Below are 72,089 nucleotides of genomic sequence, written 5' to 3'. Positions count from 1 at the left end.
TAGACAAAGAAATAGAAAGCCCCCAAAGCCCAGGGCAGTCTAAATTCCAAGAAACAAGTGGCAAAACCAGAACCTGGTTTTGCAGGTGCTAGTGAGTTTCCGTGTTCTGTACATTTTTAAATTTTGTCTTTCAGCGAGCATCCCTGAAGACAGTTCCATTGGTTTCACAGTGGAGATGCTGCCTCTTGACTCCACAGAACTCGTGGCATGGAAATTAACCAAACTCCAAAAGTTCTTTGTGTTCTAGAAAACAAACAAAACACACTCTGAGGGACTTACTATTTGCAACACTTAAATTGTAAAACACATGTGCACGCACACACACACACACACGCACACACTTATACATATTTCAAAATGTTATGACCTATCTTGAAAATTTGGCAACTACCCACTGCCTGCCAAAAGCAGTGTGATCTCTCTCAAGCCAGCCCAAGCCCTACAAAGTAGAAAATACCTAAAATAAATACAATTAAATGGGTACCACAGTTGCACAAACACAAATCTTCAAAGAAAAGCGAGAGAGGTAATAAACTAGGGCAAGCCAGCAACTCTGGCAGGAATGGGTAATGGAGAAGCCCTTTACAGAGTGGCAGCTGTTAAAACACTCATCGTACCAGATGGTCCAGTTGAGCAAGCCTTGGCCTCTGAAAATATATGATATTTTTTTCTAATGTGCTACATACATTTTTAGAATTGAAAGTGACCCAGGAGGACCTCATGGCAGCAAAGTGACTGAGATCTGTTAAACAAAGTGTTATCTGGTGCTTTCTTTATTACACATTTTCATTCTGGTTGTAGAGCCAGGGGAAGTTTAGTAAGTCCCATTTATGGGCAGATACGGATGAGACAAGACATGGAAATTTTACTCGAGTGAATTTAGTCAGTTTTGCTTCTAAACTTACACATGGTTAAATAAAACATTTCAAATGCGGCCGTCACTTTCTTTACGCCTTGTACAGTCAGCCTTGGGAGGCTGGACCACGTTCTTCTGATCAATCTGTCTGTCCTGCGTAAGTACCTACTGTTGTGCTTCTACACAGACGGCAAGCTGCAAATAGGCGTCATAATGCTAACCTGCATCCTTGTCTTCTCTCCAGTCTCGTTTTTGGAATGCTAATTTTAAGACTGAAACTTAAAAAATGTAATATTGTGCTGTTATATATTGGTGCTTACCCTAAAGGGCTGTTTCCGAAAACTCCACTCAGTTTTAGCAAAAGCCTTGCAAGAGATGCCCCAGGGAAGTCCTTATTTCTGCTGATGGCTACTAATACAAGTAACTGATTATATTTTCTTTTCCCTTTTTAGAATTGTCTTGAGCAATGCACTTGAGAAGTTGATGAATTACTTGTGAACTTGTTCTAGCTACTTCAGAAAAAAATTCAGAGGCATTAAAAAAAATTCTAGTACATTTTGCTTGAATTGTGAGGATTAGGTCATGTAAAGGAAAAGTAATCTGATGCTTTAGGAAACCTGCATAGCCTTTTCTTCAAGAGCCATTCTTGAACCCCAGGCTGAACTCAGTGTCCATCCTCTGTGGTCCCACAACACATGGGGCAAACCTTTGCACTTATCACACTCTATTCAATCTATGCATTTTTAGGCTTATTTCTCTCAGTAGTTCAAAATCTCCTCGAGGACAGGCACTGTGTCTGATTCATCTGTGTGTTCCAATGACCTATTTTGGTGTTTTACACATCTTAGCCCTTACATATTTGTTTAACAGAACTGAAATGGGGGCAGAGGGTTTAGGTAACTGCATTTCTCTATAAAAACCTACATTCATTTAGAAGCACTCTTTATTTAAAAGCTGAGATTGCATTTGGCTACAAATACTTGATAAGTTTTTGCCAGAATTCTCCTCTCCCTGAGCATTTACTGAATGTATTGATTTTTTTTTTTTTAATTCTCTGGTTGAACAATTTGTTGTACAATAATTATCCATCATGAAAATTAACTTCTAAATCTGGAAACATAAATTTACAAAGGATTCTTCCACTTAGAAGCACCTCTACTGTGTCCCCCGGGTGTTCTCTACCATCCATTGAAGTCAAGTATACTTATTTGTAATATTCAGTTCTAAGTATTTTCCAATTTCTATTATTTTTGTGACCAGTAAATTATTTAGAATATTTTTCACTCTACAAAGTTTATTGAAACTATGTTTTACTATTGATATTACTATTTATATTGTTGTTAGAGAATATCATCCATGTGATATGGATTTCTTTTTTAATAGACTATTTTTTTTTTAAATTTTACTTTAAGTTCTGGGATACATGTGCAGAATGTGCAGGTTTGTTGCATACGTATACATGTTCCATGATGGTTTGCTGCACCCATCAACCCATCATCTAGGTTTTAAGCCCCACATGCATTAGGTATTTGTCCTAATGCTCTCCCTCCCCCTAACCTCCACCACCCGACAGGCTCCTGTGTGTGATGTTCCCCTCTCTGGGTCTCTGCATTCTCATTGTTCAACTCCAACTTATGAGTGCGAACATGTGGCGTTTGTTTTTCTCTTCTTGTGTTAGTTTGCTGAGAATGATGGCTTCTAGCTTCAACCATGTTCCTCCAAAGGACATGAACTCATTTGTTTTTATGGCGGCATAGTATTCCGTGGTATATACGTACCACATTTTCTTTATCCAGTCTCTCACTGATGCGCATTTGGATTGGTTCCAAGTCTTTGCTATTGTAAATAGTGCTGCAGTAAACATACATGTGCATATGTCTTTATAGTAGAATGATTTATAATCCTTTGTGTATATACCCAGTAACGGGATTGTTGGGTCAAGTGGTATTTCTGGTTCTAGATCCTTGAGGAATTGCCACACTGTCTTCCACAATGGTTGAACTAAACTCCCACCAACAGTATAAAAGCATTCCTATTTCTCCACAGCCTCGCCAACATCTGTTGTTTTCTGATTTTTTAGAAATTGCCATTCTAACTGGTGTGAGATGGTATCTCATTGTGGTTTTGATTTGCATTTCTCTAATGACCAGTGATAATGAGCTTTTGTTCATGTTTGTTTGCTGCATAAATGTAATATACTATTTTTTTAGAACAGTTTTAGGTTCACAGCAAAATGTAATGGGAAGTACAGAGATATCCCATATATCTCTATCTTCCAACATGTATAGTCTCTCCCATTATCAACAGCCCTACTGGAGTGGTTCACTTGTTGCAATTAATGAACCACATTGACACATCATTATTATCCAAAGACCATAGTTTATATTAAGGTTCACTCTCAATGTTGTGCATCCTATGCATTTGGATAAATGTATAATAACAAGTGTTCACCATTGTAGTATCATACAGAGTAGTTTCACAGCCCTAAAAATCCTCTGTGCTCTGCCTATTTATGGCCCCTTCCCTTCTAACCTCTGGAAACTGCTAATCTTTATACTGACTCCACAGTTTTGCCTTTTCTAGACTCATGGAGTTCAAATCATGTAGTAGATAGCCTTTTCAGACTGGCTTCAGTTAGCAATATGCACTTAAATTTCCTTAATATCTTTTTGTGGCTGGATAGTTCCTTTCATTTTAGCACTAAATAAATTCCAGGGTCTGGATTTGTCACAGTTTATTTATTTAATTACTGAAAGATAATTTAGTTGCTTCCAAGTTTTGGCAGTTATGAATAAAGCTGCTATAAACATCTGGTACAGGTATTTCTGTGAATGTAAGTTTCCAACTCCTTTTGGTAAATATCATAGAGTGAGATTGCTGGATTGTATGGTATGAGTACTTTTAACTTTGTATGAAACTACTAAACCAATTTCCAAAGTAGCTTTATCATTTTGGGTTCCGTCCAATAGTGAATGAGAGTTCCTGTTGTTCCACAATCTCATCAGCATTTGGTGTTGCCAGTGTTCTGGGTATTGACCATTTTAATATATGTGTAGTTATATCTTACTGTTGCCTTAATGTGCATTTCCCTGATGACCTATGTCCCTGGTTGTAAACTTTATATGAAGGAGGAAAACACCCAGAATAGCCAATACAATATTAAAAGAGAAGAACAAAGTTGGAGGATTGACATTACCTGATTTCAAGACTTACTATAAAGCAACAGCAATGAAGACAGTGTAGTATTGCAGAAATAATAGATAAATAGATAAATGGAACAGAATAAAAAGCCCAGAAATAGACTTACACAGATATAGTCAATTAATCTTTGACAAAAGACCAGAGGCAATACAATGAAGAATAGATACTCTTGACATCTACATGCCAAAATTAAAATGTACCTAGACACAGACCTCACACTCTTCACAAAAATTAACTCAAGATAGATCACAGGCATAAATGTAAAATGTAAAACATAAAACTCCTGGAAAATAACATAGGAGAAAATCTAGATGACCTTGGGTTTGGCAAGAAGATTTTAGATGCAGCACTAAAGGCGTAATCCATGAGAGGAAAAGAATGGATAGGCTGGCCTTCACTAAAATGGAAAGTTTCTGTTTTGTAGAACACTGCAAAAATAAGAAAAAGACAAGCCACACACTAGAAGAAAATGTTTTCAAAAGACATAGCTGATGAAGGACTGTTATATAAAATATTAAAATAACTCTTAAAATTCAACATAACAAACAATTGACTGAAGAAGTGGACGAAAGACTCTAACAGACTCCCCATCAAAGAAAATGTATAGACGGTAAATAAGCATGTGAAAAGATGCTATACATCATATATCATCAAGAAAATTGATGCTTTTTTATTTATTGATACTTCCTACATGATCTAGAACATAGTTGATTTTTTAAAAAATGTTCCATGTATGCCTTAAAAAAGGTGTGTGTCCACTGATTGGGAGATATAAGGTTCCATGTACATCTAGTGTTGTTCAAATCTTTTGCATCTTTGTTTGTTTCTTGAATGCCTGAAAGTACACATTTTCGGAAGAAATGTGGTTTTTTTTTTTGAGAGTTTCGCTCTTGTTACCCAGGCTGGAGTGCAACGGCGCGATCTCGGCTCACTGCAACCTCCCCTTCCTGGGTTCAGGCAATTCTCCTGCCTCAGCCTCCCGAGTAGCTGGGATTACAGGCACGCGCCACCATGCCCAGCTAATTTTTTGTATTAGTATAGACGGGGTTTCACCATGTTGACCAGGATGGTCTCGATCTCTTGACCTCGTGATCCACCCGCCTCGGCCTCCCAAAGTGCTGGGATTACAGGCTTGAACCACCGCGCCCAGCCCAGAAATGTGTTTTTTAAAAAGACCCTGCTCTAATTGTGAATTGGCACTGCTCTCCTTATAATCAGGAACTTTTGACTTTATATGTTTTGTGGCTTTATTGGATGCATAAATATCTGAGATTGTTATATCTGCCAGGTAAAATTTTTTTTATCTTTAAGAAATATATCTTCATCCATAAAAATTTGTTTTACCTTAATTTTTACTGTGTTTCATTTTAGTATTGCCTGACTAGTTTTATTTTAATTTAGTTTTTACCAAATATATGTGCATAGTTCATTACTCTATATTCAACATTTTTGTTTCATTGCATTTTGGCACTTCTATTGTAAATAGATCTGGACTGTGATGTTTATTTTTAAAACGTTGTTCTAATCTGAGTACAGATGGTTTTTGAACTATGATGAGGTTACATATGGATAAACCCCATCATAAGTTGAGGAGTATAGGGAAAGCATATTACTTCTGCACTATTGTTGAATCAAAAACTGATAAGTCAAACCGTTATAAGGGAGAAAGTCAACAAGGGCATTTAATCCACTTACATTTAGTATTATTACTAATTTTGGGAGTAGTAATTTATAACATGTTATTTTGTATTTTATGTTTATTATGCTTTTTGACTTTGTTTTCTATTTTTAATTGTATTGAGGCTTTTTGTTTTTATTTTGCTTTTTATCTTCCCTTTTAACTTTGGAAGTTATACATTCAATGTATATTCTTGTGGTGATTGCCCTTAATTACCTTTTACCATATGTAGTTTATTTAATAATTCTAAAACAGTAAATGTTTCTAAACGTATTGAACAACAATATTCTTAGAATATTTTAATTGTAATCTACCACTGATATATTTTATATTATTGTTGTTCAATATTTTACTTATATCTGGTTAATAATGCCTTCAACATACTTTATTATTATTACAAGTAGTATTCCTGGATCTTAAGTTATTCATTTTTTAGATTCACTTACATTTTTACAATTCCTTTATTTACCATTTTCTTTGCATACTACTCCTTCCTTCTGAATTTAATTTCTTTTTAATAGAAGTGTGCCTTTGGACTTTTTTTTTTGTTTTTTATTGAGTATTATCTCTAAATGGTGAAATTTTTAGTGTTTTTTTGTCTTTATCTTTATTTTTATTCATTTAAAAATTATAGTTTTGCTGGCTATAGAATTCTAATTTGAGTTATTTTTTTTAACCAACTATTTGAAGTTATTTCAATGTCATTTGACTTCTATCAGTATAATTTCGTTTTTGGCCTTTTAAAATGAATAATTCAGTCTCCTCTTTTTCCAGCTTAGAAGATTTTCTTCTAGAAATTCTGCTTCATTAGTCATATTTCATCATGGTTTCTCTTTGTTATATGCTTATTATTTTAAGCATATTAAGAAATTTTTTTCAAATTATTTTTAATAGTGCCATTTCTCATTTGTTATATCTGCTGATCTTCTCTGCTTCTTTTTATTTTATTGTGTTTGGCAGAAATTTTTTTCTCTTTGTTTTCTTGGAAAGTTTCATGTGCCTTGGGTTGAATATTTTTCCTATGTTGCAAGTGCATAATTTTTGCCAAGATCTTAGAGGTTTTAATTTCTCAATTTGGGATTCCCACACCACAGGGATAGCATTTAGCTTTCCATAACTGTGCAAAATATAAGATTGGAGTTTTTTTTATGCATATATTTTTTCTCAATCTGCCATGATGTCAGCACTGAGACTAAGCTATTCTTTAAAAGAGAAAAGAAAGTTTATGCATAATATTTTATTCAATTATATTAAGAAAAAATATCTGATACTTTTTTTTTCCTTGTTCTTCTTTAGTCTTTTATTAATGTAAACTATAACAACAAACTGTAGTAGCATGATGAAACTTATTTGTTGGTTTAGGATGATAGCATTGCAAAATCATGCACAACACATTCTCATTCCAGACCTGGTGAAAAATGAATGATAACTATTAATAAAAATTATGTCCTATGGTTAGCAGAAATTAGGTGAGAGGGTTATAAGAAAAACAAATGCACACGTAATTTGTCTTCAAATACAGTTTACTGTTTTTGATTTTTTTATAACTTCAATGGTAATTAAACTGAAGAGCTTCCACATAGCAAAAGAAACAATCAACAGAGTAAATAGACAACCTATAGAATGTGAGAAAATTTTTGCAAACTATGCATCTGACAAAGGTCTAATATTCAGCATGTATAAAAAGCTTAAACAAATTGAAAAAGAAAAAAAGCCAAACAACTGCTCAAAAAAATGGGCAAAGGACATGAACAGACACTTTTCAAACAAAGACATACATTAAAAAAAACTCAACATAACTGATCATTAGAGAAATGCAAATCAAAACAACAATGAGATACCGTCTAACACTAGTCAGAATGGCTATTATTAGAAAGTCAAAAAATAACAGATGCTGGCAAAGTTGTGGAGAAAAGATTCCTTTTTTAAGAAAAAATCAAGAATTCACCAGAGACAGGGACATACAGCAGTCTTAACTACATCTACAAGCCAATAGGTAGAGTGTGAGCTTTTATGGATATTGGCTTTAATAAATAGTCTTTATCTCAGCTCCTCTCCCAAGATAATATTTCTTTGTCTTTGCATTGTCATTAAAACTGCAATCCCACAATTCTTAGGATCATACCTGACTTCAAAATACATCTGACATTTTAAATGAAACTGCTACCCTTGCTTTGATTTCAAGAGTACCCTCTTCATTCCTGCATCTAGAGGACTTAGCTTCCTTTTCAGCTTGGCTACATATTTAAACATCATTTTTAATATCATTAATCTAGTAACTGGAATTTTATTGCATCTAAAAGTTGTAGCTGGAGGGTATGCCTACAAACCCAAGCTGATGTTAGGTTAGTACTGAGACTAAACTATTATTTAAAGGGAAAGAATTTATAGAATATTTAAAAATATTGTATTAAATGTATTTAATAAACTTATTAGATATATTAACAATACATAAGAATAAGTTATTAAACATATTAAGAAAAAAGTCTAGTTCTGATTCCATTGAAAATATCCACAATTCACCTTGCTTTAGATATTTGCTACAATTGTTTGCTTTTTTTCACTGAGAACAACTATCCTTCTCAAGTTCATTTGAGAAGCAAAAAATATTTACTGTTTTTTGGGGGTACAAAGGGCCTAATTGAGAGCAATTTGCTGTTACATTCTGGGCAAGAAGAAGGAAGAAATAAATATGTTACAATTTTGTATTTGTTTTCTCATTTTAAAATTGCTATTTGAAATCCTCAGTAATATTTGCCTACAGGAACCATTTGAAGAATCTGTTTTCCAACTGAAGCCAGTGATCCTAAATACATGCCTAGACTCAGGGTTGTGCCCATTTGTTTACTACTCTAATTCCATAGGTATTACAGTTCCAGCACAAAGTAACTGTTTGAGAAATATGTCTTAAATAAATACCATTGCATGAATGGATGAATGTGCCTACAGCAATTCTCTGAGTATGATACAAAAAATGTGGTATATAAGCGAGTTATTGCCAGAGGACTGCTGCTTAGGAAACTGTCCGCACAACTCAGTAGTATAAAGTAATATTTATTTTTATATTAGTGTGGTTTTGCTAATCTAGACTATGTTCAGCTGAGTTCACTTGTGTGTCTGTGTGTTGAGGATTAAAACATCTAGGTTGGGCTCACTGAAGGCAGCTTGCCTGGTCTTTAAGTGTCTTTTTTGGAGCTTCATTGATGAACTGCCTAGTCCATACATTTCTTTTAAGGTCAATGGCAGAGGCTAGGAGAGCAAGCCAATTGCTGGACTGTTAAGAGCTTCTGTTTGCCTCATGTTTGCCAACATCCCATTGGCTGAAACAAGTCACATGGTCAGGTCCATTGTCAATGAATTGTGAAATATGCCCCTCCTCTGAAAGTAAAGTGGAAGGAGAGAAAATTTCTGAACAGTAAACCAATCTACCTCATGTGGAAAGAGTTGAAAATATACTGAAGCCTGGTTCACTCAAAGTGTATTTTCTGTTTCAGGGGTCCCTACTCTTACAGACATCTATTCACAATGCAGGAAATTGGGAAACTCTCTTTGTACACATTTGCACTATCTTCTCTTATTATTATGAATGGCTACTCTTCTTTGAGAGCCTACCATATACCAAGTGATTTATATATACTATCATGTTAAATTCTTTAACTGTCCAACGAATTAACTATTTTATTCATTGCCATTTTTCATGTTTTTTTTTTTTAAGTGGCTCAGGATACTTAGTAACTGGTTCTACCTAGTAAATGGTAGAACAGGCATTCAAATTCAATTCTTTCTGAAATCAAAATCCATATTTTTAATACATGCCATAGCTTAACTTTTACAATCCTAAAACTGTGTCAAAGGAATGAGTTTGGAGCTCTGAATAATAATAAAAAGAAAACTAACATAAAGACAAGATTTGTTTTTCTTAGAGGGCTTTTTTTTCTTAGCTATAAGTAAGAATTTTTAAAGCGAAATATCTCTGATTTATTATTGGTTAGAATAGGATAAATTACTGGCCTTTTCTATAGCTTGTTCAAAGTGATATCAATTTGTTGTTTTTCTTCCTTTTAGCAATATTGTCATCTTACTGAATATTTCTACTTGATTACATTTTTTCCTGGAATCTTGGCTTGCATTTTAAATACAAATCTATTTTGGTTCAAGATGTCCTGGAAACTCAGGCCTTCATATGTTTTCAGATATCAAAAATAGAGCTATAATTTTTAAAAGTAATTTTCCGACCATTAAAACATAACATTATAAGTTTTTAATATTTTCCTTGTAAAAAATGTCTGCAGTAAACAAATAGTGCCTGACAGTTCATAACTCCAGGAAAAAATGAATGCAGAATTACCAGTGGGGAGATATATGTATATATAGATATTTACCAGTTTTAAAATTGTGAAAATATTAGTATTTAATTGTTAATGTTTGAATTGATGATGGAGTGTGAGCAGAGATGTGTGAATTGATGATTGAATAGAGGGGTAAGCATAGAGCAGTAATTCTGGCTATTTTAGTTCTGCTACCAGTTTTGCTTCCAACTAACTCTGCAGTCTTAGAAAAGCAATGTTATTCCTTCAGTGAACTATCAGTTTACAGCCTCCCCCGTGATCAAGCCATCCTGTCATTTATTTTGAACTTGCTACTGCTTCCTTGTATTACTACTTTTGATGTGGAAAAACTTCACTTGGGAAGTTCATCTTTTCTTTAGACAGAAGGAGATAGAAAGGTCTAAATTAACAACCTAATCTCACATGTAGAGGAACTAGAAAAATAAGAACAAACTAAAGCCACAGCTAGCATAAGAAAAGAAATAACTAAAATCAGAGTAGAACTAAATGAAACTGAGACCTCAAATCATACAAAGAATAAATGAAATGAAAAGTTTGTTATTTTAATGGGTAAACAAGATAGATTGACTGACTGCTAGCTATATTAACAAAGAAAAAGAGAGAGATCCAAATAAGCACAATCAGAAATAACAATGGTGACATCACAATAAATCCCACAGAAATGCAAACGATTCTCCGAGACTACTATGAACATCTCTATGCACAAAAGCTAGAAAATCTAGAGGAAGTGGATAAATTCCTGGAAATTCACAGAGGGAACTAGGTTGATGGATGGGAAAATTCTATTGTGGTTTTTCGAAGAGCCACATGGATTGGCGGGGGTGGGGGGGGGGTTGTATTGTGAGACATGAGGAATTTATTGATTTCAAATGTAGGTTTGTGAGAACACTTAGAAGGCAGAGCATCCCTAGCCCGTGTGAGTCCTAGTTCATAACAGGCATTGCATCTTCTTTCTTGGTAACAGAATTCCAGTTTTATTTGTGTAGTAATATTAACAATTCCAGGCTTTTGTCCTGCTCAGATCACTGCTCTCTGAGTGTAAGGTGCTTGGAGGTGAAGCAGCTCTATTTTTCCCACAAGTGCAAGGCCCCTAATGTCATGGATGCTGGCCCAGCTTCCTAACTTCATTGAGCTCTTGACCAGTTCTGGAACCATTCACCTCCAGACTTCTTGTTATGTGAGATAATCAAATGCTTTCCCTTATTTTAGATTCTAATAGTTGGGCTTTCTGATATTTGCAGTTAAGTTCATCCTAAAGCAAACTGTATGTGGAAAATCTTAATTTCATTGCTGAAGAAGTTTATGAGCACTCTTTCTAGCTTTTTGAATACATCATTAATCTTTTCATTTAAGTTCACCTTCTTACTTGTTTGTGAATTGGTGCAGGCAGTGGAAAACAATTGGGTAGTTTTGACTCCCCTGTTCACCTGGCACTGGGTAGAGTGAAAGGTGCTATCCTCGTATCATCATCTTTTTGTCAGATATCATAATCATATCAAGAATTTCTAGAATGCATTGAGGACCTTGAATGAAATAAAATTTGGATAAAAATAAACTAAATTTTTATCTTTTTTATTATTAATTTATTTATTGAAATGGAGTTTCGTTCTTGTTTCCCAGGCTAGAGTGCAATGGCATGATCTTGGCTCACTGCTACCTCCACCTCCTGGGTTCAAACGATTCTCCTGCCTCAACTTCCTGAGTAGCTGGGATTACAGGTGCCTGCCACCATGCCTAGCTAATTTTTTGTAGTTTTAGTAAAGACAGGGTTTCATCCTGTTGGCCAGGCTGGTCTTGAGCTCCTGACCTCAGATGATCCACCTGCCTTGGCCTCCCAAAGTGCTGGAATTACAGACATGAGCCACCACACCTGGCTAAATTTTTATTTTTAAAATCTCAGTTGATGGTGAATTTATTCTCAATATCCTCTACTATTTATCTATTTTTACTTTAGAGGATGTGTGTTTCTTTTTTCTCTCTACTATTTTTAAATATTTAAGTAAAAATAATTGTTAAAATACACCCAGGATACTCCAGAGTTACAATTTCCAATCAACTGGGGATGTTGGTAGAAAGCAGTCAATACCAGTTTGCCTTTGAGGCAGCAAGCCTGCTCATTTAAATCTATGTGGAACAAAGCCCTCTCTTGAAGAAACCTGATTAGATACATGAGCAATTGTGTTTGTCTGACAGCCATCTTTTTCAGTTGGTCCAATTTGCCAATCAGCAGGTGACGTGTGTGGAAGAAGACTGGCTCTGAAAACAATGGGCATAGGAATGAACTTTGTATAACTACACTGTACTTATTGCTAGTGTGTTCTCTGTGCTTATATAAATGTTAATTTAAAAAAATCATGACTTGAATGACACTCAGGGTTGTCTTGGCTTATGGGTGTCACCCGATTCCACGTGTTCGATGAAAATTCTCTGTAGGTTATATATGACAGTTATCAGGTAGTGACTCAGTCTTCTCTTCTGCAGGCAAGTTATCATAATTACACTCCCCTTACCAAAAACTGTTTCTCTATCAATCCAAAAGTATTCCTTAAGCCACAGGTTACAACATTGTCCTTGAAAAATTTCATCACATTTTCTGCATCTTTCATATTAAAAGAAGCCTTAAATTTGAACACAGATTTTACCTCAAAGTTGTCCCACCCTGTACCGTTCAACAATCAGGTATGAAAATGGTACAGTTTTGCAAGTGTGTTTGTATTTGATGATTCACAAAGTTGATCATTAGGTCTTTCTTTTAAAGTTGTGATTGGATCACCTAACATTATTAGGCATGAAATAGTTTCATAAAAAAGCTATCCGGCCGGGCGCGGTGGCTCACATCTGTAATCCTAGCGATTTGGGAAGCCAAGGCAGGCGGATCACCTGAGGTCAGGAGTTTGAGACCAGCCTGACTAACTTGGTGAAACCCTGTATCTACTAAAAATACAAAAACTAGCTGGGCTTGGTGGTGGGCACCTGTAATCCCAACTACTCAGGAGGGTGAGGCAGGAGAATCGCTTGAACCCAGGAAGTGGAGGTTGCAGTGAGCCGAGATCACGCTATTGAGCATCAGCTTGGGCGACAGATCGAGACTCTGTCTCAAAAAAACAAAACAAAACAAAACAACAACAAAACCTGAAAGTTATCCACCAGTTGTTGCTTTTACCAAGGACCCCTCATCAGTGGTCCAATGCCAAGGATTTCAGCTCAGACCCTAAGCAGGAAATTATTCTTTCCATCAAACAAGGTATTAAATTTCTTCCTGTTGCTGTAAGAAAGAATGCTGCTGGTAACTGAGAGGGTGCAGGCTGGGGTTCATGCTTTGTCAATGAACTTGTGTTTAGACAGATGACCAGATAGCTCTGGGACCACAGGGCTGTTCTCTAGACCTAGTAAGGCAGGTGCCAGCATTATGCAAAGCATATTGGAGAAAATAAAAATTTATTGAAGAGAAGAAATCCTTTCTTGGTATCTGATTGATATAGGCTAAGTACTTAATGACATTGCTTTGAACAAATGCATTAGCAAAGACTAAGGAATTGCTATAGTTAGAAATAAAGAGGCAAAAAGTATATATCCCAGTGTAAACCAGTGTGAAGCGCAGGAAGCAGTTTAGTACCCACAGAAGAGCCTCTATATAGAACTAAGGGTCATCAGCTATTCCTTGTGAGAATGAACAGGGAACTGGCACCAGATTCCCCCGTATGTGCTTCATGTTCTGTGTACATACATTGTAAGTGAAGTGTGATTATCATCAAAGGATGTGAGTTCACTTTGTAGTAAGATGAATGAAATTGTGACTATGTAGTGTGTGTTCCATCATCTTATCATTCTTGCATACTACTAAGCGAAAAGGCAATGGTTTAGAGAATTATCTGTATTGCAGGCGATTTACTGGGGAATGACACAGTACATTTTAACAGAAGTCTTGAGACTTATTTTAAGTCTTACTGTAGTTGCCTTAGCTACATTTCTAGCTGCCTGCTACTATGCAATGGCAAATAACAGCACATTCTCTGTCTTGTATTTATGCAATTAAACTTCTCCCTCCTCAGTGTTACTATTTATTGATTAATGTACCATTTATTTTACTGTTAATTCATTTAACAAACACTTTTAGAGGTCTAAAACAATTTTGAGGTCTGGAATTTGGTTGTATGCTGTAAATCCAAAGCATTCTATGGTCCAGTGTGGAGATAAAAATTCACAACTAATTATGCTCCAGAGTCATATATGCTGATTAACATATGAGCAAAGGCAGAGACACTTCTCAGAGGAAATGATAGTTAAACTTTACTCTGAGTGATGATGAGTTTTTAAGGGGGACAAGGCAGAGAAGGGGCATAAAGGAAAATGAAAGAGTACTGGAGACACGGATGGGGAGTTAGAAGTTGCTTATCCTGGCTGAGATGTCAGCTGCCTGTAGAGGAGGCAACATTGAAAGAAGGTAGCTTACACCAGGCTCCTGAGATGTCAATTAACTTGTAGATGAAGTTGTGAGATTTGGACTTTCTCTTGCAGGTGGAGAGTCCCTGAAGGCATTTGTACAGGGAAGAGATATATTTTGATTTGTGTTTTAGAAAGCTGTCTCTGAGGGCAGGACACAGAATCAGATCTTTATCAAGCAGACAAGTTTGCCCAGATAGGATGAGAACTTAAATGATGAAAATGAGGCTGTCTTAGCTGCCACTGTTAGCATATTAGGTTGCAAGTAATAAATACTAAGCATTGGTCCTCCACTGGACCAAAGACTTTCTTAAATATAAGGACGGTGTTTTATTCATCTTTGTGTGATCAATAATGGACAATCCATGGAATGATGAAAAGAGTACAGCAGTTTTTAATCAGACAGGCTCAGGTTCAATGCCATCTTTATAACTTAGTAGAATGTATGGTCTTAGCTAAGTCACTTTGCCTTCTCATCTATAAAATGGGATGATAATACTTTGCAGAGTAAGGACATTACGTAGAAAACAGTATGCCCATATATCATTCTTATTATGGCCACAAATATGGTACACTCCATGAGTAAAGGAAACTATTAGGTTGGTACAAAAATAATTGCTGTTTTTGCCATTAAAACTAATATTATAAAATTTATAGGAAAGCCACTGCCCTTTGAATATACTTTGCTATTCACTAGAGTGCTCTTGTGTCCAATTTTCTATACAGAAAATGCCTTTCTCTCCATCTCTACCTGACCAAAACTTCCTATCCCTCATTCTTTTTTCCCACAGATTAACCTTTTAATTATATATTTCTTAAAAAGTTGTCAGATTTCCATTTCTTTGGGAGATACATTCACCAGTGTGGTGTTTGATTCCACAGGGTAAACTTTCTTCAATTCCACAGGTTGAGCTTATTAAGAACTTCATACATATTAGAGAGATTGCCTTCACTGCTTTCTCATGTTTTCGAAAAGACACAGGCAGACTTGCTAGACTAAAGCGACGTCTTTAAAGGCATGTAACAAGAATATCCACACACTGATTGTAAAGAAGCCACTCAAAGTACCAATGACATCATCAACAGGCATACCTTGCCACTCCTTAAAAAAAATAGCTGAACACGTTAAAACTGATTCTGTAAAGAATGCATAATATATTGGAGTCACGATGGAAGTGTTGAGTATATCCAGGCCCTGTTTAGGTAATGAAGCTCTGTGCTCACACAGATGATAAGGCTCAGCAGCAGAACCCAGGCCAGGGGAAGCCGCAGCACAGGCTTCACAGCAAACAGCTCCTTGCCTATCCCTCATTTTCAAATGCAAGTATCACCACCACTTTAGTGGCTTTAGAGCTTTCTGCCTTCCTTAAGCATCTGTGGCTCTCAGCAGCTCTTTCCTTGTGGTGCTTGTCGCTTCCTACTTAATATCAGAACGATATTTAAGAACCAAACTTTTCTACTTCACAACTCTGTAACCTTAAGAGCCTTCTCCAAGTCTTTCCTTTTCATCTTCTCTTGGCACCAAAAATGGTATCATTCACAGGGTGCACATTATATCCATGTTAAATGAATACAAAGATAATTAATCATTTCTGGGCAGAGAAAGCAGGAAAAAGCTGCCTGAGAGGAGTCTATTCATCTGGCCTTGAGAAATGGGTAAGATTTGGATGGGCAGTGATGGCGAGGGGGCCGTTCAGCACTTGTGGGGTTGCACAGTGCAGGCATCTCCATTATTCAGGGCAAAGCACTGAGCAGGAAAGTGGTGAGGGAAAAGGTGTACAATGAGGGAAAAGGGGTCCTGTGGAGAAAACGAAGGAAAACACTTTTGGTCAGTCGGGAAAGATGAGAGTCAGATGTGAGGATCTGGGATAAAGTTTGTAATCTGTAGTCAAGTTCAAATGTTGCAGGTTTGTGCAGGATAGACTGTGTGGATGGAAAAAAGATTGGAGGCCTATCTTTTGGTTTAGTATGTTTTTATGAATTAACAAGGACAGAGCCACATTGGTGTGATGAAACTAAAAATAAAAGGAAATGGGCTAGTGCTCGTGTGACATTCAGTAGGAGTTGGTGGTAGGTGATTGCTTGGGGGAAGAGAAAAGTCTGGAGAAGTTGAAGTGAGGATGATCTTGCCATTAGGAGAAATAGAAAGCTTGCCAGGAGGCATTTGTTCTCTGGAAGGTGAAGATTTCTATCTCCAATAGGCTGATTTTAAAGCCATCATGGTAGAAATCAAAAAGGTGATGGAGAGGAATTAGTGCTCAGTGGGTTTTGAAAATCTTTTGTATTGACATTATGGTTGAATGGCAGGTAGTTTCAATTCATACACTCGACTCTCATGGTCGGTGTGCCTGGGAGTGGATTGCCAGTCAATGAGATAAAGTGGGAGAAGCTTAAACCATTTGTGATTATTCTTGGATATTGTCCAAGCCTTTCTATATTTCTTTAGCAGCTATATGCTGAGGGTGCTAAACCTGGACATACCCATCTTTATAAAGTCCACATGAAATAAAAACATGAAAAAAATTTCTTTCAACTTGGAAATAACAGGGCTACTGAGAGTCAGAAATTATTTCAATTCCTTTAAGCCTTAGCTTCCATAACTTAGGTCTTCTGCATTTGAGGAAGATGTATTACTTTGGGGTATTAAACATTTACAATGTAACTCTCATTTTAAAAACAAGTTCCCTTTGCCACTTTGGTTTTTTCCAGGAAGACACTCCTTAGGCATATTCATGGGGTGAGTTTCTCTTAATAAGCAGTAGCTTCACCAGAAATTTGCCTGAGCAGTCCCCAACTCTAATATTGAATAGTTAGTCCCTGCTGACTCTTATAAATCGTGACTTTAATGCATAAAACTGTTTTTTGGTGGTTTTGTTTTAACATTGTACTCATAAATGAAATAGTACTCAAAGTCTAATAATAAAGAATGTGAATTGGGAACTATCGCTTGACTTTCGAGCATGTATTCTTTTTATTAACAATTGAGAGAATACTTACTGATGAAGTCATTAAAAGAAAAATAATAAAATATTGAATTCATATTGTACCAATTATGTTACTATGTCATTTTTTAAATTTTTTTAGATGAGTTCAAAAATTTCATTTTTTTCTCTAAGAAATGACCTAACCAAATCTTTTTCTAAGACAAAAATGATTTTCAGATATTACCAAACACAAGTAAAATTCACATTTATTTTATTTTGTTGTAGAAGGATTTTTATTTGCTTATGTATTTTCTTCAAAAAATTTGAGGCAAATAGATCAAATTTAAAGACTTCTTTTCTTTTCTCTTCCCCTCCCTTCTTTCTTTATCTTTCTTTCTCTTTTTTTTAAAGACTTGGGAGTATCTGGACTATCTATGTGAGAAGTAGGACCAGATACTTTTGGAGTTGCTCGTATGCTCTGGGGGGAAGATGAAAAGTTCTTCATTTGAATTATTTGGTCCTTGCTCCTATAGTCAATTCAACGTGTAATTGTGGGCTCACTTGAGAACAGCAGATAATTTATTTTGATAAACCAGGGTCTGTAGGAAGCACAGAATACTTTCTCTTGCCTTTTAACACTTTAGGTCAAGAGACCGATGGTTTGGTAAGATCCTTGCCCTGGAAGTTAGTGACTTATGGGTCAATTCTGACCTAGATAGCATCTGAAGACCCTGAGGGGAGGATTCTCTTTCTCTGCTTCTGTTTCCTCTTCTGTAAGTCAAAGCGGTGGGATCCAATGATCTATGATCCTTTTTATTTTTACTTTTAAAGATTCTTTGAAGGTATAGTTTTCAGGATAGCTGGGAGTTTTCAAAATTATTCTTTCTTTCTTCCTTCCTCCCTCCCTCCCTCCCTTCCTTCCTTCCTTCCTTCATCCCTCCCTCCCTCCCTCCCTCCCTCCCTCCCTTCCTTCCTTCCTTCCTTCCTTCATCCCTCCCTCCCTCCCTCCTTCCTTCATCCCTCCCTCCCTCCCTCCCTCCCTCCTTCTTACAATAAAGCAACAGCTCAGAGCTCATTCTGAGGAAAGAGGCTAGATATTTCCAGGGAAAGCAAGTTTCAGAGTCTACTCTGAAAAATCTGTATAGACACAGCAGTTTGATCCATGTCATTGCAAACCTTGCTAAAATTTATGAGGAGAGGAAAATGATCAGCCAGGAAGCTCCTTCTAGGTTTATTTCTTAGTGTTTATATGTAAATGTACATTTTAAACTTAATATTAACATTCAGAATCTAGATTCATACCTGGCAAAGAATATTGCCACAATTAGCTAGTTATTTTCATATCACAGAGAGATGGAAAACTTTCTTCTCTTAGTGTTTACTGTTTTTACAGATGGCAGCTACTGGAATTTTGAAGTGGGTCAAACTGCTTTTAACCTGGCTACCATTACCCAATTTTATCAATTCTTCATTTTCTATTAGCAGAAAATCTGTTTCATGACTTCAATATATAAAAGATCACAAAGCAGCCTGAAGCAGATGAATATTGAACTAGTCAAACACATGCTGCTGAGAATTCGAATAGCTTGCGTTTTTGCTCTGGGACTAGGCCAGGAGAATGTCGTGGCTGTTCATACCTAACTTACCTTTCTCGATCTACTTCACCTGCTTCCATTTTTTTGTTTAGTAAACGTGTGCTTTCTATTAGATTGTTTTATCCCCTTAACCTTCATAAATGACAATTAAGTCCATCTAGTCTGTCAATAGCATGTCATTTATTTGTTGCTACAGCTGAGCCTAACCTTCATTGATTTTATTGGAGTAATTTGCTGGAAATGATTTTTTAATGTTAGATTTATTGCCTAGGCACTTCATTGTCAGATAATTGAAGTAAATTGTATTTTTTTTTTTCAAACCAAATGCAAGAAGTGCGGGAAAGAGATATATTATTTTGAATAATTATTTCCTATTGGGGTAGAGAGACATTACATGTGATGTCATGCATGCACTTTTAAAATTTGCAAACATCGATTGTTTTTGAGTCCTGCACATTTTCTCCCTTTTTGGTTTTTCCTTAAGAATAGCTGAGGTAGAAATAGGAGTTGGTAATGAATTACATTAAAAAATGATGTTGCAAATTAGATTAGATATATACATAAAATCTATCAAGTAGCTACACCACCACCTCTTACATAATGGGCCTTCCTATTTTGATTTAACTGGAGGTTAAATTATAAATATGCTGATGTTGCATAACTAATCTTGGCTTTTACAAGGTATTGTCTTATTCCCTCAATATCAGTGTTAACAAGGCTTGTTTATGTTGTGCTTTTTGTTCTCCAGAAATTTTGATTGTCTGCCCAGATGATAATGAGTATTTCAGTCCCTAAATGAGACTGTCTTGGTATTTGTTTATTCCAGTGGTGTTAGAGATGGCAATAATATGGCCATCCCTCACACCGTTTGGTTTTGTACTATATTTATACAGTGGAGGAGATACTGATATTTGAAAAAGTATTTACATTTGGAAAAGTGCTGTGAATATAGACTTTTCCCTTGCTGTGCTGTTGTATCCCAGTGTTAGCAGGGACAAGTCAGGAAAGGTTTGCCAGCAAAGCTGATGCTCTTGTTAATCAGAAAATGGACTTGGTTTGACATAAAGGAGATCAACCTTTGAACTCAACTTTAGACACTAGCAAATGAAGCGTGCTACTATCCACACCCTAAATGGTCATGCAGTTTTGAGTAGGAAGGTTTCCAACATATTGAAACTAGTTAAGGAAAAGTGGACAGAACTTGAGTCTTATTGCTTCAAGAACTTTTTGGTTTTTTTTCCTCCCATGTGAGCAGAATCAAAGAAAATCATCTTGTAATCAAAGGCAGAAAGAGCACTCGACCCAAATTCTCTAGTAATCTGTTCTAATGGCTGTGATTTCTCCATGCATTCATAATTGTGTTGAAGCAAAAGAAAAATAAAGTAAAATTATAATTTTTCAGGATTTTAAAACAACATATTTTACATAGTTTAAAGATTTTTGGAAATGATAGCCCTATTGTCAGTTTATAAACGAAAACGATAACAATTTGAATGGATATTGGCAATGCAATGGTTCTCACTCACATTGCTGATGACTTACTCTCCTGTCATATACTTTAATGTGAACTTAACATCAGCTTTAATGAAGAACAGATAGATTATCACATCACCAGGGTTTTTTTTTTTAAAGTTCAAACTTGCTGCATCCGGAAAGGCAGTTATACATAGGCTTAGGAATAATCATTCCAAAGAATATTCCTGGAATGAACTTCAGTAAAAGTAGAATCTGCTTCCAAATTAGGAGTCCAGTGTAATAATTTCAGAGTAAAGACAGTAGGCAGCCAACAGTGTCCTTCTCAATTGATTGTACCCTGAGATTCAATTTTAATTTGAGCAGAAATTGTGGGGGAAAAAGAGCTGTAAAGACTGAGAGAAAAACTTCTGGCTTTAAAATTGTCATGTCTCTTTTCTGTCTCTGTTCCTGTCACTATTATTGATATAAAGAATCCATCAACATATTTTTATGGGTGATTAAGAAAGGCTGACCTTTCTTTTGCAGGTACAAATAGGTAGTTCTTCAGAGGCTATAACTGAATGACAAGATAATTCTGTCCATTTAATATTGAAGTGATGTTGATAGTATCATTCTTCTCGTGTTGGAAACAGGACAGTGTAGAGGCCTTTTCTGCCTCAGCCTGTTCTGCCCTGGGTGATGGATTTTTCCTCTGACTAATCGCTGTCACATTAACCCACACTATTTCATCCTTCAGAGCTGTCAAGATAATGACGATAATCCAAGTGGCTCATTGTAGGTAAAGGAAATTATATGAGCAAAGTAATATCATAAAACAGTGTTTAAATATTTTAATTTCATTTGTCAGGGCAGTCCCAACACTTCATTACACATATAACCATCTCTCATCAGTGGAATTAGTGCATTATTCATTACTGTTAATTATTTTCACATAATGGCTGCCCTGATATATTTAACCTCCACATTATATCTCAGATAATGGGTCTGTAAAATTGAATTGTGTGAAGAGTGGAGTTCTAAAGCTCATTTGCAGAACATCAAAGAACAAAGAAGAGGAAAAGAATTCTAAATGGGACATTTTGCCCAGCTGGGGCCAAACATTTGTTTCTGTCTGATTTGCATATAGAAAATAGGTGGTGTAGAAGTGGCTTAACACTATATAGGCTGTCTGCTCCTATTACGCAACCAATTAGGATTTGTTGATAACACCCACATCAGAAGCAACTTGAGAATTATAACATGGAAAATGAAATAGTTCAGAGAATACTCTACATAATATATACAAAATAGAATTTCCTTTTTGAGACAAATGTAATGGGCAAAGAGAGAGAGAGAGAAGGAAATGATACTATCAAATTTTAATTAATTTTTTATTTTATGAATAACTTTAATAATAGACACTAAGTTTTGAAAAGTAGTAAAATGTAAGAATAACCATAAAAGTCCATTTAGCTTTTAGTCACTCGTTCCTATCATGGCTAGTACAAAATTTGCCGCTAGTATTTATGATGATACTTTCTCAGTAACTTAAAGTCTTTCAACATTCATGCAAACAAAGCATCACTTTAGAATTGCTGGCATTCTATGCATACAGGCCAGGTTTTTGCAATTTTATTCTTCATGATTTTGCGTTACTATTCTTTTATAGAGCATTTTACAATCTTAGTGATCCGATTAGCAATGTCTAAATATATCTGTATCCAAGTATATTTTCTTTACAGTTTTTCAGTGTAGTTAAGTGAAACAAAAACCAACTGAAATTGGTAGATTCTGAGTCAGAATCTCCTGAGGGTGAGACTTAGACATGCATATATTTTGAAAGTGCTGCAAGAAATTCTCAGGGACTTCCTGTGTGCAGACTCTTGGTTTTAGAGGTTAGGGGAATGTGAAGCTCCTCTCAGGCTTGTAGCCTCCCTTTATTGTTTTTGAATGACTCCCTAGTTTTTGTGTTTTTAAAAATATTTTCCTTTAAAAATTAAAAAAAAAAGTTTAATGTCTGTGGGTACGTAGTGGTTGTATATATTTATGGGGTACATGAGATGTTTTGATAGAGGCATGCAATGCGTAATAATCACATCATGGAGAATGGGGTATCCATCCCCTCAAGCATTTATCCTCTGGGTTACAAACAACTGTTGTGTTTTTAAAACATGTTGTAAAATTAATTTTTAAAACAATAAATTTATTATGCATGTCTGAGGTTTATAACATGATATTATTGGATACATACAGGTAGTAGAATGGTCACTATAGTGAAACAAAATAACATATCTCTCATCTCACATAGTTTTTTTTTGACAAGAGCAGCTAAAATCTATGTAACAAAAATTGTTAATCCAATACGATTTTATTTTATTAATAACTGTAGTCTTCATGTTGTATGTTAGATGATTAGACTTGCTCATCCTACATATCTGCTACTTCATGTACTTTGACCTACATCACCATCTTCGCTCTCCAACCTCCTAGCATTGATTACCACTGTTTTATTCTCTGTCTTTATACATTTGACTTTTTTGTTTATTTGTTTGCACTGATAAGTGAGATCGTGCAATACTTTTCTTTCTTGTCTGGCTTATTCACTTAGCATAATGTCTTACAGGTTCATCCATGTGGCAAATGGCAGGATCTCATTCTTTTAAAAGCTGACAGACTCTTAGATTGTTTTCACATCTTGGCTATTGTGAATAATGCTGAAGTAAACATGGCAGTGCAAATGTCTTTACGAGGGAGTGATTTCATCTCCTTTGGGTGTATACCTAAAAGAAGGATTGCTGGGTCATAAGTAATTCTATTTACCATTTCTTTAGGAACCTCTATACTGTTTTCTATAAAGGCAGCACCAATCTACATTCCCAGCAACAGTGTGCCAGGGTTCCCTTTTCTCCACACCCATGCATACATTTATCTCTTGTCTTTTTGATAATAGCTATCTTAATGGGTGTGAAGTGATATCTCATTGTGATTTTAACTTTCATTTCTCTTAATGATTAATGATATTGGGCACCTTATAATATACCTATTGGATACTTTTACATGTTCTTTGTAGAAATGCCTGTTCAGGTGCTTTGGCTATTTTTCAAAATTTTTTTATTTCCATAGGTTATTGGGGAACAGGTGGTGTTTGGTTACATGAGTGAGTTCTTCAGTAGTGACTTGTGAGATGTGGGTGCATCCATCACCTAAGCAGTATACACTGCACTCAATTTGTAGTCCTTTATTCCTCACCCCCTTCCCACCCTTTTCCCCAGAGTCCCCAAAGTCCATTGTGTCATTCTTATGCCTTTGCATCCTCATAGCTTAGCATCCTACCTACTAGTGAGAATATATGATGTTTGGTTTTCCATTTCTGAGTTACTTCACTTAGAATAAGAGTCTCCAATCTCATCTAGGTTGCTGTGAAGGCCATTAATACATTACTTTTCATGGCTGAGTAGTATAGCATTGTCTATGTATATACCACAGTTTCTTTATCCACTCGTTGATTGATGGGCGTTTGGGTTGGTTCCACATTTTTGCAATCATGAGTTGTGCTGCTGTAAACATGTGTGTGCAAGTATCTTTTTCGTATAATGACTTCTTTTCCTCTGGGTAGATACCAGTAGTTGAATTGCTGGATCAAATGGTAGTTCCACTTTTAGTTCTCTAAGGAATCTCCACACTGTTTTCCATAGTGGTTGTAGTGGTTTACACTCCCACCAGCAGTGTAAAAGTGTTTCTATTTACCACATCCATGCCAATATCTATTATTTTTTGATTTTTTGTTATAGCCATTCTAGTAGGAGTAAGGTGGTATCACATTGTGGTTTTGATTTGCATTTCCCTAATCATTAGTGATGTTGAACATTGTTTCATATGTTTGTTAGCCATTTGTACATCTTCTTTTGAGACTTGTCTATTCATGTCTTAGTCCACTTTTTGATGAGATTGTTTGTTTTTTCTTACTAATTTGTTTGAGTTCATTGTAGATTCTGGATGCTAGTACTTTGTCAGATGTAAAGATTGTGAAGATTTTCCCCCACTCTGTGGGTTGTCTGTTTACTCTGCTGCCTGTTTCTTTTACTGTGCAAAAGCTCTTTAGTTTAATTAAGTCCCAGCTCTTTATCTTTACTTTTATTGCATTTGCTTTTGGGTTCTTGGTCATGAAATCCTTGCTTAGGCCAATGCCTAGAAAGGTTTTTCCAATGTTATCTTCTAGATTTTTTTTTTTTTTTTTGAGATGGAGTCTTGCTCTGTCACCCAGGCTGGAGTGCAGTGGTATGATCTTGGCTCACTGCAACCTCTATATCTTAGGTTCAAGCAATTATCGTGCCTCACCCTCCCAAGTAGTTGGGATTATAGGCATGCACGACCATGCCTGGCTAATTTTTGTATTTTTGGTATAGATGGGGTTTTACCATGTTGATCAGGCTGGTCTTGAAGTCCTGATCTCAAGTGATCCCCCTGCTTCGGCCTCCCAAAGTGCTAGGATTACAGACATGAGGTACTGCGCCTGGCCATCTTCTATATTTTTTTTATAGTTCTAGGTCTTAGATTTAAGTCCTTGATCCATCTTGAGTTGAGTTTTGTATAAAGGGAGAGATGAAGATTTAGCTTTTTTCTCCTACATGTGGCTTGCTGATTATCCCAGTACCATTTGTTTAATAGGATGTCCTTTCCCCACTTTATGATTTTGTTTGCTTTGTCAAAGATCAGTTGGCTGTAAGTAATTGGATTTATTTCTGGGTTTTCTATGCTGTTCCATTGGTCAATGTGCCTATTTTGTATAGTAGTACTATGCTGTTTTGGTGACTACATGGTCTTATAGTATAGTTTGAAATTAGGTAATGTGATGCCTCTAGATTTGTTCTTTTTGCTTATTCTTGCTTTGGCTATGCAGGCTCTTTTATGGTTCTATATGAATTTTAGGATTGTTTTTTCTAGTTCTGTGATAAATGATAGTGGTATTTTGATGAGAATTGTGTTGAATTTTAGATTGCTTTTGGTAGTATGGTCATTTTCACAATATTGTTTCTACCCATCCATGAGCATGGGATGTGTTTCCATTTGTTTGTGTCATCTGTGATTTATTTCAGCAGTGTTTTGAGTTTTCCTTGCAGAGGTGTTTCACCTCCTTGGTTAGATATATTCCTAAGTATTTTATTTCATTTTTTGCAGCTATTGTAAAAGGGGTTGAGTTCTTGATTTGATTCTCAGCTTGGTCGCTGTTGGTGTACAGCAGAGCTAGTGATTTGTATACATTAATTTTCTATTCGGAAACTTTGCTGAATTCTTTTATTAGTTCTAGGAGCTTTTTGAAGGAGTCTTTAAAGTTTACTAGGCATACAATTATATCACCGGCAAACAGCAGAGTTTGACTTTTTCTTTACTGATTTGGATGCTGTTTATCTCTTTCTCTTGTCTGATTGCTCTGGCTAGGACTTCCAGACTATGTCGAAGAAAAGTGGTAAGAGTGGCATCCTTGTCTTGTTCTGGTTCTCAGTGGGAAGGCTTTCAACTTCTCCCCATTCAGTATTATACTGAATACTTGGCTGTGGGTTAGTCATAGATGGCTTTTACTACATTGAGGTATGTCCCTCATGTGCTGATTTTGCTGAGAGTCTTAATCAAAAAGGGATGCTGAATTTTGTTGAATGCTTTTTCTGTGTCTATTGAGATGATTGTGTAATTTTTGTTTTTAATTCTATTTATGTGGTGTATCACATTTATTGATTTGTATATGTTAAACCATCCCTGCATCCCTGATATGAAACCCACTTGATCATGATGGATTATCTTTTGGATATGTTGTTGGATTTGGTTGGCTAGTATTTTGTTAAGAATTTTTGCATCTACATCAGGGATATTGGTCTGCCTTAAAAAATTTTTTTTTTTGATTATTTACTTTCTTGGTGTTAGTATTAAGGTGATACTGGCTTCACTGGATGATTTAGGGAGGATTCTCTCTTTCTGTTCTTGTGGAATAGTGTCAGTAGGATTGGTACCAATTCTTCTTTGAATGTCTTGTAGAATTCAGCTGTGAATCCATCTGGTCCTGGACATTTTTTTATTGGTAATTTTTAAAATGCCATTTCAATCTTGCTGCTTATTATTAGTCTATTCATGGTATCTAATTCTTTCTGATTTAAGCTAGCAGGATTGTATGTTTTTAGGAATTTAGTAATCTCCTCTAGATTTTCTAGTTTATACATGTAAAGGTATTCAAAGCAGCCTTGAATAATCTTTTGTATTTTGTAGTATCAGTTGTAATATCTCCTCTTTCATTTCTAACTGAGCTTATTTGGATTTCCTCTTTTCTTTTTTTTGGGTTAATCTTGCTCATGATCTATCACTTTTATTTATCTTTTCAAAGAAGCAGTTTTTGTTTTCTTTATTTTTTGTTTTTGTTTTTGGCTTCAATTTCATTTAGTCCTGCTCTAATCTTGGTTATTTCCTTTCTTCTGCTGAATTTGGGTTTGGTTTGTCTTTGGTTCTGTAGTTTCTTCAGGTGTGATCTTAGCTTGTCTGTTTGTGGTCTTTCAGTCTTTTTGATGTAGGCATTTAGGGCTATAAACATTCCTTTTAGCATCACTTTTGCTGTATCTCAGAGATTTTGATAGGTTGTGTTACTGTTGTCATTCAGTTCAAAGAATTTTTAAATTTTCATCTTGATTTCATTATTGACTCAATGATCATTCAGGAGCAGGTTATTTCATTTCCATGTATTTGCAGGGTTTTGAAGGTTCCTTTTAGAGTTGATTTTCAGTTTTATTCCACTGTGGTCTAAGAGAGTGCTTGATATAATTTCGATTTTCTTAAATATATTGAGGCTTATTTTGTGGCCTATCATATGGTCTATCTTTGAAAAAGTTCCAGGCATGATGAATAGAATGTATATTCTGTGGTTGTTGGGTGGAATGTTCTGTAAATATCTGTTAAGTCCGTTTGTTCTAGGGTGTAGTTTAAATCCATTGTTTCTTTGTTGACTTTCTGTCTTGGTGACCTGTCTAGTGCTGTCAGTGGAGTATTGAAGTGCCCCACTATTATTGCATTGCTGTATATCGCATGTCTTAGGTCTATTAGTAATTGTTTTATAAATTTGATGCCTCCTTGATTAGCTTAATAATTGACCTTCTGATTTCTTTTTCAGGTAAATCAGGGATTTCTTTTTGGCTTGGATCAATTTCTGGTAAGCTAGTGTGATTTTTGTGGGAGTGTTAAAGAACTTTGTTTTGTCATATTACCAGAGTTGGTTTTCTGGTTCTTTTTCATTTGGGTAGGCTCTGTCAGAGAGAAGGTCTAGGGCTCAAGGCTGTTCAGATTCTTTTGTCCCATGGCGTGTTCCCTTGATATAGCACTTTTCCCATTTTCCTAGGGATATGGCTTTCTCAGAGCCAAGCTGTAGCGATTGTTATCTCTCTTCAGAATCTAGCCACTTATCAGGTCTACCAGGCTCCAGGCTGGTACTGGGGGTTGTCTGCGCACATTCCGGTGATGTGAATCATCTGTGGATCTCTTAGCCATGATACCAGCACCTGCTTCAGTGGAGGTGGCAGGGGTTTGAAATGGACTCTGTGAGGGTCCTTAGTTTTGATTAACTATTTTTGTGCTGGTTGGCCTCCTACCAGGAGGTGGTGCCTTCAAGAGAGCATCTGCTGTGGTAGTATGGGAGAATCAGGTGGTGGGCAGGACCCTAGAACTCCCAAGAATGTGTGTCCTTTGTCTTCAGCTACCAGAAAGGGTAGGGAAGAACCATCAGGTAGGGGCAGGACTAGGCATGTCTGAGCTCAGTCTTGCCTTGGGCAGGTCTTCCTGTGGCTGCTTTGGGGGATGGGGATGTGGTTTGAGGTCAATGGAGTTATATTCCTAAGTGGATTATGGCTGCCTCTGCTGTGTCATGCAGGTTGTCAGGGAAGTGGGGAAAAGGTGACAGTTGATAGGCCTCACACAGCTTCCACAAAACCCAGAAGGCAAGTCTCACTCCCACCATGCCCCCCACAACAGCACTAAGTCTGTTTCCAGGCAATGGGTGAGCAGGGCTGATAACTTGCCCCCAGGCTACCAGCCTCCCAACTGCAAAAGCAAGTAGGGCTTTTGTTCTTCCCTGCCTGTGGAGTTGGCACAGAAGATTCACACCTTCCCCCAAGTTCTGGCCGGGAGACTTCTCATTCGGTTGGAATTGTTACAAAGTTCAGCTGGAGGTTTCCTTCTCTCTGTGCCTTTTTCTCAATTCCACTGACTGCCCTCCCCAGGTACCCCTGTGAGACAAGTCAGAAATGGCTTCCCTAGGAATCCAGAGATCCCACAGGGCTTTTCTCACTGCTTCCTCTTCTCCTGTATTTTACTCAGCTCTCCAAATTGACTCAGCTCCAGGTAAGGTCAGAATCTTCTCCTGTGATCTAGATCTTCAAGTTCCCGAGTGAGGATGTGTGTTTGGGGGCAGACAATCCCCCTTTCCCACTTCCACAATTTGGGCACTCATAGTATTTGGTGTGTCTCCCAGATCCTGCAGGAGCAATCTGCTTCCTTCAGAGGGTGTGTGGGTTCTCTTGGCTTTCCTGAATTATTCCTGCAGTAGTTCCGGAGCAAAAGTTCATGATGTGAGACTCCACATGCTGCTCTGTCCATCTGAGTGGGAGCTGAAATCTAGTCCTGCCTCCAGTCTGCCATAATCCTCCTTTGTCTATTTTTTAATTTAGTTATTTGTTTTTCTGCTATTAGGTTGTAAGTGTTCTTTATAAATTTCAGTTATTAACTCCTCATTAGATACGTAGTTTGCAAATATTTTTTTCCAGTTCATAGTTGCCTTTTCATTTTGCTGATTGTTTCTTTTGTTATACAGAAGTGTTTTAGTTTGATATAGTACCATTCATTTCTTTTTTCTTTTGTAGCCTGAGCTTTTGTTGTGATAGCCAAAAAATTATCGTCAAGGCCAATGTCAAGGAGCTTTTCCCCTGTTCTCTACAAAGAATTTTGTGGTTTCAGGTCTTACATTTAGGTCTTTTACCCATTTTGAGTTGACTTTTGTGTTTAGGGTATTATAAGAGACCAATTCTTTTGCATGCAGAAAAAGAATTTTTTTCCCAGTACCATATTTATGAAAGTATCCATTCTCCATTGTGTCCTCCTGGTGCTTTTGGTGACAACTAATTTTATCAAAAATTAGTTGAATGTATATGTTTGAACTTATTTCTGGGCTCTCTCTTCTGTTCCATTAATCCATGTTTCTATTTTTATGCCAGCATGAAACTGTTTTGATTATTATAGCTTTGTAGTGTAATTTTAAATCAGTAAGCATTATGCTTTCAATTTTATCTTTCTTATCATTGACTTCAACTATTCCAGATTTTTTGTGATTCCATATACAGTTTAGGATTTTTTTTCTATTGCTGTGAGAAATGCATTGGAGTTTTTAATGGTAAAGGATCATGGTTTACAATATTTTTAAATTAAATTTTAAATAAATTTTTGACAAATAATTGTGTGTATTTGTGGGGTGCAATGTGATGTTTTGATCTACGTATACATGATAGATTCAATCAAACTAACATATCCATCACCTCACCAACTTATCATTTTTGTGGTGAGGATATTAAAAATCTGGTCTTTTAACTATTCTGAAATATGTAATACATTATTATTAACTGTGGTCACCATGCAGTGCAATAGAGCCCTAAAATTTATTCCTCTAGTCTAACCGAAGCTTTGTACCCTTTGATCAAGATTATCCCTTTGCCTCTTCTTTTGCCTCCTTCTACAAACCTCTGGTAACCACCTTCTACTCTCTGTTTCTATGAGGGCAACTGTTTTAGATTCCACATGTAAGTGGCTAATACAGTATTTGCCTTTCTGTATCTGACTTACCTTACTTAGCATCATGTTTTCTGTATTCATTCATGTTGTTGTGAATGACAGAATTCCCCCTTCCTTTTTTTTAAGGCTTTGTAGTATCCCAAACACTATATTCACATATGTAAAATATTTTTTATCCATTCATTTGTTTTTGAACACTAAGATTGCTTCAATATCTCTGCTACCGTGAGCAATGCTGAAATAAACACAGGAGTGCAGATATCCCTTTGACATAGTAATGTTAATTTCTTTATATACTAAAAAGTGGAATTGCTGTATCACCTGGTAGGTTTTTTTTTTGGAACTTTCACACTGTTTTCCATAATGGTTATACTAATTTACATTTTCACCAACAGTGTACAAGGGTTCCCTTTTTTCCACATTCTTGTCAACACTTGTTATTATTCATTTTCTTCATGACAGCCATTCTAATAGGTGCGAGGTGACATCTCATGGTGATTTTAATTTACATTTCCTTGCTGATTAGAGATGGCAAGCATTTTTCCATACATCCATTGGATATTTGTATTTATTCTTTTGAGAAACGTTTGTTCAGATTCTTTGCTCATTTTTAAATTGGGTTGTTTTCTTGCTGTTGAGTTGTTTGAGTTCTTTATATATTTTGGATATGCCAGCTATATGGTTTGCAAATACTTTCTCTCCTTTTGTGAGATATCTCTTCACTTTCTTAATTGTTTTCTTTGTGGTGCAGAAGCTTTTTAGTTAGATGCAATTAGGTTTGCCTATCTTTGCTTTTATTGCCTGTGCTTTTGGAATCCTATTTCAAAAGTCATTTCCCAGACTAATGTTGGGGAGATTTTTCTTTATGTTTTCTTTCAATAGCTGTAGTCTTACATCTTACACTTAAAGCTTTTGTCTGAGTTGAGTTTTGTATATAGGTTAGTTAAGAGTCTGGTTTTACTCTTCTCCATGTGGATGTCCAGTTTTCCCAACATTATTTATTGAAGAGATGGTCTTTTCCTCATTGTGTACTCTTGGCATAGTTTACCAAAAAATCAATTGACTGTAAATAGTTCTGTTTAGTTTCCTGCTTTCTCTACTGTTTTGTTGGTTGATGTGTGTGTTCTTATGCCAGTATTATGCTGTTTTGATTGCAGTAGATTTATAATCTATTTTAAACCAAGGAAGTATGATGCTTCCAGCTTTCTTCTTTTTGCTCAGGATTACTTTTTCTATTAAGGATCTCTTCTGGTTCTGTATTAATTTTAGGATTTTTTTTCTTTTCTGTGAAAAATGCCATTGAAATTTTGATGGGAATTATATTGAATTTGTAGATTGCTTTACATAATATGAACATTTTAACAATATTAATTATTTCAGTCCATAAACATGAAATAGCTTTTTATTTTCTGTGTTTTTCATTAATGTTTTATAGCTTTCAGTGTACAGCTCTTTCATCTCCTTGGTTAACTTTACTCCTATTTTTTTTGTGTGTGTGCTATTGTAAATGGGATTGTTTCTTAATTTATTTTTTGGATTGTTCATTGTTAGTGTATGGAAATGTTAGTGATTTTTGTATGTCGTTTTTATAACCTACAACTTTATTGAATTTATCCATCTTAACTTTTTTGGGAGGGTGGACTCTTTCAAGATTTTTATATATAAAATGATGTCATCAGCATCAGAGACAATTTTGCTTTTTCATTTCCTACATGGATGTCTTTTATTTCTTTTTCTTGCCTAATTCCTCTGGCTGGAACTTTCAATACTACGTTGAATAAATGTGGCAAGAGTGGGCATCTCTACCTTGTAGTGGGTCTTAGTAGAAAAGTTTTCAGTTGTTTCCCGATTATTTGGATTTAAGCTGTGAGTTCATTTAAAAAATGAACTTTATTATCTTGAGGAACTTTCTTTCTATACCTAAACTGCTAAAATTTTTTATCAAGAAAGGATATTGAACTTTGTCAAATTCCTTTTCTGTGTCAATTGAGATAATTCTGTGAATTTTATGTTATTCTGTTAATGTAATATATATTACATTGATTGATCTGCACATGTTAAATCAGACTTGCATGCCCACGATGAATCCCAGTTGGTCATGATGTATAATATTTTTGGTGTATTATTAAGTTTGGTTTCCTTGTATTCATTGAGGATTTTTCCACCAAGTTTCATCAGACACACTGGCCTGTAATTGTTTTCTCTTCTTGCAGTGTCTTAGTCTGACTTAGATGTTATCAAGGTGATCTTGGCCTTGCAAAATGTGTTTGTATATGTTCCCTCTAGCTCTATTTTTTAGGTAAAAGTTTATAAAGTATTGGTAATACTTCTTTTTAAATGTTTGGTACAATTCAGCTATGAAGCCATCTGATCTTGATGGCTTTGGATTAGATGGCATCTAATCTTCTCTTTGGAAGGTTTCTAATTACTACTTCAGTGTATTTTTTTTTTTTTATTGGTCTGTTTAAGCTTTCTATTTATTCCTGATTCAATCTTATATTTTTCTAGCAATTTATTCATGTCTTTTAGATTATTCAGTTCATTGCCATATAATTGTTTTTAACAGTCCCTTATGATCCTTTTAATTTCTGAGACATCTCTGTTGTAGTATCTCTACTTTTACTTATGATTTTATTTGAGTCTTCATTATGTTTTATTTAGTCTAGCTGGAGGTTTGTCAATTTTGTTTATGTTTTTTAAAAAATCTTGCTTTTATTGTTTCTATGTTTTTTGTTCTTTATTGGATTTATTTCTGTTCTGACTTTTATTATTTTCTTCCTTCTGCTACTCTGCATTTAGTTTGTTCTTTTTCTTTTTTTAAATCTCCTTGAGGCATAATTTTAGGCTATTTACTTGCAAAGATTCTTCTTTTTTAATGTAGGCATTTATTCCTATAAACTTCCTTTTTAGAACTGCTTTTGCTTCATCCTATAGGTTTTGCTAAGTTGTGTTTCTATTGTTACATGTCTCAATATATTTTTAAATTTCCCTTTTGATTTCTTCTTTGACCAATTGATTGTTCAATAGCACATTTAATTTCCACATATTTGTAAATTTTTAAAGATTCCTCCTGTGGTTATTGATTTCTAGGTTTATATCACTGTGATCAGAAATAATACGAGATGTGATTTGAATCTTCCTGAATTTTTTAAGCCTTGTCTTATGATCTAACATGTGGTTTATTCTGGGGAATGTTCCATGTGAGCCAGAGAAGAATGTACTACTGTAGGATGGCAAGTTCTATATACTTCTGTCAGGTTCATTTGCTGTAAAATGCAGTTGATTTAAATATTTCCTTGTTGACTTTCTGTCTGGTTGATCTATCCATTTTTGAAAGTGGGAAAATTTCATACTACAATTGTATTTTCTATCTATCTCTCCCTTCATGTTCATGAATGTTTGCTTTTTATATTTAGGTGTTCTGATGCGGGGTGCACATATATTGACAATTGTTATGTCCTATTGATAAGTTGACCTCTTTATCACTAAATAATGACCTTTTTGTCTCTTTTGGCAAAATTTTTGACTTAAAGTCTGTTTTACCTGATGTAAGTGTAACTACTCTTGCTCTTTGGCTGCTATTTGCATGGAGTATCTTCTTCCATCCCTTCACTTTATGTACGTCTTTAAAGCTAAGATAGATCTCTTGTAGGCAGAATATAGTTGGATATTATTTTTTTCTTTATTCATTCAGTCACTTTATGTTTTTTTTGTTTGTAGAGTTTAATCCATTTCTATTTAAGGTTATTATTTATAGCTAAGAATTTACTCCTGCCATTTTGTTGATTGCTTCCTGGTTGCTTTGTAAATCTTTTTGTTTCTTTCTTTCTTTGTTGTCTACATTTTGTGTTTGATATTTTGCTATAGTGCTAAGCTTTTATTTCTTTCTCTTTTTTGTTTATGTATCCACTATGGCTTTTTTCTTTGTGATTGCCATAATAAGGCCTACATGATGCTTAGTTTTGAACAAGAATAGTAAGTGCTGCCTGATGGCAGCAGCTATGTATTCTTGGCTTCCTTTAGTGTTATCATGAAGGACAATGTAGAAAGTCACTCAATAACTGCTTGTTAAATCTACTTTGCCTTTTTCAGATATTCACTGTTATAATTATAATGAAATTAATTTCAAATATATAAATTTTTCTTCTTTTGGATTAAAGTTGTTTTGAGACAGGGTCTTGCTCTGTCACCCAGGCTGGAGTGGAGTGGTGTGATCATAGTTCACTGCAGCCTCAACCTTTCAAGCTCAAACACATTTCCCACTTCAGGCTCCCAAGTATCTGGGACCACAGGTACACACCACCACACCCAATTAATTTTTTATTTTAGTTTTGGTAGAGATGGAGTCTTGTTAAGTTGCCTGGTCTCAAACTCCTGGGCTCAAGTGATCCTCCTGCCTTGTCCTCCCAAAGTGCTGGGATTACAGTCATGAGACACTATGCCCAGCCTGGATTTTTTTTTTTTTTTTTTTTTTTTTTTTTTAGATCAAGTTCCACGAGTGGGATTCACCATTTTTATGGCTCTAGGTATATTTTGTTAAGTAGATTTCTAAGAGTTGCATCAATACTATCATAACAATGTATAAATATAATAATTTTATTATTGCACTCTTGGCAGAATTGGCTATTTACATTAAAGCATAGTTTTTGTTAGTTTAACACTGTCTATAGAAAATGGTATCTCACTGTTTTAACATTTATTCTTTTTTTTCTTACTACCCTGGTTTAACACTTATCTTTTCGATTTACATTTTGTTTTCTGTGAATCATATCTTAGTTATTTGAGCCTTTTGGCTATTTATCTAATGATTTCTTGGTACTTTTTTTAACAAGTTGAATGATTTTTCATATAATAAATATGTTATACTTTTTATTGCTCTTGTTTACTGCAAACATCTTTTACTGTATGTTGTTTGCATTCTTATTTAGCTTTCTGTACTTGAATCAAAGTTTTCTCATTTTGTATGTAGCCAAATAAATTGATTATTTTTTCTAGTAAGTTTCATACCCCTCTGTCTTCAAGGCTTAAGATATAATCAAAATTGGCTAATTTAAAAAATAAATTAGATCAAGTCCTCAGATGTTTGAAAATATAGTGGAGAAAGTCTAACAACCTAGTTGAAGTGAAATTAGAATAATTTACCTCTTTTCTGTAACACTATTCTTTTATTTTAGTGAATTAGGTAAACTCCCTTCCTGAATACCCACTGTGAGAATGGACCTAGTTGGTGGGAAATAAACAGAAGAGAAGTTCATCTCTGCCACTAACTTCCCTCTTGTTCTCATTCATTTTGTACCATATGGTTAAGTTGTTCTATAATATCAACCTATCACATCATCACATAAAATAATGTCTGAACTTTTGGCCTGGACACTGAAATATTTCTTTTATTTGTTGCCTCCATGTAATATTTTAATTATATACCCATTCCTCAATGCCAAGTGAACATTCTCCAATATTCATTTATTAAACATTTATTGAGCTTCTACCATGAACCAGCAAAGTGTTGAAAATAAGCAAAAGCAATCCCTACCTTCAAGAAGCTCTAAGTGCAGTCAGCTCACTCCTCCTAGAATATTCTCTGTATTCACCTGCTTCTGGAACCTTGCTCCATTTTCTCAGTATACTTAAATATTCCTATACCTTAAGTATTTCTTCACAGCAGTACCTATGTTTTAAGGCTCCCATTCAAATCTTATTTTCTTTAGTAAACTTTCTATGTTAATGATACCATGTTGGCAAAAGTGATGTTTTATCTCTATTATAACATTTGGTTTTCATGAGCTTCATAATAAAGTTATTGATATATGCCTTTGTCTCCTCCACAAGAGTTTGACATTTATGACATTAGCAATTTAATCTTATTCAAATTTGTATACCCCCTGGTGCATAGCAAGGCTTGTGCCCATGGTAGGAAATGAGTAAATATTTGTAGTTATTGTTTTTCTGTTCATTGAAAGGTCAAAATCCAAGATTATAATCAACTCTTCCAATATTGAATCACAATTACCATGATTTTTTCCATTCTTCAATTTGTGTATTTATTGACACTGTGGAGATCTGTGCTTTCCACAGGACTCAAATTTAGTATCTTGACTGACAAGCTGAAAGGGTGGCATTAAGTCTGTGTTCATACTCTGCAATAACATTTATTGTCTACTTAGTTTTTCATATATTTCTGTATTCTTGGACATTATTATTATTTTTTCTTTATTCAGTTTATGTCTTTTGGTTGCATTTTAAAAAATGGCACAAAATTTAACTAGTCAGTTGATGGTTGATAAACCAGTTTTTTGGTTGACAATCTTGCTTTCATACCATGGCAAGTGTTAATTTACATAACTTCCTGTTTTGATCATCTGCTAAAGAGGTTTCTTTCACAACTGCCAAGTGGCAAAGGGGTTTCAGCTCTTTGCATTAAGTTTTAATAAAACATTCTGTAGTACAGATCCCCTTTACCTGGCTCATCTGGGAGTTGTTTGGAAGAGATCCATTTATTTTACTTAAAGTTTGTTACATCTTTCCATTTCGGTGGCAAATCCCAGGGTACAGTTATGGCCCAGAAAGGTTGGTGTTCATTTGTTTAGAGACTTATGAAAGATTACTATTTGCTGTCAGTGTCAGAATGTGTCGTAACAGGGGTTCTCCTTTTATTTTTACTTGGTCACCCTATGAATGAAGACAATCTGATGTTTCTAATGAAAGTGACTTTTATAAACAAGTCATCCTCCACTGCTTGCTTGACAAAATACCAAGGTCAGTCCTAGGGAAAATTGGGAAGCTGAGAAAGTTTGCTTTTATTCCTTGCCTATCATTGTTTTCAGAACCACTTTGTCATCTTGGAAAGCATCTCTTATTGTGTGACTTGCCTATTCCTTCCTTCTGTGTCCTTTTATCCAGCCTTTATCTCTAACATTTATTCTAGAGACATCTCTCTATCCTCTTCCACTTTCCTCAGCTCCTGCCACCTTAATAGGAAGGGAAGTGCTTCTGATCTCTTACTATGACCCTGGCACTGCACTAAGCACCTAATATGTATTATCTCATCAATCCTTAAAGCAATCCCATGAGTTGGCTGCTATTATCCCTATCATTTTTCAAGTAAAATAACTGAGTCTTAGTTTAAAAGATTTGCCCAAGGTCACGCAGCTAGTGTGGAAGATGATAATTTTTGCAGATGGCTACAGCACCATCTCTCATCTTGCATGTTTTTCTATAATGTGACCTTGCCACTCTGCCCACTGGGTCTGTGTCCCTTCCTTTTTTTGAATCTGGGTGAGTTTATGATGACTCCACCTAAAGAAATCTGGCTGATGTGATGTGAACTTCTGCACCTGGAAGATAAATGGCACAGTAGATTCTGCCTTGGTCACTGAAACGATTGTGCTTGAAGCTCTGAGCTGCAAAGTGAGAAGTCTGATTACCCTGAGATGGCCACATTGTGACGAAGTCGAATCACATGGGGAGGTCACATGTAGATGCTCTGGCTGGCAATCCTAGCCTTTGAGTCATTTCATCTCCAGTGCCAAACGTGACCATGAATGAAGCTTTGGACCTTCCAGATCAGCTCACTCACCAGCTGAGCATCACTGAGTGACCTTAATCAATGCTACAAAGGGCAAAAGTATCAATGAGATGAAAACTTCCACAAATTCCTAACTTACAGAATCTGTGAGAAAAAAAAAGATCACTGAGTTTTGGGGTACTCTGTTGCATAGCAAAAGTAACTGGAACAGCTACTAAGTGGTAGAACTTGAATGGAAGCTGGGCATTCTGACTCCAGAGCTCTCACACTTCATCTCTAAAGATGAACAGTCCCACAATAATCTGTGACACCAGTGTTTGCATATAACAGGGTCTTGCTTTAACTGCAAGGGCTAAATTTCTAATGGCAAAATTTCTGCCACCAGTGGAAAAGTTGACGATGTCCTCAGATCAATCAAGGTGTTCATTACCTATTTCACACTAGAAAGACATTAGCCCTGATCACTGAATACTTAGTATAATTTATTTTATTTCCTACTTATTAGAAAACACATTTCTCAACTTTTTATTGGAACGTAACACACATATAGAAAAAAGCACAAATCATAGGTGTATCATTTAATAAATCATCATAAAGTTAATTCTCCCATGTAATCACCACACAAGCAAGAAATAGAAGAGAATAAGGAGTTGTCTCTTCATTTCTGGAAAGGTTCGTATGTATAGCAAATTATTTGTTGCTTTACACTACCATGCATTTAGAAGATGAGTAATAAAATATGGTAGACTTTTTTTTATATGCAAGAAGCAAATTGACTATTATAGATTAAGCTTTGAATTTGGTGGCATCTATTTGGCTCTGCAGGGACTTTTATTCTTATTTCCAAGTTCGCAGACATGCTGACCCCCACTTGGTCCCCCTACCTACTTGGCTGCTGGCTCCCCACAAAATCTGTGCTCAAATAGAGCTAAGTTTGCACACATACCTTGCATGTTTATGACCATCTGTGCCAATCATGATTTTCTGTCTTAGAACATCTTACTGCCCCTTCTTGACTGTTGTAATGCCAGTCCTCCATTCCTACCTTGGAAGGTCTTCACTGACCTCTCACTCCCCCCGCACCCCGACCCTCACTGCTCCCAAGGACTCCAGGGTGATGTAGTATAGCTCTCCTCAGCACTTCCTGACCATGTATGATTATCTCAGTTATTATGTTTTTCTCACTGTCTTGCAATTATGTGTGCATATTCTGCCTGCCAAAGAAATTGTGAGCTCCTAAAAGGCAGGATTTAACTAGCATATTTCCTGCCACATAGTAGGCAATCAATACATATTTACTGAGCCACTTGGGTAACTATAGATGAGTATATCCTTTAAATAAATAAGTAAATCACAGATTAAACGATAAACATTAGGTAACGAGAACCTCAACTCAAGCAATTTTTTAAAGATATTTTACAACTTTAAAGTCTGCTTAATGTAATCAATTAAAATATCAGACTAAATGTAACTTACAACATGTAAATGCAAAACTACCGTATCTTTTCTTCTAACGCAGCTCAAATATTAATTTGGTAAAAAGCTCTGTAACAATGAGAGTATTTTTTTCCTTTGATATGTAACAGTGTATGCCTCAGTTTCATCAATTCTTCAGAATACAAAGTATAGGTTTATTTAAATGAGGTCATATTTCCATTGGTATTGAAATTAAAATGATTTCAGCCTCCATTTCCCAGTATGGATAGCTAAGATATTTCTCCAAGTTTTGCAGTCCCATCTAAAAACAATTCCTCCTTCAGCCCTGGGCCCACAGGTACAGATTTCCTGTCAGCCACTGATTCCCTCTTATTCTCCTTCTACCTCTGTCTCTCTCTGTTTCTCCCAGTCTCCCTCTATATGTCTCTGTTTATCTCTGTCTCTGTTTTCTTCCCTTTGTCTCTGTCTCTGTCTGTCTGTCTGTCTGTCTCTCTTCCTTGCGCCCTTTCTTTCCCTATTTCTCCTTCCTTCCATTCCTACCTCTATCCCTCCCAAACTCCCAGAACAGGCACAGAGAAGACTCGATCCATAATGAGAAAAATAACATTTCTCTGAAAGAAGCATAACTTGCAGAGATCCGACGTTGCCTACACCAGAGGCAACTTTATGTGTAACACCCAGAGCAGTTTAGCTCTTTGTAGCTGTTAGCCTCAATTAGTTCTACTTAAGAAGAGGGTCTTTATATTAGAAAACTGAAAGGACTGTTAGGTTGATTTTCCCGGAACACAAGGAAAATTCTGCCATCAAAACAGTATTCAGAGTATTAAATGTTGCTGTTAAAAGCAAAACATTTCCAGATACTTTAATATTTAAATATCTTTTGGGGCTTAGTTTTAACAATAGTCCCCCAATTCCATGTGGGAGAAGAGTGAAATAGTGTGTAACATGTCCATTCCCAGGAGACTGTTTTCTCTTGTATGAAATTCTCCCTAGACTATCACCAGGACATATTAAAGGAAGAATATACACAAATCCCTTGACGATTTTGTTAGAAACATGCATTAAATTAAAATTTTGGTAAATCCATTTTTTTTTTCTTGGCATGGAGAAGAAATTTTATCTACATAAAAAATGAAACATCAATCTACTGTGGAAATGTAACTTACAAAAACAAATTAAGACCAAGAAGTTGAAAGACAGGTTCAGTGTCAAAACGCCCAGACCCCTAAGTGCATTCTGCTTGAACAGAAAACTTCTCAGAGTGGATCTTAGGATTCTTTCCAAATAAGCAGCTTTCTCCTCCCTAAATCTCTACATATGGTTGAGGATCAAAGTCAATGCTCAGCGGAGACTTGTGATCTGAATACCACCATTTTCTGGTAATAAATAATTCCTTATTTAGATCAGAAATATAATAGAACAAAAAGGTTAGAACTGCTGAGCTCTATAATCTGACACAAAGGAAAACCTCATTCTTCAAATTGTTGCTCACCCGTCTTTTAGATGAAGCTTGAAAGATTTTGTTTGCAAAAAGCTGTTGAGAGGTTAGAAGTTCATCCTTAGCTACAAAGCTCCTTAGGGTTTTCAAAGTACTTAACCATACCCTGAAGTTGCCCTTTCCCTGGGCAGTGTTCAAAGCCTCCCTAGAAGATTCTTCAATATTTCTCTTTCCACAGTCAAACTAGGCTCATTGTTTAGAAGAAACGGATTCAGGTGAGTGTCTTTGAACTGCATTTTGAATGGACTATGGAGTCAAGTGGCCTTAAACAAACACATATGAGCAACTTATGGCTGAAAAAAGGATTTTAAAATGTTACCTATCTCGACGAGGGAAAAGTGGCTAAAGGGGAGGTGTTTTATGTCAGTTAAAAAGCAAACATGCCTTCTTGGTAGATCTGGATTTCAAGGTTGAAGCTTGTATTTTTCATGTATAGTTTGATTTTGAGATACAGGCCAACACTGCCTTTTGCAAGTATTGCTATTTAATCTGTGGAAGATCTTACATTCTAACGACTACACAGACAGGGTAGAGGTTTAAAGCAGTATCAGGATTAATCAGGCCAAAGGATTCACTACTATCAAATAACTAATTTGTAAATAATTATTGAGCACAAACTATGTGCAAGGCAATAGTGTATTTTGTGGCCTTGTTTCTCCAAATCAAAGTTTAATTCTCTACTTTCCAGGGCTTGTTCTAAGAAAGATATACCTCATTTCTATAACTAGAGGCAAATTGGTCCTATTTATTCATGAATCAGTTTTCACAGGATTGAGGCAGAGTCATGATCAGTGTTTATACCTGCAGCTCTTGTGGGTCACAAGGAATGCCTCTTCTGTGACGTGAGATAATTCATAAAAACTTAGTCCTTCCCTCTGTTGCTCTAATTAGAGTTGTCACCTATACTTTAGAGTGCTAGGTGTTAGAAGTTAAAGGGATATATGTAACTGACAAAAAGTGAATTTTAAGCAAATTCCTATTTGTACTTTTAGCGATTGCAGAAAATGAAAGAAATTCTTTTACCATCCCAAGAGGCCCAGATACCATCTAAAAGTGGTTATTTAAGTATTTTCAACTTTTCCCATATTTCCAATTAGATTTTACTTCACATATATAAAGTATGGGCAAGGTGTATGCACACACACACGTTTTCACACAGAAACACTCATACACACTTGTTCTCAACACTTGACTTAGGCAGGAGATGGCAGATGCCAGGGAACATCAGGGACTGCCTTGTAGACTTATCAAGTCAGAGATCATTTGTTCCAACTGTCATTTTGTTTAGAAACCTCAAGACTGATTTGTGTGAGAGCAGTTAGTTACCTTGGGGGCAGAACTAAAACCAGAACCCAGATACCCTGATTCCTAGTTAAATTTTATTTTTCTCTACCTTTTCTCATTAAAACCCAATTCACACAAAAGGTAAAGATCAAAGGCAAAGAAAAGCAAGAGTCTATTTATAGTTTCCTCCAACTTGAGATTTCAGCAGTACAATTTTGGATAAATTTACAAAAAACGTTATGATTCCACCTACGCTTCTCACTTGCTGGAAGCTAAAAGAATGATAATCAACATTATTAACAGGTTGCACAGCTGAGCACCAACCAATCAGAATGAATGCTGACAGAGCTGAGAGGGAAGTCCTGGCAACCATTTGCTCTCCAGATCCCATTATTCTTTACCTCCGACCATGTTGCTGTATATTCCCTGCCTAGATGACCTCTGGGGAGCTGCAGTGAAACTGTAACCTCTAGGACAAAGGCTATGAAATCCTTTCTCACTTTCCCTAGATCACCTTCCCCATGGTATTGGAGTTGGCAGTCATTTCCCTACACCTGAAGTTTCTGGTGTGGGTCTTATACTCAACTGCTCATTACCCAGATCTATGGCATTGCTTAATCATAATACTATCATGAGGACTTTGCTGTCTTATCATAATGCTATCTCTTATGAGGACTTCGCTGAAGACTTTTTCCCATCTGTCTCATTGAACTTCATTTTCCCCACCTTCACCATGGCTGCAAATCTACCTATGACTGCAGGTCTTTAACTACCCTGGTACCCTCATGGGGACCTGCTCCTACCTGTCCCACTCTCAATCTTTCACCCCACAACCCTTATATTCATATTCCTGTCATGCCAAATCTTAGCCTCCCTCAGTCTGAATCTGCTTAAGTTCTAACTCAGTGTGTAAGGACTTCATGTGCCTTTATTCTCATTTGCCTGTGAGAGATAAATGCGTGGAGATTATATTTCATTTGGTGGTTATTCCTCACTTGTTTTGTCCATTCTGTATTTATAACTGGACAAGAAATAACTTTAAAAAATAATGTTGATATCTAACTCAAATATCTGTTATTTGCAGGCTGGGTAAACAAAGAGTTAATTGTTGTATATTTCTTCATGGAATACTATTAATATATACCTAAGAATAAATGAGTTACAGCTGCCTTTAACAACAGGGATCAATTTCACAAACATAATAATACTGGGTAGCAGAAGCCAGACTCAAGATAATACCCATTGGATGTTTCTACTTAAATAAAGTTAAAAAGCAGGCAAAACTAATCTATGGTGTTAGAAGTAAAGATAGTGGTTACCTTTCAGGAAAGGAGAGAGAAAGGATTAGGTGGTTGCTTGAGGGGGGATTCTGGGGGCTGGCAACATTCTTTCTTTCCCTGGATAGGGATTACATGGGGGAGTTCACTTTATGATACTTTATCAAGTCAAACACTTATGATTTGTGCATTTTCGAATGTGATTTACACTTCCATAAAAACATAAGAAACATGTATTTTCTAGTCAGTGGGAAATGAAAATGAAATAAATTATATTCATTATTCAGTGACCAGGGCTAATGTTTCTCAATTGTGAGACAAGTAATGAGTACTTTGATTTAATTTGAGGAACCTATCAGCACTTTCACTGATGTTAGAAATTTCACTATTAGAAAGTTGTTCTCATGGTTAAAGCAAAATCCTGGTACATGCAAATAGTGGCAGAAAGTGTGTGACAGGTTATTGTGGTTTTGTTCATCCTTAAAGTGTAGGGATGAAGTGTGAGAGCTCTGGAGTTAGAATGGCCAGTTCACATTTAATTTCTACCACTTACTAGCTGTTCCAGTAGTTCCGGCATGCACTCTCTGATGATCCTTTGAGGAAGAGCTAATAAGATCCGGATTTGTTCTTTGTCTGAAAATTCCCCCACATAAGCAAAATATCTGGCAGTAAGATCCATATTTTTGTGGTAGATGAGAGAAGAACCATGATTTTATTTCACCTCCTTTCCCTAGTGGTTTGGGAAACCCTATCAGTGAATTTTAGTCATAACAACATGTACAAAAGTTCAATATTTGTGTGGGTGAAGCCATAGTCAATAATATGTCCATTTCTCCTTTGTCAAGTTGCAAGTGTGGCAAAAAGGCAGAAACACTATTAAGTTTACCCAAATTTCACCATGTCATTCACAATTTAAATAATAATAGTAACTAATCAAGGGCCACAAAATTACACAGACTCTCAACCCAGCATGAATTTTCCATGTGATGAAATCCCTTCACATATTTCTATTTAAAACTTTTGCTGACTTTTTAAACTTAATACTATGTTAAAACATGCACAGGCATTTTGAAATATGCTTGAGTTTGTAGCTTGCTTTCTCTCAGAACAAAAACAAGCAACTGTCAAACCAAGTTTCTTAGTTATTGCTTAGAAACTTTCTTGTAAAACTTTGTCATGGGCAAAAACAAATACAGGGCAGTAAAATTTGTATCTGAAAGCAGTTTTGTAGTTTTTTCTATTTCATTTGTTTTTGGCATAGGTTTGATAGTACAGAAATGTTGGGAGCAAAGAATGATAGAGATGCCATTTTTCCACTGCCCTCCAGAGGCAGTCGAGATTGTGTAGGAACGAGAGCTGTGAAAATGGGAAGGACTTGGGATTAATAAGTTGAAAGAAAATAAGGAGAAAATACTACTGAGAATCATACTAGTCAAAAAACAGTTAAAACATACCATAAAAATATATTTATTTAGAATAGCTTTTGCTTATTTAAAAAATAACATACATATTAATCTTAAACTTATTTGTAAAATACGGGGAACTATAAAGAAGAAAATAAAAATCACTGTCAGTCCTATTGAGTTGACCACTGTGACATTTTGTGGTATTTTCTTCTTATTTTTTGCTTCACTTCTATATACAAAATATGTGTGTGTCCTTTACTGAAATAAAGTCAGCCTATATACAGTTTTTTTTAATCTTGCTATTTTCACTACACTTATCATGAGCATGTTTTCCCTTTCATTAAACATTTTTAAATATTTTTTTCTATCTTTTATTCAGTTCTATGGCATTTTAGAATTCAATCTTTTCCTATACATATAACTTATCAACTAAAGGGAGTTGATGTATTCCATTTGGAATACATTGTTTAGTCATTGGCATCTAATTAATAAAAGTACTTCACTGAAGTAATGGTTTTTTACAGCAGAACTCACGGACCCATTTCTATAGACCCATTCTGAGGGGGAATTGATGGCAGGGATGCAAGTGACTCCATAGACTGGGGATGAAAATAACTGAGCCTGCTTGGTGGTGACCAAGACCTTAATTCTCTCTGATGGAATGGATATGTCTTATCTGCCCTATTTCAAACCTCACAATCTTTCTTCAGAGGACCCTGGATTATCTATATTGCAGTTGTTTCTTTTCAAACTCCCATGATGAAATAAACCCTACACCTGCATTGTAAGTTTTCCAGCTTACCTTCTTACCTCATTCAAACAAACTCTCCAAATCCTACCTCAATCTAAACAGTTTCTCAAATCCCAGAAATCACTGTGAATTTTGCTAGAATGAAGATCTTAAACCTATCTTTTCCATCACACAAACTCAGTTTTCTCTTGATGTTTAAAGTGCAAATGTTTGCTAGCTTTATATGTTTTTCTAGGCTTTTCCTTTGTATGCTTTTAAATCTTCTGCCTTTTCTGAGTCAACAAAGTCAGGGTCTATATAACATGTAGTGGGAGATCTGTGCTAGAATTAAAACAATGCTCTGCAGTGTGTGTGTGTGTGTGTGTGTGTGTGTGTGTGTGTGTTCATGTGTGTTCACATGTGCATATGCCAAAAGCTTCCCTTTCGTTTCTTTCCTCCATTTTTTCCTCAAATATTCTTTACAGCTATAGTTTCACACATTATCATTGAGCTCAAATACATTCTGGGAAGTCCTCTCTTTGTTGGAACTAAGCAGGGGTGAAGCTGGAGGTAACAGTGGGCATTGACCTAGGAGCTAAGCTTGTTCGTTTGTTAATTTTTATTTATTTCTTATTTAAATAGCTTTAGTGGTACAAGTGATTTTTGTTTATGTAGATAAGTTGTATAGTGATGAAGTCTGGATTTTTAGTGTGCCAGTCACCCAAATAGTGTACACTGTATTCAACAGGTAAGTTTGCATCCCTGGCGCCCATTCCATTCTCCCTCCTTCTCAGTCTCCAAGGTCTGTTATACCACTCTATATGCCATCATATATGCCTAGCTTAGCTCTTACTTATAAGTGAGAACATATGGTATTTGGTTTTCCACTCCTGAGTTGCTTCACTTAAGGTAATGTCCTCTAGTTCCATGCAAGTTTCTGCAAAAGACTTTATTTTATTCTTTTCTATGGCTGAGTAGTATTCCATGGTGTATGTGTGTATATTTACATATCACATTTTCTTTATCCACTTGTCAATTGATGGGCACTTAGGTCTTTGCAATTGCAAATCGTGCTGTGATAAACATGAGCCTGCAGGTGTCTGTTTGATGTAATGACTTCTTTTCCTTTGGGTAGAATCCCAAAGTAGTGAGATTGCTGGATCAAATGGTAGATCTATTTTTAGTTCTTTGAGAAATTTCCATAATGTTTTCCATAGTGGTTATAATAATTTACATTCCCACCAGTAGGGTGTAAGTATTTAATCTGGGAGCTAAATTTGAACTAAAAAGAAAATGCCTCACTTAATCCAGCGGTCATTTTAGGATAGTGAATGTTCTACTTTACAATGATTAGTTAGGTGGTCAGTCTAGTCATATGGCCAAACATCATTGATTGATGTTGGTTGAAGTTGTTAAATACATTTATTAAATCTTCTCAATGGATACGTTATTATATGCTATGCCCGAGTTGCTAGCAAAAAGGGATTGATAGGCAGGTTCTAAGATGCAGTAATTGTCCAAAGGGAATTTAGAAAATATAAGATTTATCTGGGAGAACAATATATGCATCTTTATGAATAAAAATTATTCCTAATATACAAAGAACTCCTACACATTAAATATAAAAATGAGCAAAATGAAGGGCAATTCTTAAGGAAGATATGCAAAAATACAATGGGTTGACTTAATTTCATTAGCAGGCAGAGAAACGCAAAACCAAACAACTGTGAGATACCATTTTTTGCTTGAATCCTAATCCTAATTCTAAACCTTTTGTGTTGGTAAATATTAAAAGGATTGGTGATATCCAGTATTGTCAAGAGTGTGGGACAACAGAAATTCAAATATATTAATGGTAGGAGGATGACCTACTAAACATTTTGGGAAAGTAAACTAGAGGTATCTTTAATAATTAAATTTTGCAAAATAACCTTTATGGAGTCCTACTCTAGGAATCTACTTATAAATTAAACTATGTGTATGAAAGGACATAGATACATTTATTTGTTGTAATATTGGTTATCACATTGTAGTAAATGGTATCAAGAAAAATACCTGTCAATAGAGAAATGATAACAGGCATACCTCAGAGATATTGCAGCTTCATTTCCAGACCACTACAGTAAAGCAAATATCACAATAAAGCAAGTCATGCAAGTTTTTTTTTTTTTTGCTTTCTCAGAGTTTATAAAAGTTATGTTTATACTCCACTGTAGTCTATCAAGTGTGCAATAGCATTATGTCTGAAAAAAACAATTTACATACTCCAATTTTAACATACTTTATTGGCCAGGCATGCCGGCTCATACCTGTAATCCCAGCACTTTGGGAGGCTGAGATGGGTGGATTGCCTGAGGTCATGAGTTTGAGACCAGCCTGGCCAACATGGTGAAACCCCGTCTCTACTAAAAATACAAAAGATTAGCTGGATGTGGTGGTGCACACTTGTAATCCCAACTACTTGGGAGGCTGAGGCAGGAGAATCACTCAAATTTGGGAGGCGGAGGTTGCAGTGAGCTGAGATTGCACCACTGCACTCCAGCCTGGGCAACAGAGTGAGACTCCATCTCAAAAAATAAAAAATAAAATATTTTATTGCTAAAAAAAAATCTTAATCATCTGAGCCCCTAGTGAGTCTGATTGCTGCTGGAGGATCTTGCCTCAATGTTGATAACTGCTGACTGCTCAGGGTGGTGGTTGTTGAACGTTGGGGTGGCTGTGGCAATTACTTAAAATAAGACAACAATGAGGTTTGCAAAATAGGTGAACTCTTCCTTTCACAAAAGATTTCTCTGTAGTGTATGATGTTTGATAGCATTTTGCTTACCACAGACCTTTGAAAATCGGAGTAAATTCTCCCAAACCTTGCTGCTGTTTTAGCAACTAAGTTTATGTAATATTCTCCATCTTTTTGTTGCTCTTTCAATGCTTCACAGGATCTTTACCAGAAGTAGATTATATCTCAAGAAACCACTTTCTCTGATCATTTATAAGAAGCAACTCTTCATGCATTTAAGTTTTATGAGGGAGTCACAGCAACTTAGCCACATCTTCAGGCTCTGCTTCTAATTCTAGCTATCTTGTTATTTCCACTACATCTGCAGTTACTTCCACCACTGAAGTCTTAAACTCCTCAAACTCATCCAAGAGGGTTGGAATCAACTACTAAATCTTGCTAATGTTGATATTTTGACCTCCTCTTATGAATCATGAATATTCTTAATGGCATCTGGAAGGCTGAATTTTTTCCAGAAGGTTTTCAATGTACTTTGCCCAGATCCATTAGCAAAATCATTATCTATGGCAGCTATAGTCTTATGAAATATATGTCTTAAAAGTATATTTTTACTTGAAAGTAAAAGTGACTCCTTGATTTATGGGAATAGATGTTGTGTTAGAAGGAATAAAACAATGCTTATCTCCTTTACATCTGCATTAGAGCTCTTGGGTGACCAGGTGCCTTGTCAGTGAGCAGTAATATTTAGAAAAGAGTATTATTTTTTTTCCTGATCAGTAAGTGTCAACAGTGGGCTTAAGTGATTCAGTTATCTCTGCTGTAAACTAAGACACTGTCATCCAGGTTGTGTTGTTCCAATTATATAGCATAGACAGAATAAATTTAGCATAATTCTTCAGGGCTCTTAGATTTCTGGAATGGCAAATGAGCACTGGCTTCAACTTAAAGCCATCAGCTGCCTTTGTCCCTAGCAAGAGAGTCAGCTTGCCCTTTGGAGCTTTGAAGTGAGGTGTTGACTTCTCCTCTATAGCTATGAAAGTCCTAGATGGCATCTCCTTCCAATAGAAGGCTGTTTTGCCTATGTTAAATATCTGTTATTTGGTGTAGCTACCTTCATAAATGAACTTAGCCAGATTTTCTGGATAACTTGCTGCAGCTTTTACATTAGCACATGCTGTTTCACTTTGCACTTTTATGTTATGGAAATGGCTGCTTTACTTAAACCCCATGTACCAAACTCTCCTAGCCTCCAACTTTTCTTTTGCAGCTTCTTCGTCTCTCCCAGTCTTCATAGAATTGAAAAGAGTTAGGGCCTCGCTCTGGGTTAGCCTTTGGTTTAAAGGAATGTTGTAGCTGGTTTGATCTATCCAGACTACTCTAACTTTCTCTACATAAGCAAAAAGTTTATTTCACTTTTCTATCATTGGTGTATTCACTGGAGCAGCACTTTTAATCTTTTGCTTTGCATTCGCAACTTGACTAACTGTTTGACATGAGGCCTGGTTTTCAGCCTGTCTTGGCTTTAAACGTGCCTCCCTAGCTAAGCAGAATCAGTTTTCCCTTGATTTTGAGTGAGCGGTGTGCAACTTTTTGTTTTGCTTGAACATGTTGAGACCACTGTAGGGTTATTAATTGTCCTAATTTAATATTGTTGTGTCTCAGGGAATAGGAAAGCCTGAAAAGAGGGAGAGAAATGGGGGGATGGCCGGTAGGTGGAGCAGTCAGATCACACACAGCATTTATCAATTAGGTTTGCTGTCTTGTATAGGCACAATTCATGGCACCTCAAAATAAGTACAATAATACCATCAAGGCTGGATTACCCATCACAAATCACTATAACAAATAAGATCATAATGAAAAAGTTTGATAGTGTGAGGATTACCAAAATGTGACACAGACACGTGTGAGCACATGCTGTTGGAAAAATGGCATCGATAAACTTGATTGACACATGGTTGCCACAAACATTCAATTTATTTTAAAAAATGCAATATCTGTACAATAAAGCACGATAAAGCAGAAACACAACCAAATGAGATATGCCTATAAGTAAATTGTGTGATGGAGCCACACCATGAAATTTTATGTAGTTATCAGAAAAATTAGTTGGTTCTGCATGCATGATTGTATTGAAAAGCTACAGGAAAAAACATGTCGAATAAATAGAAACGTACCCTCATGTATTTTAGAGTATAATGTTTATATGCTTTGTGGGAACATTGGAACAGATATGTAGACTCGACATGATGGAGGAAAAATGGATGTGGCTTGAGGCCAAAAATCACTTGATATGGACTCAACCAATGAGCAATTACTGAAAATTTAATATACATAAAGCTGTGCTAGACCCTGGAGAAAACACAGATATGTGAGATATAGTTACTGACCTCTAAACAAGTAAATCGAGTTAGGATGAAAACAAACACATACATGTACATTATTACGTGCTAGGTGATGTGATATGAACTCCAGGTACTATGGAAATTCAAAGGAGAGGTTGATCCAGAAGAATGGAGGTGGACAGGGGAGCAGCTTATGGAGAAAAAGAACTCAAGTTGTATTCAGAGAGCCCACTGCTTGCTTTCGTTTTGCTTCTTTTTGCTCTGCCTTCCTTTACTTAGACTTTTACTACTGTGCACCTGACCTTATCATTTGCCCTTGGTTGTCCAAGCTTGTTAATACTTGCTTAGTATTTTGGACTCTTTTTTTTTTGAGACAGAGTTTCGCTCTTGTTACCCAGGCTGGAGTGCAATGGTGTGATCTTGGCTCACCGCAACCTCCGCCTCCTGGGTTCAGGCAATTCTCCTGCCTCAGCCTCCTGAGTAGCTGGGATTACAGGCACGCACCACCATGCCCAGCTAATTTTTTGTATTTTTAGTAGAGATGGGGTTTCACCATGTTGACCAGGATGGTCTCGATCTCTTGACCTCGTGATCCACCCGCCTCGGCCTCCCAAAGTGCTGGGATTACAGGCGTGAGCCACCGTGCCCGGCTTGGACTCTTGAGTAACTTGGGCCCCAGTTTGTTCTCAAGGGTACCTTTGAGCTCATTTCCCTGTCTTAGTCCCTCAGAATAAGAATTAGATGGACTTCAGCCAACCTACCCAAGCTCAATCAGTCTCCACTTTGGTTGACATGGGTCAACATGACGAGCACCATAACAGTTGGTTGTCGTGATTCATCTCTGTGCTGGAAATCCAGGTCCGGACACAAAATAGCTTGTTCAATTTTTTCCTTTTAGGCTGTTAAAATAAATGAGGGTGAACCATGCTGGTCAAGTTTTGCCGCTCTACATCTATTTCATTATGATTACACAGACCCAGCCTCAATTAAGTAATTTTCTCTGTAGTGGGAGGGGGCCACTTTGTGAGTGAATTTGAATGTCTGCATAGATCAGCGTTATTGTTAATCACATCTGCACTTACATATATTTATATGCACGCTCACAAGTGCAAAGATGCAGTTTCAAACTTAATTAAAAATAGGAAGCAACCTTAAAGTGTGCTAGTATTTCCCCTGACTTCAGCATGATCTACCACTTTGACAAAATTTCATAAATCTCCTGCAATAGAAAATTCTACTGCAAAGAACCATTTTATGCAGCAATATAGGTATTTAAAATATTCAACAACTTTCATCATGTTTTGCCTCTTGGTACATAGGATTTTTATGTATTTAATAGTTACATATGTTATATATTTTAAACAGTATTTTTTACTAATGGTCCCCAACAGTACATTTTTCTGAAACTCTAACATCTGTGTTTTGTTCTTGTAGCTTATGATAATAATCTTAAATTGAGCACATCCAACCACAGAGGATGAATTAGTAGAAATCTTTCAAAGGTAGCTGGATCCAGCAACGAAAGTGTCAAAACTTATCAAGTCCTGGTGACAGAAATGCCTCCTTCTTTACTTTTTGAAGGGCAATTCCGGATCTGGCATCTGAGTGGCTCCTGCTGTTGCCAGGCCTGCAGCAGGTACACAGAAACTCAGAGGAGAGGAACCGTGGGGAATGTTCATTTGTTATTTATTTATAAACTTGCTGTGCCACATCATGTAAAATTAACACCTTTAATGGGCTCCTGCCTCAGTTGCTTGAAGGACGGGCTTTCACCAGCCAAGGCCACCCACTGGCTTCCAGGCAGTGTTGCTGTGTGTTTGCTTTGGGCTTCGAGCTTCACGGAGTTTACCTGCAGAAGTCATGCCTGTGCCCAGCCGGTCAGCAAAGGTCTGTCCCATTAGAGAGAATGTTAAGGAAATAGAATCTTTGGGGTTTTTGTGCTGAAGAGATGAGGGATTACTTTGGAGCATAAATTTCTTTCTCCATCTAGTTAATGAAGAGGTTTACTCCAACATTCATTCATTATAAATTGGAGGGGGTGATGGCTTCTCACACGTGCCAGCATCCAGAGGGTTCCTTTCCTGTAAGAATTCATAAATAAGCAACGTTTACAATGAAAAGGTTTTGTAAGCATTATCTTTTCCTGTCACAAAAATTCCCTCATGTTTCTCAGGGAAGACCAATATAATTTGCAGACAATGATTCTGGAACAAAAACGGCTTTATACATAGGGAATGGATATAAGTGTTTGGGGATTTTAAAGGAAGATCTCACCTTCTATACACACCCCATTGCTCCAGCTTCAGTGCCTAAAGTTTCAGTCTAATTCTGTAACATGACTGAAATGCAAACAACATCTGGGAGGGTGGAGGAACAAGTTAGGTTATTCAGCAAACATCTGTCAGCTTACCACGCGCTGAGCATTGCACTTGGTAGATATAAAGGCTCTTGAAGAGCTCATGGTCTAAGGGTAGCAGGAAAAAAGTGACAGACAGTTAAAATCCAACTTTGAGTATTATAGTTGAGGCCAGTGCTGAGTTGTAGAGAAATAGAGAGGAAGGAGGATTAATATTGCCCGAAGAGACTGGAAAAGGCTTCAGAGAGAAGATGCTATTTGAGCTTGAAGAATGGATAAACATTTATCCAAATGAGAAGAAAAAAACAATTCCAGGTAGTTTTTGAGGGAACAATGATAATATGTATTTGAATCCTTGCTAGATGCCAATTGCTGTGCTAAGGGCCAGGCCCCGTTGAAGTGCTTTAGACCCATCCAGTCGAATTCTTAAAGGGAGGAGTGTTGTCAGTGCCTTATGTGTCAGAACACAGAGAAGGCCCCCAGAAGTTAACTAATTTGCTCGATGTTGGAATTCAAAGACAGGGCTATATACTCCCCAGCTGGTGCTCTATTGTGACCCTGTAACATTCACAGCTGCCTTTTTCCAGAGTCCTGGGGAAGGAAGGAGAGCCTATTGGGAGATGGGTGAGATCTAACATGGCTGTGAGTTGAGAGAGTAAGGGTGCAGAAAAGTCAGGTTGTGACCAGATCTTGAAGAGCTTGGAAGGTTGCAAGATGTTTCAACTTATCCTGTATCCCTTAGGCAATGGGAAGCCAGCCATTGGAGATCTTGGAGTGTGTGTGCTTGTATGAGGGAAAGAGAAAGAGAGATAGAGACAAAATGGGGAGAGTTTGAGAGACAGAGAGGGAGGGAGGGGGTTATGTTTGTGGTTTAGAAGGACAACTGTGGCAATGTGTGGCAGATGAACTTCAGAGAAAGGCAGTAGTGGTGGGTGGGGGAGTGAGATGAGGAGGGCAAACCTTCTGCAAGATGGAGCATAGGCCTGAACGCTGGCCTTCCATTCATTGTGGTATAGAAAAGTTGACCAAGTTTCAGATTAAGAACATGTAGACTTGAAAGGCGGACAGGCCTGCAAATTACTAGCTGTGGCATCCTAAGCAAATTAGGTAAACTGCTTTTACATAGTCACAATGCCAGCTTCAGTCTCTTCACCTGTAAAACAGGGATAATAATAGTATCTTCCTCCCTGGACTGTTGTGAAGATTAAATAAGATAGTGATATATAGTCCAGTGCCTGGCTCATTGCACATTCTCCATTACTGATAGCTGTTACCCTATGAGCACTCTCCAAGGAGAGTTATTTCATCAGACTATTCAGTGAGTCACCCATGAAGGCCATGAGGAAATGGCATTTGAACACTCATTGATGTGCACAATGGGTGGCAGGTAGAGTAGAAATGAAGGAGACTAACAGAGGCCTAGAGCATTCTCCCAGAGAGCTGGGCCTGGAAGCTGTAGAATGATGCCTACAGTGAGGTGGGAAAGAGGAAACCAGGAGGAGACTGAGGACAAGCATTCCTTCCCAAGGTGGCACTTGAGATGAACTTAGGTAGTGCATAGATGAGTATCTCATTGTGATGGTGTTATATTTATTCTAGTTATTGCCAGTAATTAAATCTGTGTCTTTCCTCCATTCACTGTGATGCTGCAAAGTGGGTCTATCTGAAGATAAATATTAAACAAATAATAGTGCAGGCGATATGTGGATGTAGCAAAAATTGTGAATATGGTTTGAAGTTGGGGACATGTGGTGCTAAAGACACCACAGGACAGAGAAGTTATCTGATGCACAACTCTCTGTCACCCCGGTATGTAGCATCATAAGCCTGGCAGAATGGATGCGTGGTAGTGTTCGTTTCACCAAATCATGTTCCCTGCTGGTACTCCGGGAGCACTGTGAGTTTTTAGTATCAAGCTTCGTGTGCTACTGTCATCCTTTCTTAGAAATCATTTCTTGCCCTCTCTTTCAACAGGGGGATTTCCACTAACAATACAGATTCTAAATTCTATGGTGCATAATAAATACATACATGATGAATTTACACCAGAAATATGAAGGAGGTGTGCAATGCTCTGTGTAGCATTCAGCAGGGAACATAATAAAATGATTAAGAGCAAGGGCTTAAAGTCACACAGACCTGGTTTCAAGTTTCTGTTCTATTGTTCATAGCCACTTAACCTTTTGGTAATTCGTTTAATCACTGTAAGACTCAGATTTCTCATCTGTAAAGTAGCGATCTGATAATAAAAGTACTGAACTCATCAGGCAATTATGAACAGTAGATTATATAAATGATGGAAAGTACTTGGCATAGGGCTTGTTAGAAATAGTAGATATTTATTGTTGTCATATTAATATTATGCTAACTACGGTGACTGGAAGTTCCTGTTTTTTACAGGTAGAGTGCCCAGTTTATGTTTGTTTTGGAAGACAGCATGTGCTTCGTCTATGCCTACCACAAGACCTGGCACATAAATGTTTATGAAATAAAGGGGATAATAAATAAATATTAAAGAGGAAGTGGCCGGGTGCGGTGGTTCACACCAGTAATCTCAGCACTTTGGGAGGCTGAGGCGGGTGGATCACGAGGTCAGGAGTTCAAGACCAGGCTGACCAATATGGTGAAACCCTGTTTCTACTAAAAATACAAAATTTAACTGGGTGTGGTGGTGTTCACCTGTAGTCCCAACTACTTGGGAGGCTGAGATAGGAGAATCACTTGAACCCAGGAAGCAGTAATTGCAGTGAGCCAAGATTACACCACTGCACTCCAACCTGGGTGACAGAGCGAGACTCCAACTCAGGAAAAAAAAAAAAAAAAAAGCAAGTGGAGTGAAGCTGATTTTAGGTGATTTGAAGACATTTTGCATACATGGTCTAATAAGCTTTGTAGGCAAGATGACTTGTGTTTGCTGACACAAAAGTACATGGCCACTCTCCTTTTAAGGAGTGATAATCTGTCAGTATGCACAGCAGTCAATATCACCTTTGCTTCTCTGCTTTTTGCATTCCCAGAGATATCACAGGTGAAACTAGCATAGGAGTTAGATACCTTTTAAGTAAAAAGCACTTGGGGCAATACAGAACTTGGCAAGTATAACATAGCTCACACAGTGTTATAACTGGAGTCTGAGAGGCTGACATTTTTTACTCACCTAAGAAATGCAATAATCCCCTCTAAATATACTGCCTCAAGAATAACACTGCTCATAAGATATGAAGTGCATTTTGACCAAGATGGCCAAAAGGTCCTCCTCAGCCTGACTCAAGTTTAGTCAGGTGACTCGAGGGCCCTGACCTCCCTTTACTTAGAGTATTTTACTTTAGAAAAATTGCAGTTATAAATTCATTCTCTGCCTTTCTGGGATGTAAATCTTCTACAACCTAGAAATGTGTTTCTCCCTGAGCTGTGAACTGTCCTTCCGCAATGTAACCATTGAATGTGATAACACCCCTCTCCCAGTCTCTGTGATGGGAGGGATAGGAGCCTAACTTCTGTAAAGGAGAATTAGCAAACACAGACGGCCTAATCACATTGTCTATCCTCCCCTTCATGTCTTCTGGTACTTTGCCATCAGCTTACCTCAGGGTTAAAGTACTCGTGCCTTTTGGTGAAGTTGAGTTCAATCTCTCTCCCCACTGTAGTAGTCTTGAATTAAGTCTCCCTTGCTATTTTTAGCAAGTGTATAGTGCAATTTTTATTTTATTATAGTTTTTTGAATTAAAAAGGGGAGGTGAAGACTCATCCTGTGAATTTACTGTCATTAAAATTGGCATGATGCCCATCACCATCAATCAGTCAAGTTCCATCATACCCAAAGACTTCTGATAGTGAGTTTCACAATTAATTAATGAGAAAGAATAGGGTGTGGATTGCATGATTTTAATCTACAAAGAAGAGGGTAGTGAAAAGCCTCAGGCTGAAGACCCAGCACTGTGAGGTCAGCCAATACAGAATGAATGCTGCCTAACCTCCCCAGCCAGGGCTTGACTAATATGCTAATGTCTTTAAAAAGCACACTGCTTCAAAGAATGAGGTTCAGAGGATCTGACATGGGTTAAAAGACAAAGAATTTGGAATATCTTTGCCAAGGTTGGCTCAGTGAATTCTGACAATTAGTCAGATAATTGATTTTATCAATTTGTTTTTATCAAAATGTTCACATCCAACTTCTTTTGAAATAACAAGTTTTGAGGGTCACATCACTCCTTTCCCTAAAACTGTTTCTTGGTTTATGTTGGACTTAAGGATATCATTCAGTTTTCTGGAAATGGCTCATGGTCCTTTCTCTATCGCTCTGCCTTCCTTTCTTCCTGACCCCCTCTCATACCTTGTGGTCCAACCTCTCTGACCTGCCTGAAGTCCTCTGGATGGGTCATGTGCTCTGCTCCCATGACTACTATTATCTCTGTCTTAAAGGCTCTTCTACCATTTTTCACCTGTTAAACCTAGCCAATCCTCTTGGAAGCCTCCAGCAATCTCACAGGGTTAGGCTCTCCTTGGTAATCTTAACCATCCAGTTCATAGCCCTATGGCATGAGACTCATAAGATGTATCAGTGTTGCCTTTTGATGTGCCTAAATTCTCCACTAGGGTGAGAACTCTGCCTTGTTCATTCTGTGTATCCCCAGCAGAGTTGCTGGACCCAAGAGAAGTAATAAATAATCCTTTCTGAGATTACTTACAGGTGCATACTATCAAGAGTTCAGGCTGAGTCTACAAAGTAAAGGGAAAGATGGGTCGGCTTCTAGTGCTAGCAGTGACTAATAAATGCTAGCAGCAGCTGTAACAACAATAATTTCCTGGGTCGTCTTGACTTTAGCCAAGTTTTAGTAAATCTTTTCTTACTCCAAATATCAGAAAAGTACTAGCTATAAAGGGGACAGACTCTTTATTGACCTTAGGGACACTGAGAGTTCCTTAAAAACATACTTAGAGGGCATGATTTGAGAGTACAGCTTAATCAGTGTGATGCTTGCCTGATAAAGAGGCACATTTCACTGGAATAAAAAGATCTACTTTTGGATCTTGACGTTTTACTTGGCTGGTCTCTGAGCCAGTCCTGACCATTACACACCATGTGGGCCATGCCTGTTGGCCTTAAGTCTCATGGAGGAGTGGAGTTCAGCTACGTGCAGCATTATTTCCTTTGCTGTTTTGGTTCCTTTCTTGTCACTGTTGAAACCGTCGGTTCTATAACACTTACTCTTTCTTCCATTCTTTTCTCCCTGTAAATTCTGGTGATCTTATGTCATTACGTTGAAAAAGAACTACTCTGTCCACCATAAGTTGGTCATTTCTACTGAGAAAGAATACAGACATTTCAGATGCCATGGTTGTCTCTTTCCTGCAATGTACAGGTTAGCTCTGCTGCAGTTATGTGTGCCTGGTTGAAATGCCTCATGCCCTGGGCAAAAGGAGAAAGGGGATTTTTTTGAGTTCAGTCCAAAAATGATCCTTGAAGTGGTGCTTTCAATATTCCAACGTCTTATGGCACTTTCGCTGTTCAGTTTGCTTGGTAGTTGTTAGATGTCTTCAACTTGATGACTGGTTGATAAAAAGAAATCTTAACAAGTCAGCATTTTTGTTTTGTAAAATAAGATTTTACCAGTAAATACTAAATTTTTAAAATAAACAATATGATTAATGCCCTAAGTTCTAAGTGTTATTTTGGATCAAACTCTACCTCTACTGATGAAAATGCAGTTGAGGAATGGCCACCTGTGCACTTCTCTATTAGAGGCAGGCAGTAATTCCAGGCACAGAGCTATCAAGGATTAGGGAGTCTGATGGGTTGGCAGCCTCTTCACTGATGCTTAAGTGCAGAGAGGATTCAGTCCTTGGCATGATGTGAAAGGCCCTTTATGATGTGGTGCTCGCCTGCTTCTCCAGCCGCAGTGGTGAATGTTCCCCTCCTTTATCTCATCTTTTTCTCTGTTAGGTTGCAGCTCTGTGTCCTCTTGCTAAAGATTTGTTGTATACGCCCCCACAGAATGCTGTGAGTATTACCATCCTAGCACTGAGAACACCATATTGTAATTTTATATTTACTTTCCTTTTTTCACAAGATTTTGAACTTTCTTGAGAATAGAGAACTTTCTGTATCTTATTTACCTTTGGATCTTCAGAAACTAGCACAGTCTCTTTCAAGGTTAGCACTGACAGAATCTGTTTTTTAAAGATTCATGAACAGAAATATATTATTTTTAGTTCAACAATAGATTTGTATATATTAAGACTTTGGTACTATTTTGGATATTTACTTATTGAATATTCAAAAATTAAATTTTTTACTATAAATTTCTTTAAAAATCACGGAAACTTTTGTAAAATAGAGAATAGAAAAAAATCACCCATATTCACATTTTTCTTCTCGTTTTAGCAATATTTAAAAAAATACTTTCTCAAATGAATTTCAGAATAGTTTCATCAAATTTGCATTCTTGAAACTCTTCCTGGGCATAGAAATGCACTAAACCTACAAAGACTTGGAAAGACCCGTTTACAGTTTTTAGTCTTCCCACTAGACACATCATTGCTCCTGCCAGTTTTGCAAATCTTATTCTTTTAGAATGTTTGGAAGTTTTCTTCACTAAGATTATTTCAACGTATATTGCTTTTCATAGCTTTGGATTCTGATTAAGAATACAGTGGCCTTGGCCGGGCACGGTAGCTAATGCCTGTAATCCCAGCACTTTGGGAGGCCGAGATGGGCAGATCATCTTGAGGTCAGCATTCGAGACCAGCCTGGCCAACATGGCAAAACCCTGTCTCTACTAAAAAAACAAAAATACAAAAATTACCTGACCATGGTGGTGGGCACTTTTAATTCCAGCTAGTCAGGAGGCTGAGGCAGGGAGAATTGCTCAAATCCAGGAGGTGGAGGTTGCAGTGAGCCACGATAGCACTATTGTACTCCAGCCTGGGCAACAGAGCTAGACACCACCACCACCACCACCACCACCAGCAACAGCAAAATACACTGGCCACAAATGTGTTCAGTGAGCTGTTTCCACCAATCCACCTACTGAAGTGCAAAGTCCTGAGCCTCCCCTCCTCCAACTCTCCAGTCTACGTGGAAGTACCAGGATTGCAGAGGAGAGTGAGGAAACTATGGGAATCCATACCTTGTGGGGCTCCTGTTCCTGTATCACTGCTCTCTTTAATATAAGTTGCAGATAAATATCGGTTCATGAGATTTCTTTACCCTGCTTCTGGATTGTTGTTCTAGTGAGTAAGGAAGGGGTCTATAACGGGAGACTCATGGGATGAGGAATAGCTCATCCCTTCTCTATTTACACAGTTAGAAAATAACAATGGATAGAGTGAGCAGAATATTGGTGTCCCAACTCTGATAGTCTGTTCTAGTGTTTTCCCCCCTAAAACTTTCTACAATGTATAGATCTGGTTTTTGCTTTTTTCTCTCTCTCTCTTTCTTTCTTTCCTTCTTTCCTCTTTTCTTAAAGAAAATGATTCACTCTACTAAATAGATTCAATTTTTCAGGCAAGTACAGTGGCATCATTATCAAATCTCACTTTCTTCAAATCTCTTAAGAGGTTATTCTGTGACTCAGTCATGCTTTTCTCATGAAAATTCTGAACCCAGCCTAAATTGCCAATCTACAGAACCCATTAGTAAATAAGTAGTCATAGTTTTAAGTCACTTGAATTGGTTGGTAGTTTTTTATAGCAATAACTAACTGATGCACTCCTCTTATTTCCAATCACCTTTCATAGTCTGTGAGATAATACTTGGAAAATAGTAGTGACTGAATAAATAGTTGCTGAATAAACAACTAAATGAGTGTATAAATGAATGAATAAAACAGTGTAATTTTTTCTTAAATTCCAGGTTTAAAAAATTCATCTTTGTACCTTGAATGTTAGTTTTTGCCTCCACTGCTATATCACCTGGTACACACACTTCTAATAGGAGCAATTACACTGAATTGCAGTTATTTATGCATGTATTTCTTTATATTATGAAGGACTTGAGGGCCAGGACTATTTTCTTGCCATCTTTATATTTTTAGTGCTCATATACTCACTGCTCCCAAAAGGTTGGTTCTCTGGGGATTTTAGAAATCTGAAGTTTTGACCTTCGGAAACTGGATGGCAGCTCTATATGCTGCAGTGATTCTAAAGTAAATAATCTGAAATCATCTAAATATTCTGAAGCTTTAAAAATATATCAGTGCCCAGTCATTTCAGCAGTCAATTCAGAATCTCTGGGGTGTAGGACTAGGCAATGCCAATGTGCAACTAGGGCTGAGAACCTCATTTGCACCAAACAAATGATTCTCTCCAACAACAAGGAAGACATATTAGGAAATAATTTGGAATCACTAAATATTCTAATTTTCCAAGTTGAAACATTAATGATAATTGAAGTGCTAAATATTATGCTATACATATGAATGTATGAGTCTGAATGAATTATATAGGAAAATTCATAACAAAATTATGTTTAATATTTCACATAAAATTGTCTTTTATTTTTCCTTTAATCTTTTTATCAAAGCTATAAAATAGTTTCTACAGTTTTAAACATTGTTTTTGAAAACTGACAATTTTTCCATTTTCTTTTCAATCAAGAATTTTAACATATTTTAGTGTTTATTCCTTGGTGTTGATTTTGAACATTTAAAAATGGGTCATTAATTTTTTTTTATTCAACAGCTCATTTAGAACAAATCAGTCAAGATTTTCTCTCACATGAATATTTATGTTCCAAGTTTCAATTTGACAACATTAAGTTCTATATCCTTATTTCTTAAGCAACCAAAACATATCTATACATTGATTTTAGTGCACTTTTTTCCCCACTTGAATTCACTATGATTAAAAGTTCACAGCTTTGGTTACAGCATATAATTTGAGAAATAACCAACAATGTCTCTAGTGATTAAATATTCAAGTTTGCAATTATTTTGTAACTTTTGTTCTGCTCTTTGCTCTAAAAATTATCATAAAATTTTGAAAGATGTCCTCAGTGTAGAATATGTCCATAAAATATTAAATATTCAATTTTCCTCTATCATGGCTTGAAAAATTCATAATTACATGATGATCCACATAATAACTCATTCTGAAAAGTCATATATGGCACTCCCTCTGTGACTGAGTTAATAATTTACTGCTGTGTGGGATTTTCACTCTGCACTGTTAGTCTTGGGAACATTTATTAAGCAAATGTTCATTTTCAAAGATCAGGATGTGAATGAAGAGGGTAAGAATTTAATGAGGAGTGACAGACAGGTGAACTGATTCCATACAGAACTTTAGTACAAGGGACAGCAGAGAGCTTTATCTTTCATTGCCTCAATAGACACCTGAAATGAAATATAGAAGACAGAGGGCAGGAGAAAAAAAATGATGCTTTTCTGCAGGGGCCAACTGAGGGATAAATCAAGAGAAGTGAGGAATACAATTCAGGTCATTTGAAAAGATGCCACTGAATGTGACTCTGTAAGCTTATGGAGCAGAGGAGGGCAGGAGAAAAAAAATGATGCTTTTCTGCAGGGGCCAACTGAGGGATAAATCAAGAGAAGTGAGGAATACAATTCAGGTCATTTGAAAAGATGCCACTGAATGTGACTCTGTAAGCTTATGGAGCAGAGGGGATGCTGACTTTTTATTTTAAAGTCACCAAATCCTGCCAAAGAGAGTATTTCATGTCTTCTTTTTTTCCCTTTGGTATACCAAATTTTCACTGACGAAAGCTTGAGTGACCAGAGCATGTGATTGAGTAAGCAAAGAAGTTTCCACAGAACTGGTTATTTTAAGGGCTTGCAATTGCTTAGAGAGGCTTTTAGGAAACCCATGTTATTTAAATGAAGACCTATAGCATCTAAACAAACCTTACAATGAATTATCTTTATGCTCTTATTTGGGTCAGTTCTGTGGAAATATAAGCAGTGTGAATGAAGCAAGAAGTTTGTGTTTGATTTATTGGATAATTACATTATATAGTTAACCGTGACCTCACTTTTCCACATTGCCTTGGGCAGATCTTGGATATTCAGAGAAGTGATGGGTCACCAGAAGTCATCAGATGGAACCAAGAAGGAAAGCTGTTCAGTTACCTTATTATTATATTAATTTTTGATTGACAAATGTTGAGGCTCAATAAAAGGATACCACGATAGGTTATTTCTATGCCCTTTTAAGTGATTTCTGGAATATGATGCAGGTCAAACAAATACACAAGTAAATAAAACTAAAAAAATTTACAATAAAAGAACCCACACTATACACATACGATTTGAAATTTATTGAAGATTTGTCTGTAGTCACCAGTTTTAATATTTCCACATTTCAATTTTTTTTATTGGTGAGGATAAGTTATGAAAACCAGAGTGGGCCATCAAGAAGGACGTAAAGGAAGAATCAAATTCTGTTGATTGAAAATAACTTTGCTTTGTTTTGTTTACCCTTAAAAGCAAAGTTTACGTTTGAGGTACTTGATCATTTTTGTTGAACTTTGCCAGAGCCCTGTGCTCCTGAAAAACAGCAAAGTTGAAAATATATGTAGATATAAGTAGACCTGGTCCACATATCAGCTTTGCCATAAGTTGACTGTGTGACCTTAAACATGTCACAACTCTGAGTTTGTAACCTCAAGTATGAAAATGTGCTTGTAAACAAGAATATCTTTTCAGAATTCACACAACTCTGAAAGCCCGTGATTAAAGAATGATGCTGGTATTTCCATACAGTTGATAAAAACAATCCTAAAATATTTTTTCTTTCTTCACTGTCCCAATTATCATTTTAGGGACATATAAAATAGGTCCCTATGGGTCTTCAGCTTTAACTTATTTTATTTTAAAAATCAACCTTGTTGAGGTATGAGTGATACAGAAAACTGTACATATTTAACATATATGACTTGATAAGTTTGTGGATAAGTATATACCAGTAAAAACCATCACCACAATCTATGCCATAAACATATCCATAGTGTCTAAAAGTTTCCTTCTACCCTCTTTACTCTTAACATTTGTGTATATGGTAAGAACACTTAATATACAGCATAGTGCCTAAAGTTAACAATACTGTATTGCAGGGGTCCCCAACCCCCAGGCCACGGACTGGTACCAGTCCATGGCCTGATGGCCTATTAGGAACTGGGCTGCACAGCAGGAGGTGAGTGGTGAGTGAACGAGCATTACCCTCTGAGCTCTGCCTCCTGTGAGATCAGCAGCGGCATTAGATTCTCGGAGTGTGAACCCTATTGTGAACTGCACATGCAAGGGATCTAGCTTGTGTGCTCCTTATGAGAATCTAATGCTTGATGATCTGTAGCTGTCTCCCATCGCCCCCAGATGGGACTGGCTATTTACAGGAAGACAAGCTTAAGGCTCCCACTGACTCTACATTATAATGAATTATGTAATTATTTCATTATATATTATAATGTAATAATAACAGAAATAAAGTGCACATAAATGTAATGCACTTGAATGATCCTGAAACCATCCCCTGCACCATCCCATCTGTGGAAAAATTGTCTTCCATGAAACTGGTCCCTGGTGCCAAACAGATTGGGGAGCACTGCTGTATTGTATGCTTGAACATTTGCTAATAGGGCGGATCTCGTGTTAAGTAATGTTAGCAGGTCTAATGTTTTATTTAAACATTTTAAAATCCGTATTAAGAGGTTGTGGATTCCTGAATTTGAACATGTATTCTTAGGGTTGGCCAGAAATATTTGTGCTAAAATGTATCTTTGGACTTCCATTTTACTACCTGGAGATGTTTGCCATTTCGACCAATAATAAATGCCTGAGATTTTTCTCCTATGCATTTGTGTAAATCTGGGGCTTCAAATTTGTATAAAGACTTGGGTAAATGCCAAGGCTATGTATTCAAATATCCAGGTACTTTGAAAAGCTCTGTCTTCATTGTTCTCCTCTTGATGGAGATGTTAATGGAATCTGACCTTGACTGGCACTCAGTGAGAAATCAATGAGATACTTTTTTTCAAGGTGTTTGAAAAGGTATAAGAAAGGCTTGGCAACTGTTTTTAACTCAGGCCCAGATTTTAAAACCAGGTTGTTCTCATTGCAAAACTAGAGAATAATTGTTTTTGTAGTAGTATATTTTACAGATATTTTGAATGAAACAGGGAGCCTGTGTTCCATTTTGAATGCCCTAGGTAGGTGAAACATGTCAATTACTCTATTCTATATGTGTTTATTAAAGAGAGCATTTAACATTAATGTTTATTTAAAAGTCCAAATGGACCTAGTCTTTTCTCTTTAGTCTCCTGGTTTTGTCCTCATTCTCTTTCTTAGTTTTCACTTTCAGATAATATAGAATATAAATTCTAGCTTATTTTTGCTGAAACCTATACTGCACCAGTGGTCAGTTTGCTTACATTCATTACAACAGTGTCACCATCCTAAGAAAGTCTCCATCTTTTAAGACTGATAGGGACTGGGAGAGGATTTATAACCAATTTCTTTGTATCAGAATAAGTAAATTTCCTCATCAAAAATATTAGTTACCAGGGTCTAAATGAGGCCACTTTTAAATGCCAGGCAGAAGTAGAGTACTCAATAGTTTACCCTAAGTAATTTTTCTGACTATAAATTTCAAGATGAATGAAGGCAGAATTTTAATCATTGTACTGAAAAAACTCAAACTGATTGTGTCGCTGCTATAAGAAATTGTCAAAACAATAACAACAGTAACAGTGAACGTTGGAAAAACATTTTTCTCAGATATCAAGTACAAGTTCATCATTAATATGTGCTCTTGCATGGTAATACCAAAAAGCATGAACAAATATGTAAAATATACACTACTCACACACATATCATTAAAAGTGGTGAACAATAGAAAATGTAAATTTTCTAACTGCCATAACAATATTTTGTAGGATATGTAAACTAGAGGCTCCACCGAGTTGCTCAAAAATTATTTGGTTAAAGGGTAAATACACCTTGTACATCATAATGAAAGTCTTATAGGTAGGGGTGGAGATTAACACTTCAGGCTGTCTACAGAATATTAATAAAATTCAATATATTTTCTAAAAGGTATAATTTATATTTTGTGGAAATGAGACCCTTTTCTAATAAAATTCTTCTGTCCTTCATTCTGTTCATATAATTTTGCTATAAATCATCCTGTAGGAATTTTTCCCCTAAATATTCATCTCAGGGAGAACCTATTTAAATAAGCCCTCTTAGCAAGATCTTTCAGAATTAAAATTACACCACGAGCAATACTTCATCTAATATGTTTCCTTGTATAGAATTTTCTTATGCCTAAAATAATGTTTTTGCTGAATTCCATTATGATAAAATTGTTGATTTGGGGTGACTTTGATAGTAAAGAAACTGTGTTAAAAGATCATCAAATTATCCTTAGTCTTTTTAATTGTAGTGTCTCTAAATTCATACCATTACAGCTCCTTGTTGCTTTCCATCTACATACATAGTGAGAAAAACCTAAGGGCATTATTCTCAGCTTCACTGCAAAGAAAGAAAAAGAAAAATTGCTGCTAGATATACTAGGTTTCCCAGGCTTCTAGTAAACTAGAACATTATACTCTATCTTAGTCATTTAAAGCGTATTTTACTCTACTGTCTGGTAGCCATTAGAATAAATTCTTTTATTTCTGATATAAATATAATAAGTAATTTGATTTTTTTTTGAGATGTGAGGTACAATATGGAGAACAGACGTATCAGGCATTCACAGGTACACACACACACACACACACACACACACACACTACGTTAATGTCAGGTCTTTTGTAAGGTCTCAAATACTGGGAGTGTCTCTCAAGGATATTACAAGAGGGTTCCATGGGAAACTCATGCTACAGAGCTCAGGGATTTTGGATGATGTAATTGGCAAGATTCTTGCTTTGCAAATTATCAGGCGCTTGACAAGTGAATAATCAGATGCTTTAATTCGTGTATTTCTTATAGGTGCCCATTGAGGTAGGTGAAATTGGCTTTATTACCTTCTTTTTCCATATGGACACTGAGGTTCAGTCAGGTTACCTGACCTCCCAAGATTACACAGCTCACAGCATTGTTTTCTGATGCAGAGGCCAGGACTTTTTTACGTGACTTTTACATGACATAATGGAAAACTGACTTTCGGTCAACTGATATTTTTGGCTCCTGGGCACTCAGGAGGCCTTTACATCATTTCAGTCCCAAGCATCAAGCAGGAGATGAGCTTGGGGTTCAGATTAAACATATACATTTATTGTTTGTTGTGGGATATATGTGAGAAGCAGTAATGTGCATAGGCTCCACAGTCGTTGCAAACATTAGGCACCTGATAAACCCTCTGTATGGGCCATGGGGCATCACAGACTGTGGCATAAATGTGTTGGGGAATATCTGTCTGCTCCACCATCCTCAGTGTCATCTGTCTCCCATATATGTAGGTCCCTTCATGGTCTCAAGTTTGCTGCCACATCCCAGGAGTCATTGGCAGATGGACGATACCAGTAAACTTATTAGAGAGGAGTTGAGCCTCTTCTGATGCACATGGCTGCATGATACAAAATCAGAGTTCTTGTGGCAAGATATAAGAAAGGAAGCATTTGAAGAGGCAATGACAAGTGCCTGCCCAGAATGCATAGAGAAATAAGGTCATATTTAGCTTTTTGCATTAAAAAAATAGGAGTTTTACAGCAGTTATCGAAATTCCTTCATCTGCTTTTCGAGCATGCCATTAAGCAGGTTTAGCAGGTTGAGTTTGATGTAAAAGAGGTCTTCAGGCTGGAGAAGGAAGTGAGGGAAGACTTGGTCTTCTTTGGCCCCAAAAAACTGGAGAGAAAAAGAAAAGAGGAGGAGAATGAGGTGTTGTCTGTTTTCCCTTCTTGGGGTTGTTTTGGGGAAGTGGCTGTGGTAGTGTGGTGGGGGGAGGGGTGCTGACATTAAGTAAGTGTCAGGGAGCAGTGAAAGCACAATGCCCATGTCCCACTCTCGCGTTTGGAATTCTGGAGAAACACTAATTTGCCAGGAAACTCATTAGGAGGTAATAGCATCATAGTAGGCACAAATAACTTGCTGGCACTCTTGAGACTTTCTCAGGTTCTATGCACAGTAGACTCTGAGTTGACAAATAGCTGACCTGTCTTCAGGACAGCATGGCAGGGGACTGAATGTCATGAGCAAACAGACTAGCTAGTGGACATGGTGGAGATGCAGACTTTTCCCAGGAGCCAAAAAAATAACCCCAAGTCCATCACCTATAGCACTCCCAGGTGACAAGTGAACTCAGGGCCTCTCATCAGAGGGGTGCAGTTCCTTGCCATGACATACCAAGAAATAGTACATCAGCTAGTGCCAGTCTCCATCCTCCACCAGAATCGTGAAGCCACTTACTCCTTCCTCTTTATATGTGGAAGCTCTATTTGGGATAGAAGCAAGGAAAACATTGGGCCCAGAGCCTGCACCAACCAAGATGAAGTGAGTCAATATTTCAGCCTGTTAGGGTCTGAATGTTCGTGTCCCTCAAATATTCGTATGTTGAAATCCTAACCCCCAAAGTGATGGTATTAGGAGGTAGGACCTTGGGATGTGATTAGTTCAAGGGCAGAGCTCTCATGAAAATAATTAGTGCCCTTATCAAAAAGGCGCAAGGGAGACCCCTCACTCCTTCTATTATGTGAAGTTACAGTGAAAAGATGGCCGTCTGTGAACCAGGATGCTGGTCTTCCCTAAAGTCCGAATCTGCTGGCACCTTGATGTTGGACTGTTCAGCCTCCACTGTGAAAAATAAATTTCTGTTGTTTATAATTTATACCTGGTTTATGGTATTCTGTTGTAGCAGCCTAAGACACACTCCCTCTGTGTTGTCTGTGGGCACGGGGTGGAGTCTGTAGACAGTTCAGGATTCATAACATGGTTCATTTTTCACTGAAGTCTTGGTTCCTCTAGTGTAGTATGGCATGCAAGATACAAACATACTTATCACATATCGCTTAGGAAAAGGAGGAAAATGTTTAACACACCTGTATGATCCCTACTCCATACTATAGGAATATTTTGTTTGTTCTTATGTATAAGAAGAAAGTGCTTATTGCTAACATAGTGTGTTAACTTCACAAAAAGAAGTGTTTATGCTAAGGAAATCTTAACTAGGAGGCATTTTTGAGATAAGGTCCAATTCTTTAATTGCCATTAATTTGCACCCAATTAAATAGTAGGCACTAAAAAAGGTAGTGAATGTAAATGAGGGAAATCAAAGGGATGAGAAATCTGAAAATGCTGGGGTAGTTTCACCTGTGGAAGGTAAGACAAGGTTGTCTTCCTATAAGCGGGGATAAAACTGCTGGCTATGAATATGTAAAGGGTTCTGTTGAGAAAATCACATAGTCAACATAAAATTGCTTTATAAGTTCTAAAACACTGTGGAAATGTTATCTCTTTATATTTTATTTTATTCTCTAGTTCCAGACAGCATGAGTAGATCCGATGGGTAAAAAGTAAAAGGAAGTGGCTTGCATCTCCACATACACAGTTAGGAGCACTCCGCCAGTGGAATGTACTGCCTTAAACATGGGAGCCCAAATGATTCAAGTGCAGAATGGATCTCTCTTGCAGGGTGAAACTAGATGTGCTTTAAGACTTCTGTAAGGTTCTAGGTCTCCACTATTCCAAGAAACAATTTCTTAACTTTCTTAGTAGAACATTTGTCCATGTACGGGGTTTCTTCCCCTGAAATTGAAGAGGCTAAGCAGTTTATTCAAGGCATAGATCAGGTAAATGTTGGGTCTTTACATCTGTGAGGATACCTGAGCCAGGTGCTTGCTGCTGAGAGTGTAGGCCTGGAGCCAGCAGTAGCAGGATCACCTGGGAGCAGGTTAGAAATGCAGACTCCTAGCCCCATCCCCTGAGATTCTCAGGCCAGCATGCCAACAGGATCCCCAAGGTGTGCCTGCATGCATGGAGCTGGACACGTAAAGGACTCCTAGGGTCGGGCACGGAGGCTCATGCCTGTAATCCCAGCACTTTGGGAGGCCGAGGCAGGCGGATCATGAGGTCAGGAGATCAAGACCATCCTGGCCAACATGGTGAAACCCTGCCTCTACTAAAAATACAAAAATTAGCCGGGTGTGGTGGTGCATGCCTGTAATTCCAGCTACCCGGGAGGCTGAGGCAGAAGAATCGCTTGAACCTGGGAGGCAGAGGTTGCAGTGAGCCAAGATCACGCCACTGCACTCCAGCCTGGTGACAGAGTGAGACTCAAAACAAACAAAGAAAAACAAACCCAAATTCCTATAAATGTGACTCCCAAGTGGACCAAAAGAGCTCCTACCTGGGAGGCTGTCGTGTTCTCTAATCCAAAGCACCTGCAGTTGACACTCCTGCTCACCCTTGCCCTCCTAGCAAGACAAGTAGCTAAACCCCTAGTAAACCCAAAGTGGTTATTTTGGGTTAAAATCAGTGGTTCCCATTGTAAGGATAAATGCAAATTAAAAATAAAAAGCTTAGTTTCCCCTGTTGAAATGAGGAAAGAGATTCCCCTAATTGCCTGTACTTTCTCATCCCTTTGAAATGTATATAAATCCTTTTGAAAACTAAATAGGCCCTTTGTCAGCTTTATGACCTAGGAACGCTTTCTCTAGAACCTGGAAGACATCTCTTTGAAATGTAATTGTAAAGGAAGACAGCATCTCTATCTCCCAGTTTCTGTGAGAAGGCAGAACCCTAACTTAGGTATACACCTTGTACCAAGTTGCAAACCTTCTGTTTTTAAGATAGGAGAAATTCATGTTGCTCTGGATAAAGCCACTTAGCTAACACAAATGGTAACCCTAATTACTGGATAAAGTTAGAATGAACAATATGACAAAATATGGTCCTCTTACTTTGGGACTAGTTACTGCTTATCTTCAGAACATGTATGTATGCATTGTATCTGCTTAGCTTTATAAAAGGGTGTAATTCTTTGCTATTGTTGCAATCTCTTAGTGGATTGCCTATAATCTGCTGATGCACATTCTGGTTTAATACTTAGTCAGTGATGAAACTGTTTTCTCTACTACCTTTGTGGAGAGGTTTTCTGGGAGGAAGAAGATTTTTGTTTTTAAATTTTTTAAATTATATTTCCTCAACACCATACTATTATACTAATAAATTATTTAAGCATCCTATTTTTTATTCTTATATTTCTACACTGCCATAGTCTCTCTCTCTCCCTCCCTCCCTTCCCCCCTCCCTTCCCCCATCCCTTTTTCCTTCTTTCCTTTTTTTTTTTTTTTTTTTTAGATGGAGTCTCGCTCTTTGACCCAGGCTGGAGTGCAGTGGCACAGTCTGGGCTCGCTGCAACCTTAGCCTTCTGGGTTCAAGTGATTCTCTTGCCTCAGCTTCCCAAGTAGTTAGGATTACAGGCATGTGCCAGCACAGCCCTCTCATTTTTGTATTTTTAGTAGAGAGGGGGTTTTACCATGTTGGCCAGGCTGGTCTCGAATTCCTGTCCTCAAGTGACCCGCCCACTGTGGCCTCCCAAAGTGCTGGGATTACAGCCGTGAGCTACTGTGCCCGGCCCTTCTTTCTATCTTTCCTTCCTTCCTGCTATCTTCCTCCCCTTTTCCTCCTTCCCTCACCAGCTGTCTTTCCTCTTTTCTTTCTTTTCTTTCTTTCTAAATTGTCCTTAAACCAATTCCTCTCCAGCCAAACTATTCAGTAGAGATGAGATTGTAGATTTTATAAGTGGATATCTGTCCCAAATGTTCTGAAGAAAAGGTAATAGCATGGACCCAAACAATTAAAACACTGGTTTAATCCAAAGTTTGTTTTTTCTTTGTTGTGAGGAAGTTTTAGGACTGAGCTCCTAACACTTTGGTGTTTAACCTTGAGAAGTCAAAACAAAAGAAGTTCCTTATATCACGAAGGAAGGTATTAAAGGTATATTACGAAGATAGACATTAAAAAATGTGGACTTCTAATTTTGAAAGACATTAAGTTGGCAATTATAAGATATCATTATAATTGGTCAACTCTGTGTGTGTGTGTGTGTGTGTGTGTGTGTACGTGTGTGTGTATATACCTATATCCAACTGTCATCCACCTATATGTCAGGAGCCATTTTATTTGTACTTTTTGAGATTAAAGAGTCATTCATTTGAAATATATGAAAAATTCCGTGTGCTAGCCGGTAAGGGAAATGCAAATTATTACCATTGTTCATTTCT

General features: G+C 36.9%; 1 pseudogene; it reads right to left on the bottom strand.

The window, feature by feature from the left end:
* Positions 1-15,342: 15,342 nt before the first annotated feature.
* On the bottom strand, positions 15,343-57,306 carry LOC105712337 (magnesium transporter NIPA2-like; annotated as a pseudogene).
* Between the last annotated feature and the right edge of the window lie 14,783 nt (positions 57,307-72,089).

Source organism: Aotus nancymaae, unplaced genomic scaffold (genome assembly GCF_030222135.1).
Source record: "Aotus nancymaae isolate 86718 unplaced genomic scaffold, 86718_ANA_hifiasm-v0.15.2.pri h1tg000088l, whole genome shotgun sequence".
In the NCBI taxonomy this organism is placed as follows: domain Eukaryota; kingdom Metazoa; phylum Chordata; class Mammalia; order Primates; family Aotidae; genus Aotus; species Aotus nancymaae.
Note: the sequence above shows the minus strand (reverse complement) of the source record. Positions and strands in the feature narration are given on the sequence as shown.